The sequence below is a fragment of the Oncorhynchus kisutch genome, linkage group LG18 (assembly GCF_002021735.2).
Source record: "Oncorhynchus kisutch isolate 150728-3 linkage group LG18, Okis_V2, whole genome shotgun sequence".
NCBI lineage: Eukaryota > Metazoa > Chordata > Actinopteri > Salmoniformes > Salmonidae > Oncorhynchus > Oncorhynchus kisutch.
The window spans coordinates 35,953,048-36,009,584 of NC_034191.2; the positions used below are offsets into that span (position 1 = coordinate 35,953,048).

General features: G+C 43.0%; 2 protein-coding genes across 3 annotated transcripts; both read right to left on the reverse strand.

Annotated features, from left to right (window-relative positions):
* Nucleotides 1–11,049: 11,049 nt before the first annotated feature.
* Nucleotides 11,050–39,234, reverse strand: LOC109909025 (tyrosine-protein kinase BAZ1B-like). Of its 2 annotated transcripts, XM_031795923.1 has the most exons (21): nt 38,719–39,234; nt 38,452–38,571; nt 36,920–37,036; nt 35,844–35,988; nt 35,464–35,683; nt 33,592–33,713; nt 33,099–33,296; nt 31,496–31,669; nt 29,815–31,333; nt 28,626–28,764; nt 28,247–28,392; nt 25,118–25,232; nt 24,868–24,966; nt 23,123–23,303; nt 22,688–22,873; nt 21,824–21,971; nt 17,971–18,118; nt 17,557–17,675; nt 14,722–14,855; nt 14,031–14,137; nt 11,050–13,746 (listed from the first exon to the last, which is right to left on the reverse strand). In XM_031795923.1, exons 2-21 carry the CDS (start codon nt 38,568–38,570, stop codon nt 13,140–13,142), a joined length of 4,743 nt encoding a protein of 1,580 aa, XP_031651783.1. In that variant the 5' UTR covers nt 38,571; nt 38,719–39,234; the 3' UTR covers nt 11,050–13,139. The 2 variants fall into 2 exon arrangements, with proteins under 2 accessions (XP_031651783.1, XP_020363469.1); XM_020507880.2 differs by having other exon boundaries at nt 38,452–39,234.
* Nucleotides 39,235–51,085: 11,851 nt separating this feature from the next.
* LOC109909024 (B-cell CLL/lymphoma 7 protein family member B-B-like) lies at nt 51,086–54,157 on the reverse strand. Its single transcript, XM_020507878.2, has 6 exons — nt 53,985–54,157; nt 53,461–53,536; nt 53,263–53,350; nt 52,871–53,041; nt 52,555–52,658; nt 51,086–52,397 (listed from the first exon to the last, which is right to left on the reverse strand). The coding sequence occupies exons 1-6, from the start codon at nt 54,074–54,076 to the stop codon at nt 52,326–52,328; spliced, it is 603 nt and encodes a 200-aa protein (XP_020363467.1). The 5' UTR covers nt 54,077–54,157; the 3' UTR covers nt 51,086–52,325.
* Nucleotides 54,158–56,537: the final 2,380 nt, after the last annotated feature.

Here is a 56,537-nt window from a genome sequence, read left to right on the forward strand (position 1 = left end):
CTTACCAATGGTACAATCACATTTGATGTCAATCTGAGAAATTGTACTGATCCGGTAAGGATCAGTACAAAGAGTTTACAGGAACATTTACCACAGATAGCAGTTCAGTTGGATTTTTTTTTAAATATCTCTTTATATATATTTTTCACAGTCTGTGATCAGTAAATCAGACAGAACTCTAAACGCGTCTCGTCCCTTTTTCTCCTGCCTCTGGACTGGTGGATGAGTTAGAGAACAGAGGCAGGTTCCGCCTCTCTTGCTGTGTAGCCGCTAATAAGCTAACAGCATCGCCGGGATCATAATCGGATTTGCCTTCTCCTCAGATACATTGATTTCATTTCAAGTTCATTTCATTTCAGTGTTGCTTATACTCATCCTCTGTTTTGATTTAAACTCATCCTTTGATATGATCCGGGGTGCAGTGACTCGGGGTGGAGGCTAGCAATGGCAGGCATTTGTTTGAGGGTTAAAGAATAATGTTGCCCCTTTCATCGTGTGGTTGTGTTGCGCCATAGATCAGAGGCTTGAGATTATGTAGGTCAGGCGTTTGAAAGAGAGAGAGCACCCCTTCGGTAGCTGCCATTTTGAATCGGTTGCTAGGCAGCACCCCTTTAATCGCCAGTACCATAGAGTCTCTTTTGAGAGGACATAAAGAGAGTAGAAACCACAAAAGACAACAAAATCAACAACAGCAACAAAGGACACAAAACCATGCTGCATTACGACCTGCTTTATAGAAACACTGAAAAGGAGAAGCGAAGTGTAAAGGATGTGAGTCTGTCTTCACCCTGCACACCTCTCTCCACTACCCTGCTTCGTATGTCTGTCTTCACCCTGCACACCTCTCTCCACTACCCTGCTTCGTATGTCTGTCTTCACCCTGCACACCTCTCTCCACTACCCTGCTTCGTATGTCTGTCTTCACCCTGCACACCTCTCTCCACTACCCTGCTTCGTATGTCTGTCTTCACCCTGCACACCTCTCTCCACTACCCTGCTTCGTATGTCTGTCTTCACCCTGCACACCTCTCTCCACTACCCTGCTTCGTATGTCTGTCTTCACCCTGCACACCTCTCTCCACTACCCTGCTTCATATGTCTGTCTTCACCCTGCACACCTCTCTCCACTACCCTGCTTCGTATGTCTGTCTTCACCCTGCACACCTCTCTCCACTACCCTGCTTCGTATGTCTGTCTTCACCCTGCACACCTCTCTCCACTACCCTGCTTCATATGTCTGTCTTCACCCTGCACACCTCTCTCCACTACCCTGCTTCGTATGTCTGTCTTCACTTTACGCCTCGTTCTGTTTGTCCCCATTACTTTCAAATGCGAGAACACAAGCCTGTCTGTCACACTAACTGACTCTTACCTCCTAATCCCAGGAAACAACATGACACACCGTTTCAAAGTGGCTGGCAGGTGTGTGAGGCTGGCAGGTGTGTGAGGCTGGCAGGTGTGTGAGGTTGGCAGGTGTGTGAGGTGGGTGAAGAGGATGAGAGCTGCTTGCATCGCTGTTGGCTGGCAAGTGTGGCTGTCACACTGTTACCCTGTCCCAAAATATACTCATGTCACGCTCAGCCATCAAAGGCTCCCCCCACGGGTCTGTGCTCTTAGAAAGCCAGCCCAGCACAGCCTTCCTCCTCTCCCCAGGGTAGACAAAAATCTTCCAAGTTCCTCTGCCTTTGAATTCACTCCACACTTTGATTTGAACTGTTTAATCTCTGAGTGCTGTTTCATATTTATTTGCACTCCAAGGAACATTATTTCAGTCAGAGCCTTTTCAGTACCACCAGAAAAAACAGCTGAGAACTTAGGTCAGAAGCATACCACCCTGCATCCCACTGCTGGCTTGCTTTTGAAGCTAAGCAGTGTTGGTCCTGGTCAGTTTCTGGATGGGAGACCAGATGCTGCTGAAAGTGGTCTTGGAGGGCCAGTAGGAGGCACCCCTTCCTCTGGTCATTTTATTTTGTTTTATTCCCCAGGGCAGTGATTGGGGACATTGCCCTGAGTAGGGTGCTGTCTTTTGTTTTGGATGGGACATTAAACGGGTGTTCTGACTCTGTGGTCACTAAAGATCCCATGGCACATATCGTAGGGGTGTTATCCCCGGTGTCCTGGCTAAATTCCCAATCTGGTCTTCATATTGTACCATCATGGCCACCTAATCATCCCCAGCTTACAATTGGCTGTTTCATCTCCTCTCCCCTGTAACTATTCCCCAGGTCGTTGCTGTAAATGAGAATGTGTTCTCAGTCAACTTACCTGGTAAAATAAGGGTAAAATAAATAAACATCTATTTTTACATATTTTGTGAGTTTACCTTGGCACTCTGACCCAGCAGTGTCGCTAACAAACCAGAAAGAACAATGCATTGCAATTGAGTGACAGATGAATGAACTGAGGAGTACTGAAGGGTTTTCAGCAGTGGTGTGATGTTCAGCATAGCAGAGGTGTGTGTTAGTTGATTGGGATCTCCCCATGGAGATCACACACACACACAGAGGAGTGATTTTGCCCACTAGCCCTGGAGGCCTATAGGCCTATTGTGTTCTCTGGCCCATTGTGAAGCTGCTGGTAGCTTTATAGAGGGGTGTAAGGAGAGCGACCTCCCTCACCACAACAATACCACTCCAACCCCAACCCCCCAACACAGGGAGGGCAGAATGGGACTGGAGAGGTGGGGGGCCTACTTAATTAAGCACAACCCAGGTGGAAAGAAGGAGGGCCAAAGGGGAGGGGGGTTGAGTGTCGCCCCCCCTGTACCAATCAAACCAACCAGTGGCGTGTAGCTGTTCCACTAGACATGCTCTGCATCATGTTCTCTGTTCTATACCATTCCCAGTAAACACCCTATATAGGCCTACATCTTTTAGCCCAAAACCTCTCCTTAAACTAATCCTGAGTGTGCTCTCGGCAGATAGGAGACTTCAATCAGAAAGAAAACCATTAAGGCGTGTAACTGAGTATTAACCACCCCTGGACTCCCACCTCCTACACAGCAGAACTAAACACGGGCGATTCATTAAAAAAAACGGGCTGCAGCTGTTGTGTCCTGCAGGAGGTCAGATTCCTGTAAAAGAAAAAGGAGGGTTTTTCAAGAGGTGTGAGCAACCCTTCTAGTGTGTGTGTGTGTGTGTGTTTTCATAGGACAGTCAGAGGGGCTGCTGACGGCTCCATAAAGGACCCTTTGAATGGCGGAGCTCTGGCTAATGCACAGCAGATGTGGAGGAAAGAATATCCACCCAGGTTGAGTGGCCCTCCGCAGCCAGGCGACAGGAGCCCTGTCCAGGGGAGGTAGCCAGACAGCGGGCAGACACTCTGGTTCTCTGGACCCACCGCGTCTGGAGGTCTAGGCTTTATGTAGGCTTTATGCCACGTCTCCTGGCTCTGACGCCAGCGGGGGCTAGGATGGCGCCTCTTGGCCAATTAACATCCTCTCACACCGTTAGCATGGCCAGGTAACACACGATACGTTCGCCGTCTGAACTGAGCTGCTGACGCGAAGGTGACATGGCCAGGTAAGATCATCTTCTCAGACCATTCACTGAGCCAGGTAACACAGAGGGCCTGTTCACTCTCACACACTCTTCATCTGTCAATAGGGCCACGTTGGCCAGGTGATCACAGGGGAGACAGGTGATTCAAACACCTCTGACTAGAGTACAATAAACACCTGCTGTACTGTACAGCTACCGTAGCTTACTAAATACAAACAAACTGAAGTTATTTTAATCCTGTGATTCATTTGATCTGGAAAAGCAGTGAAATAGGGGACAAGTAGTGAAATAGGGGACAAGTAGTGAAATAGGGGACAAGTAGTGAAATAGGGTACATTAGTAATACTATTACAGGTCTCACTCTTGTGAAGATATCTCAAGTAAAATGTTCACGTACAGTTCAAACCTATGAAGGATGAGGGGAGAATGGGCTGGCCATAATTCCAATTTAACAAGATAGTAACATATCCTACTCCCAGCGAGGGGAGAGGAGAGGGGGGGGGTGTTATTGGGGCTTGTCTGTGACCCAAGGTGATCCGCTTCGCCTGACCGATAATGAAAACAAACAACAAGGAGAGAAGTTTCACACCATCAGCACCTTCTGTGTAATACACCCTCCCCCGTTCCTCACCGCACACAGACTTACACACACAAACTTCTCCTCATGCCCCTCTGTCCCTCCACACAAATGGGACCCAGGGGGGAACAGAGACCCAGGGTGCACCTCACTGCCCGGCATCACTTTCACTTCGAATGAAAACTTAACACCCAAAATAAATTTGGCCGAGTGGATCGCCACCCCACTACCCCCTCATTCCTTCCCCACAGAGAAAGTGGACCCGGCAGGCCAGATGTTTGCCTTAGTGAGGATAAATATCGAAGTGCCAGCTTTCTCTGTAAGGCAATCTGCTCGCTGTGTCGTTTGTCGGATTAACGAGGGTAAGGCAAACATGGGGATTATGTTCCTGTGGCATTTCCCGCTCTCTCTCTAACCACTCTGTGTAAACACCCCGGGCCTCAGCCTCCCCTCACTTCAAGTTTCAAGTTTTATTAGTTGTATGTTCGGGACGTACATGGTATATAACGTCCAATGAAATGCTTACGTGCAGGTTCCTTCTCGACAATGCAACAACAATAATAAATAATAAAAGATGGGAATACGAATGAAGTAAATGACTCAGTAGAATGAAAGAAATATTTTATCATCAGTATAATAAAGACGGCCCAATTTAAAATCCAATATTAACACGTGTTTTGGGGAAGGGGGGTTGGGGGGCAATGTGTTTAAATTGTGCAGTATTTAGATATCATAATATGAGTCTGGTAGCAGCAGTTGTGATGAATGTGTGTGTGTGTGTGTGTGTGCATGAGTGAGTGCATGTGTGCTAAGTTGCGGAGGATCAGAGCAGGTGGTCAGTCCAGTTCAAGTGTTCAGGAGTCTGATGGCTTGTAGATAGAAACTGTCTCTGAGCCTGTTGTTATCAGACATCATGCGCTGATACCATCTGCCCGACGGTAAGGGAGTGAACAGCTCGTGGCTGGGGTGTGAGGTGTCCTCAATGATGCTGCGGGCCTCCCTCAGGCAGCGTTTCAAGTAGATGTCCTGGATGGGTGGGAGCACGGTCCCAGTGATGTACTGGGCTGTCTTCACCACCCGCTGGAGGGCCTTGGGGTCGTGGATGGAGCATTACCCGTACCAGGCCGCGATGCAACTGGTCAGGACGCTCTCGATGGTGCAACAGTAGTATTTGGAGGACGGGGGGTGGCATGCTGAATTTCATCAGCCGCCTTAGAAAGTAGAGACACTGTTGTGCACCCTTGACAAGAGTGGTGGAGTTGTTGGTCCATGCCAAGTCCTCGGTGATGTGGACGCAGAGGAACTTAAAACTGCTGACTCTCTCTACTGCAGTCTGGTTGATGTGGATTAGGGCATGTTCCCTCTGCTTCCTGAAATCAACAATCAACTCCTTTGTTTTCGTGACGTTGACAGAGAGGTTGTTGTCCTGTCCTGGCACCACAATGCCAGTTCAATTACCTCCTCCCTATAGGCTGACTCATTGTTGTTGGTTATCAGGCCTACAACCGTAGTGTCGCCAGCAAACTTGATGATGGAGTTGGTGTTTTGAAAAGCCACTCAGTCGTGGGTGAACAACAGAGGGCCGAGGACACACCCCTGGGGGGCCCCTGTGTTAAGAGTAAATCATGAGGATCACTTCCACCTCTGCTGCAGCATTTTGTGGCTGCAGAGTTCCCGGCTCCCCCGTGGCCGTTTGTTTAAGTAGCAGAGCCCCTGGAAGAGTGTTGGTTGTGTTGCGTGTCACACATTGAGTGTGTGTGTGAGCAGGACAGCAGTTCATGAGAGTACATGGGGTACTGCTAATCCCTCCTTCCCTTCTGTCTCCCCCCTCTGTTGTCCTCCCAAGGAACTATTTTGTGACACTTCAAACTGAAAACACTTGTGGAATTCCTCTCACAGGCTTCACTGAGGGCTTTGTCTCAGAGTGCCCTCTTTCTCAGGGTATCACTCTGAAATGTCTCTCTCTCTCTCTCACACACACACACACACACACACACACACACACACACTTGACCTAACAAGAGAAATGCAGCCCTATCCCTGACACCCTGCAGCTGGACAACAATACTGGTCATGTTCCCTGTTGGTGCTGAAGGGCCTGGCATGGTGTAATAGAGCTAGAGGTCAACTGGTATTGATGAGCACCTGGCCCAGTGTGGCTCTGGCCTGCAGTCTGGAGCCACTAATAGGTACTTTCTGGACACATCCACCCAGCGCTGTGTCAGCCTTAATGAGGCTCTTCTCTGGCCTGTAAACAAGAACAGATGCAGAGCAGACCAACTACACAGGAAATGTATTATTACCAGAACAAGGAAAGTCCTGACGAAGTGTGACGACAGAGAAAATGAAGACTGAGGTATCGAACTTAGCTGCAGCTAGACCTGAAAAAAACCATCACTAGCCGTCAAAATCATCACCGGCCAACCACCTCACTGTTTCCAACGCCTATGTCGGCTGGCAGTTGATTTCAGTTCTACATCAAGCTGCCATGTACTGTTCAACATGCCACAATGGAGAACCATGTTCGTCTTAACATAAAGAACAACTTTCATGCAATAACTGTTTTTTCATTAGGTTTGGGTGATTGAGCATTCCTTCATTTGCGGTACAAAAAAGGTCTAGTGTGTGTGTGACACTGTGGCCTATTGGCAGCCAGCTGGTTCCTCTTAGTGCTGAGCAGTCTAATGTACAGTGATCAGCCTAATTCATACTCCCCTGGCCGGAGACCAGGCTTACTTGATGATAGGAAAAATTGGAGCCAATCTTTCTGAACTGCCTATAGAACTGTCTCAATAGCCTCGTTTATACCTAGTTCTAACTTGCGTCCTTTGTCCTGATCTTTTCCACATTGTGATTGTGCCCACAATTTTAGACAGGTGTAGACAATCAAAAGACACATTGTGATCTGATTGTAATCATGTCCACCTCTGGAGGTAGTCAGACACACAGTGTCTGGATATGTTCCAAGTGTAGACCGATCTGGACAGAGAAACCAGTAAATGATCATTATTCCTAACTCTAAAATAATTGACAGGTGGCACCATTGACTAATTGCATCAATATGTCTTACAATAAACATTATTCTGAAAGAATAGCTGTGAAATAATTTACACAAAGGAAGGGACCAGGGAATCTGGTCACAATGCAGACACAGTGGACGGATAACAGAAACATTATAATACCATGTGTGGACACATTTCTGGAAATGTGGGTACAATTAGAATGTAGACTAGATCTGGACCAACGACCCATTCTAGCACCAGGTATAAACGGGGTTACTGAATTCTCTGGTTTTCTTTGCCCATGAAACACAGACGGGGAAATTGGCAGCGGGAAGAGGCAGTGCGTTGGGCTAAAGCAATGTGTCCCAAAACTCCTCAAGCACCTCTAGCTGTTCCACTTTGATCTACTCCAGTACCACCAACATATCTGATTCAAATCAAATCAAATGTATTTATATAACCCTTCTTACATCAGCTGATATCTCAAAGTGCTGTACAGAAACCCAGCCTAAAACCCCAAACAGCAAGCAATGCAGGTGTAGAAGCATTCAACTGTTCAACTAACCATCCAGGATTAGTTGAATCACAGACAAAATAAGTGAAATGGCTGGGGGTACTTAACTCTAACTTCCTAGCTTAACTCAGGAACTAAATCAGCAGACAAGTAAGATGAAGACTATGTTGAAGACTAGATGTGCTTCTCATGACACGCATACTGTCATATGAGTGAAACACAGGGAAAAAGCTGTAGAACAGGAACCCTTTGACAAGTGAAGGTACAAGTCTAAAAACTGTATTAAAATGACTGTCATTTGTTTTCCCACGTTAGACAGGCTTTCAATAGCAACCTGAACTGCTATTCTAATCCCGCCAATACAACAGCTGCAACATGTAACATGGCTAAAATGATCAAAGTGCCAGGATGTAACATGTAAAACCAGTAAACACCACAGCACCCCCGGAGTCAGTAGTGGATCACTTGAGCACTCCGCTCAACCTCTCAAATAGAAAGACAAATGGATTCAGCCAGTATGCAGTCCATGTCTGTCTGATCCGATGTAGGCTGTTTATCTGTCTCTTTATTCCTAGTTATATGTACATATCTACCTCGTACCCCTGCACATCGACCAGGTACTGGTACCCTGTGTATATAGCCAAGTTATTGTTACTCATTGTGTATTAATACTTGTGTTGTTATGTGTTTTACTTTTCTATTATTTCTCTATTTTCTTTCTCTCTGCATTGTTGAGAAGGGCCCGTAAGTAAGCATTTCACTGTTAGTCTACACCTGTTGTTTACGAAGCATACGAATAAAATGGTCTATTTCCGGATCCAGTCGCAGCAGTGCATAAATCAGTGATGTAAATGCTGGGTGAGTTTCAACTCATCTGGGATGAGGGAAGGAAGGAGGGAGGATTTCAGAGGAGAGCAGACTCCCATCGGGGTGATCTCCCTGTCTTTCCCCAGGAGGAATCTCAGCATCATAACTTCTCTATTTCTGCATGCTGGAGTTTTTTTAACAACATTTTTTTAATCATCAAAGGAGAGGAGGACGCACTCCTGTCGAGAAATTTGGGGTAAAGGAGTTTGGAGTAGAGGGCTGTTTCGTGAATAATGCATTAGTAATCATCCGAGCTCGCATTGAAAGGGAGAAGGGGATTTAATTGGGTGCATTGATGTTGCTGATACAGAGGTCTTGGGAGTTGGTTCTGTCAGTCGTTTTCAGGTCATTTTTGTCCCTCTGTATGGTTCTGTGGCTCAGTCTGCATAGTCAGGCTGTCAGGATTGTTCTTGTCTGTTGACTTTGTTCCACAGAAAACGTTTCATCACCAGACCTTATATAAAGATTGGTACCCACACCACAGCCGCATGACATACAGAAACAAACATACTCACACAATCCCCTGTGGATTCACCTATGAAATATGTTTGTTTGCTGCTGCGAAATGACCTCTGCACTGACCTTGGACAGAAGTTGTGGGTCAATATTTGCTGGGTCAAAGGGGACTCTGCACATGGCGAGTGTTTGCTTGACGATGGTGATATTTACCTTGTTAAACCTGGGTACTGTTCATTAGGCACCAAACGGAAGAAAACAGATTGAAAAAGGAAAATACTACCGGTTCTTGACTAAACACTAGGGTTCACTTTGTTGCAAAAAGTCTCTTTTTTCCTGTTGCGTGCCCGAATGAACATGACAAGCTGTCTAAAACTTTAGATTCCCTGATGTATGTAGCTTGAAGCCCTGCTAGTGTTTCCATACTTTAGAGGTACAGTTTGCTTTACCTTTTGCCCCGATGACCTAATGGTGTAGTCACACTTTCAGATGAAGAACAGTGTTCCGACTGTACTTTATGAAAGGGGTCACGTTGACATCGTGAAGATAAACTATTAAACTGATAATGGATGTCAGTGTTAACAGTTTAACCCTGTGTAGTGAAACCCCAACCTACACAGTATCCCTACAGGGCAAACGCCTGGTCATTAGAATGTTATGCCGAGTCTGGCTACAGCTAAATGTTTTCTACAGGTAGGGCCTGGAGTGACCTAACACAGGGAAAACACTATTCTAGTTACATAGCCTATAATATTAGAGCCTAAAAATGTTCCCTGCCCAGGTCACATCATGGCCAACCTACCTAAAGGTAACAGAGCTGTAAGCAAAAGGGTTTGTTTACTCCATCCTCTCATTGCTGGAAGATGTCTGTAGAAGACACTGTGTTTAGAAATGAGCATGCTGTCTGAACATACACTTCTTTTCAAGGTTTCATCTTGGCTAATTTACAAAAAAATAACTAGTAACTTCAGGTATAGTACATTCCATCTGAGTTTGGTCAGTTTGGCTCGTCTGAGGAATCACAGGACTTGTGGTCATACCAAGATGTTCAGAAGAGGTGGAGAGGAGACGCACAACCACGCCAGTGAGCAGACTCAAGTCTACACCGATTGGTCTGACCAGACAAAGTATAGTCTCTCCAGAGATGGGTTGTCCTAGGTCTGGGGTTTCCCAAGATTAGAGTGAATATGGCTGAAGGTATTCCATGGCTGAAAAGCAGTGCACTGGTTGAGGACAGAGGAACACTAACCTTTGTAAGGGAGTTTCAGATCCACTGACACATCCCAAAGGATTTAGGGAGGTTGGACAACGCGTCTCGAATATAAACAGAAGCCATGATGAGCCATACCAGATACAGAATACTTGAAGCATATCAACAGTGGTCTTCCCAAGCACTGGGACAGAGGTTAAATAATGTGTACTGGCTGTACACTCAATTTGGATATAGTATCAATGATGAGTATAAAACAACATTTTATGTCTGGATAATTCCCTGTATGGTTAACCATTCTTGAGTCTCCAACTAGAAACTGAGGAGCTGTCACTTCCTTAACTACTCCACAGCAGCCCCTACCTGCCGCAGGCCCTCTCCCTCCCTCCCTCCATGCAGCAGTGGAAAGTCTGGAGTCTGTGTGCCTCGCAAGTGACTAGGGATAATTACCTGGTGCCTCCGGAGAGGTCCAAGAACAACACAAGTGTCTGTAATTAAAATAACGGCATGTTCTCCGTGTGAGAGAGTACAGGCCCAATGAGATCGGACCAGAGAGACCGACAGCAGACAGACTGCTGAAGCCCCCACGACAGTGTTCCAGCCGTCACGGCAAGGCAATGAAACCCGAGACAGAGTTTCACTTGACTCCACAAAAGCTTCCTTAATAGGACAGTTTCAGGCAAAGTTGTCCCCCCTCAGATGACTGGGAACAGCTTTAATTCCACAAGGCATCTTCAAACTCATTTCTCCACTAAGCATACATGTACTGGGTTGTAACCATCTTTCACGATGCACAGGACCTTTATCAACATTTCCATTTCAGTCATTAAGCAGACAACTTAGAATCAGTGCATTCAACCGAGGAAGGTAAACCAACCACAAAGAATAAAGATGACAGAAATAAGCAAGACAGTAGAAAGCGATACCATTGTATGATGTTTTATTAAAAAGTAAAGAAAACATACGTCAGCCTGCGGTCCCATGGCTAACTCCTCCCCACTGGCAATTCTCTAGCAGGTTTACCATTGGCAGTGATGGCTGGGGGAATACTATTAACCTCAAAACAAAGGGGAGATCTAAACTTCATACCCATATCCTTTAAAAAAAAATATGGGGGGAGGGGGGGGGGAGATTCTTTACATGTGAGCCCCACACCTGTCCAACCAATCCCGACCCCAGTCGCGACGATAAATTGTTTTGTTTTTTAAGTGTAAAATACTTTTAGTTCCTCCGGAAAGAAAGAAAGTATTTACAACAGGAATTTTACTGAGGAGGGCTGTCACTTCTGCAATTCTTTAGATCTGCTCTTCCATCTAAATATTCAATGTAATTGAACAGCCAAAAATTACATTTCAATCATCTCAGATACAGGATTCAAGTAGTACAAATAAAAAAAGGAGCTTTTTAAAACTGCCCAAATGATAAGTACCAAATTAAAAATCGGATCATAGGCTTGACAATTCAATGACAGTAGTGTTAGAAAAGCACTAACATACTGCATAGAACTGCACATACAGGACAGGTCATAGTCAAGACATCTGCATTGTATGACTACCTAACCGGTGTTCTGTAAATAGATACCCCAACACCCCATCTGAGAATTACTTCAAGGACCATAGCGCTCTCCAAGGTTCGATTATGGTACAGGGTACACACACTAGCGAGGGAGAAGTTTTTTTTAAACACCTACTCCACAGTAGAATGTGCATGAGGTTGTTGAAGGAAAGGATATGAACAAGACAAGAGGTTCTCAAGGGACCATGACTTGCACTATGCTGGTTAAAAGTGCAGGAGTATAGCACCACCTGGTGCTAATGAATGGAAACATACACAATAAGGAGTTTGAAGCAAATGGTAATAACCTGAAGGATTTGAACCGAACAATCCGGCTCATGGTCCACAAACCCTCCTCCACACACAGATCGCCAACATCGGACTAGAACCTAACCAGACCTTGTATTGATGACACGGCATAAAGATGACCGCTGACAAATCTTTGAGGAAGGAAGTGGTTATCGCTCGCAAGTATTTCATACACTTCCTTTGAATCAATTCGGGCCAAAATGTGCAACAAAACAAATCATGAAAATCCCATTTTCAAGTCAACAAAACACATTTCCATGCATTTAGACCATGGCTATGCTTGAATTTGTGGTTTAAAATAATAAATGTCTATAATGTCAATGAGACAGTAGAGCCCTACCACAAAAGGCAGCCCTAATTTTACAGGGAGAGAACTACAGGGCGGAGTTTAAGGGGAATCAACTACTGAATTTGAGGACATTCTGGAGGTGAAAGGTCGGGCAACGCGGTGGACCAGGAATGAGACACTGCAACAAGAACAGAGTCCTCTGGAGAAAGAGGGGTGTTAAAATGTACCGTTGTTTTTACAATAGGTCTTTTCATTGTCAACACAGGAAACTGAATTGCATACGTAAAAACCTGGATTATCTGTATGGTTCAAATGTTTAGGCAGAATGATGGCTAGGCCGTTGGTGCGTAGCCTGAAGGAAGACTTCAGACACACACACCAAGGGCGTTGGTGCCCTCGCACAGCTGGGTTGCCCAAAGGCCAGTGTTTAGTCACATCAAAAAGCAAAACCAGAGAATGAGGACTGTACATCGACATAAATTTGTTATTTCCTGGACAACGGTTAACAGCCCATCCCTCACAGCCCAAGCCGCACAGAAGCTAAATTACAACTTTAAACCTGGGAGGATGACCAGAATGTAAGGTGTGGGGGGGATAAATTAAAATTCTCAAAGAGCTCTGACAAATCCTCTCGTCTTAGATGTAAATGTCTGTTTGAAAAAAAGTCACCAAATATTAAATCGCATTACAAATATAAATCAGTTTCTTTTTTTACTCAAAAATATTAACATAAAACCAAAAACACAATAAACTCCATCTGAGAAGTTGAGTCCCATTTCCTCAGAACTGGGAGGGGTGTTCTGTTTTCATTTTAGGGGCAGAAATTTGAAAAGACAAACACAAGAAGCACCCTGGACTTCATTATGAACGTTTTTGCCGCTTGGAATGTCGGTGGCTGGCCCCGTTCTCCTCGTCAGTATCCCCACCATCGCCCCCCCGCTGCCGAGTTCTCCGGTTGCCGCCCTCCTCGCCATCACTCTCTTGCTCTCGGTAGTCTCTCCGGCTGGACGTGGCCGCCGCCGCCCGCTTGCTCTTCCTCTTCACGCTGCCCTCTTCCTCGCTCTCCTCCTCTTCCTTTCTCCTCTGCTCCACCACTACTTTCCTGGGCCGACCCACCTTGCCTTTCCCATTCGGCATCTTCCGAACCTTGGGCGTCTCCTCTTCCTCTTCGTCCTGAGGGGTCCGACTGACCCTCTTCCTCTGGCGCCGGCGCAGGTAGCCGAGGCCGGGTAGCAGCTTGTGGAGCAGCTGGGTGAAGCTCTGCTCCGTCTTGGCCATGCAGGAGAGCACCGAGCTGCCCGTCTGGTTGTACTCCTCGGCGTTGGAGAACACCAGCTTGACGTCCTCCAGGAAGTCCTGGGCGTGGCGGTACTGGCCCTCGCTGAACTTGGCCTGCATGCTCTGGAAGTCCATGGGGCTGGAGATGATGTCAAAGTAGTCCTCCGCCTCCTCTACTGACACCGGCTCTCTGGAGCGAGGAGAGAAGACAGGGAGGTTAGGGGTCAGGTCTACCGTCTCAGATCTATATATCTTGATACTATTTCCATGGAATCTTACACTGAATCTAATCAACGGTCTGATATTTATATATAGTTAGTGTCAATGTATGTAGTTACATTGAGAAAGGAGTACAAGTCCAAAGTTAGTTGTGACAGTCAAGCCATAGTTGAAACACTTTCAGGAGACACTTCCCAGCTTCACAAATGTTTAACTGCATGCCAGTCTAACAGACTAGTAGTGCATCAGTCTCACCTGAACGGCCAGCTGTAGCGGAATTTGACCAGTTTCTGCAGGATCTCCTCGCTCCTCTCCAGCTCCAGGGCCTGCCGACGCACACCTGTCTTTGAGCTCTGACGCACCTGCAGCAAACCAAACACACCATATTAGTATTGGCAAGGGGTCAAGTTATCTGCATAGAAGCTGGCTTACTAAAGCCAATTTTTTTTGGCACTTTTTTTCCCTTTACTCTTTTTTCCTTCCCAATTTCATGGAATCCAATTGGTATATACAGACTTGTCCCATCGCGGCAACTCCCATACAGAGAGGCAAAGGTCGAGAGCCATGCATCCTCCGAAACACGACCCTGCCAAGCCGCAATGCTTCTCGACACACTGCTCGCTTAAACCCGGAAGCCAGCTGCACCAATGTGTCGGAGGAAACACCGTACAACTGGTGACCGAAGTCAGCGTGCATGCGCCCGGCCCCACCACAAGGAGTCGCTAGAGAACGATGGGACAAGGACATCCCGGCCGGCCAAACCTTCCCCTAACCCGGACGATGCTGGGCCAATTGTGCACAGCCGCATGGGTCTCCCGGCCACGGGCCGGCTGCGACACAGCCTGGAATCGAACCCGGGTCTGTATTAATGCCTTAGACCGCTGCACCACTCGGGAGGTCAGACCAAAGTCTTTCTAACCATGAGCCATAGGGTGTGTGTTCTCACCAGCTCGTCGATGTCTGCAGGACTGCTAGGGGCGGCCCTCTGTTTGCTGGGTTTACTGGGGGGAGAGTGCTTCTTAGACAGCTTACTGGTCGCCTTCAATGCTTTAGAGTTCTTCGTCTTCTTCCTTGATCTCACTGGGAAGCAGAAGAGTCCAGTTAAATATACACCGACACCATCAGAAAAACATTTCAATCAGCCATTTGTTGTACCTGTATGAACTGTAAGAATAGGGGTGAAGCTATAATGACAAGTAAAATGCTAAAACATCCAGATTAATTTTTTATTTATTTAATAGACACCCTAAAAAATCTCTGGTCAACTAGGCTCATCAACAAGCCCAACTTCTCAGAGGGAGGGAGCTATGTGAAGTCAAGAGACCTCAAAATGCACTGGGCCGAATCCTCCCTCAGTTTGGTTTGCAATGTTATGTTGCCAGATCTGCAGGGGGGGAAAAAACGACCTGCTACGGCAGCACTATAACCACCGGTCTTCCAAACCCAATTGTGTGTGGTTACCTTACGTGCAGGCCTAAACTCACAGAGGATCACTCTGCCACATACCGTCAGCCAAGCCGGGGGTGAAAAGCCCACCAGATCAAAAAGGGACAACGACACTCAGACAATGAAGAGGGGAGAGAATGAGCTCAGAATACTGCACCACATTCCTGCCATTCCCATCTTTCTCTGCATCTGTAAAATGTTCGGGCTGTTCAGTTTTCTCTGGTCAGGACAGGAGAAAGTCTGGGCCCTAGTATCTATGTAAAACCCCTGCTACACTACAAGCCCTTCCCACTCAGGACCTTTAAGTCTAAACTAACTTGTCCACTCAGGAACATTCCCTGTGTTCTTGGTAAGCGACTCCAGTGAAGATTTGGCCTTGTGTTTTAGGTTAATTAATCTCCCAGTGTCTGGTGGAAAGCAGACTGACCCAGGTTTACCACTAGGATTTTGCCTGTGATTTATTTTTATTATCCTGAAAAACTTGTCCTTAGCAATTACAAGCATACCCATAACATGATCCAGCTACCAATATGCGGAAAAATATGGAGTGGTACTCAGTAACGTGTTGTATTGGATTTCCCCCAAACATAACTTTTTGTCCTGAATACAAAGTGTTAATTGCTTTGCCATTTTTTTAAAAGTATTACTGCCTTGTTACAAACAGGAAGCTTGTTTTGGAATATTTGCATTCTGTACAGGTGTCCTTTTCACTCTGTCAATTAGGTTAGTATTATTGAGTAAATACAATGTTGATACATCCTCAGTTTCTCCTATCACAGCCACTAAACAAACTAACCGTTTTAACGTCACCATTGCCCTCATGGTGAAATCCCTGAGGGGCTACCTTCCTCTACGGCAACCGAGTTAGGAAGGACACCTGTATCTTTGTGGTAACTGGGTGTATTAATACACCATCCAAAGTGTAATTAATAACTTCACCATCCTCAAAGGGATATTCAATGTCTACCTTTTTGTTTTTACCTACCTTCCAATAGGTGCCCTTCTTTGAAAGGCATTGAAATTTACTGCTTGACATTACAGATAATTGTGTGTGTGGAGCACAGAGATGCGTTCATAAGAAAAATCCTGTTAAAACACTACTGTTGAACACAGTGAGTCCATGCAACTTAAGTGATTTAACTTTTTTAAAATGTTTATTCCTGGATGTATTTAGGCTTGCCATAAAGGGCTGAACACATGACTCAAGGCATTTCAGCCTTTCATTTGTAAAAATGTCAAAAAACATGATTCCACTGACATTATAGGGTATTGTGTGTAGGCCAGTGACAAATCTAAATGTAATCCATTTTAAATTCAGGCTGTAACCACAAAACGGAAGAAGGGGTGGGAATACTTTCTGAAGGCACTGTACATAAGGTCCCTTGGTCAAGAACTGAATTTCAAGCACAGATTCAACTCATGAAAACTGGCAGTGATTGGTAAATGGTTAACAATAACAAACCAGACATTAAAATAGCTCTTTAAGCATGGTCAAGTTAATAATTATGCACTGGGTTATGTATTAAGCCACCCAGACACATCAAAGACACAGTTGTCCTTCTGAGCTGCAGGACAGGAAGAAAACTGCTCAGGGATGTCTCCGTGAGGCAGCAGGTGATTTTAAAACAGGGGTGGCTGAGATGGATCAACAACGTTGTAGTGATTACATTTCTAATATATTATTTTATTATTAACTACCAACATATTTATTATTATAAGTTATAATTTTATTACAATGTATACATTGTTGCTTTGGCAATATTGACACCATTTTCATGCCAATAAAGCAGCTTGAATTTGACTCCGAAATAATGACCTAAATGACAGAGTGAAAAGAAGACTACAAATGTACATAATACAAAAAATTCCAAAACAAAGCGTCCTTTATTATCACACCAAAGGAACACACCGTTTGGCCTAAATGAAAAGCCTCATGGTTGGGGCAAATCCAACACATCACTAAGTAACTGCCTCATTTTCAAGCATGGTGGTGGTTGCATCATGGTATGCTTGATCTCTGAAAAGACTGGGGAGTTTTTCAGGATAAAAAGAAATGAGATGAGCTAAGACCAGGCAAATCCTAGAGGAAAACCTTCAGTCTGCTTTCCACCAGACAGTGGGAGAGAAATTCACCTTTCAGCAGGACAATAACCTACAACACAAGGTCAAATCTACACTGGAGTTGCTTACCAAGAAGACAGTGAATGTTCCTTAGTGGCAAAGTTAAAGTTGACTTAAATCTACTTCAAAATCTATTGGCAAGACTCGCAAGACTCAGTACTGTTACATTGGGTTATGGTAAGTAAGGGTCCCTACTGGGGTCAATAATACTCACAGCTGTGGCCCACGGCCTTGTAATCATTATCCTCCTTATCCTCTTCATCAGAGTCCTCGGATTCAGACTCCTCTTCGTCCTCAGAATCCTCCTCTTCCTCAGTGTCCTCATTGTAGTTTCTGGAACAACAAGTAGCCATCAGCATTCTGTTAAAGAGCGTTCGTCCAATAGCAAAACAGGCTTTTCTTTACACGCCGTAAGTTTGGAAGAACATTTGAAACTAGGGGCTGATTTGGGGGCTCATCAGTGGAGTAAAATAATAAAACACTAGAGTATTTTCCTAGTGGCTTCTACAGTACCACCTTTAGATTGAAACAGCTTAATTGTCAAGTTTGACGAAGAACCAGAAAGTTTAGACACAGCTAAGTCTTTAATCCTCCAGTGAGGTGTTGTGTGTTATCGTGTGAACCCTACCTTCCGCGGGAGCAGCGTCTTTGCACGGCGGGCTGGCAGGCAGGACACAGCCACTCCCCCTGGGGGATGCGGTAGAGGGCGGGGCGCAGACAGAACAGGTGGAAGGCCTTGTTGCACTCGTCACACAGGATGAGCTTGTCATCCTCACCTGAAGGAAGGATGGAGAGGAGAAAAATCATCATCATCATCATCATCATCGCAGACTTAGTAAATAGTTTAGGCCTTTCACTGTCATTAACTCTATACATACATTTTTAATTGTCTGAAGTCACTAAGACCAGCAAAAGTTATATTAAATAAGGAGAAGCCTCTCTGTATGGAGTGTGCGTGCAAAACCTACAACTGAGCAAACAATGTCCGCGCTGCATGCCTCACAGCCCAGGACCCACACCTACAAGGAGTAGTGGATGATACGGGATTGAGCCAAGAAGCTGCCATCACACATCAAAGTTCATTTGGCTAGGGCCCAACTTACAATGAGACAGTTGGTCAAACCCCCAGGGATAAGGGCACACCCATTATTTCTACCAAAACAAGGATTCATCATCATCATTTATAACCTATATAAATGTCTCTCATTCCCAAATATTTGTAGTTCAAGATAAGGTTACAAGCCATGTCTAACCTGAAATCACTGGGTAGGTTTCCAATACACCATCTCTGCTAATGTAAGATCAGCAACATGGATAGGAGAAAGCAGTGTGTTGAGATGGATAGGAGAAAGCAGTGTGTTGTCACACATGGCCTTGAGTATTGTACTTCTACTTATAGTAATTATATTACCAATACTTATACAGGGCCTTATACTGTAGTATCGTACTGCTAGTTCACCTGTAGTGTGGCTTTGTGGCAGCATGTGGTACACCTGCACCTGTCTGACACTACTCTGTCCCTGCTCTGGGCTCATCCACCTGCCCTGCCTGGGACTGGGGCTAACCATGTCCCGCAGCACGAGGACAGGAGGCCTCAGCCCTGTCCCTGGAGAGAGTACAGGCTGTTATTGGAAGAGAGAATGGGTTCCAATAACGCAACTGGTTAAATCAGGTAATACATTTACTACAGCAAAGATTAACACATACAGTTGAAGTCAGATGTTTACATACACCGTAGCCAAATACATTTAAACTTTATTTTATAATTTTTTATTACAATTCCATTTAATACTAGTAAAAATGTCCTGTCTTAGGTCAGTTAGGATCATCACTTTATTTTAATAATGGGAAATGTCAGAACAATAGTAAGAGAATTATTTATTTCAACATTTATTTATTTCATCACATACCCACTGGGAACATACACTCAATTAGTATTTGGTAGCGTTGCCTTTAAATTGTTTAACTTGGGTCAAATGTTTCAGGCATCCTTCCACAAGCTTCCCACAATAAGTTGGGTGAATTTTGGCCCATTCCTCCTGACAGAGCTGGTGAAACGGAGCCAGGATTGTAAGACCTCTTTGCTCACACACGCCTTTTCAGTTCTGCCCACAAATTTCCTATGGGATTGAGGTCAGGGCTTTGTGTTGGCCACTACAATATCTTAAGCAATTTTGCCTCAACTTTAGAAGTATGCTTGGGGTCATTGTGCATTTGGAAGACCCATTTATGACCAAGCTTTAACTTGAGATGTTGCTTCAATGTATCCACATAATTTTCCTTCCTCATGATGACATCTATTTTATGAAGTGCACCAGTCCCTTCGGCAGCAAAGCACCCCCACAACATGATGCTGCCACCGCCGTGCTTCACGGTTGGGATGGTGTTCTTCGGCTTGCAAGCCTAACCCTTTTTCCAACAAACATAACAATGGTCATTATGGCCAAACAGATCTATTTTTGTTTCATCAGACCAGAGGACATTTCTCCAAAAAGTATGATCTTTGTCCCCATGTGCAGTTGCAAACCCTAGTCTGGCTTTTTTATGGCGGTTTTGGAGCAGTGGCTTCTTCCTTGCTGAGTGGCCTTTCAGGTTATGTCGATATAGGACTCGTTTTACTGTGGATATATACTTTCGTACCAGTTTCCTCCAGCATCTTCACAAGGTTCTTTGCTGTTGTTCTGGGATTGATTTGAACTTCTTCGCACCAAAGTACATTCATCTCTAGGAGACAGAACGCATCTCCTTCCTGAACAGTATGACGGCTGCATGGTCCCATGGTGTTTATACTTGCGTACTATTCTTTGTACAGATGAACGTGGTACCTTCAGGCATTTGGAAATCACTTCCAAGGATAAACCAGACTTGACTTTTTTTTTGAGGTCTTGGATGATTTCTTTTGATTTTCTTATGATGCCAAGCAAAGAGGCACTGAGTTTGAAGGTAGGCCTTGAAATACATCCACAGGTACACCTCCAATTGACTCAAATTATGTCAATTAGCCTATCAGAAGCTTCTAAAGCCATGACATAATTTTCTGGAATTTTCCAAGCTGTTTAAAAAAGGCAGTCAACTTAGTGTATGTAAACTTCTGACCCACTGGAATTGTGATACAGTGAATTATAAGTGAAATAATCTGTCTGTAAACAATTGTTGGAAAAATTACTTGTGTCATGCAAAGTAGATGTCCTAACTGACTTGCCAAAACTGTAGTTTTTATTTTTACCCCCTTTTTCGTGGTATCCAATTGTTAGTAATTACTATCTTGTCTCATCGCTACAACTCCCGTACGGGCTCAGGAGAGATGAAGATCGAAAGCTATGCTTCCTCCGAAACATAACCCAACCAAGCCACACTGCTTCTTAACACAGCACGCATCCAACCCGGAAGCCAGCCACACCAATGTGTCGGAGGAAACACCGTGCACCTGGCGACCTTGGTTAGCGTGCACTGCGCCCGGCACAGGAGTCGCTGGTGCGCGATGAGACAAGGATATCCCTACCGGCCAAACCCTACCTAACCCGGACGACGCTAGGCCAATTGTGTGTCGCCCCACAGACCTCCCGGTCACGGCCGGCTGCGACAGAGCCTGGGCGCGAACCCAGAGTCTCTGGTGCCACAGCTAGCGCTGCGATGCAGTGCCCAACCCGGGAGGCCCCAAACTGTTGAAAAATGAGTTTTAATGACCCCGACCTAAGTGTATGTAAACTTCTGACTTCAACTGTAGCTGATAACGTCACATAGCAACTCCACTTCAGTCATTCAAAGACTCTATACATTAGTCAATCATGTCTTTCTGCCTGTTCGAGAGGTTTGACTCGAAGGCAATGAACAGATTTGCTCATTTTTACTGCAAAGATTCCTTTAGTGCAGGGGCCAGCAAACCCCTAAAATCTTTGTTTATAAATGTTTTACTCAAACCACCTCGTGGGCCAGATTGACACTCCGGCTTGAGTGGAATGCAAGGTGATTTGTGGATAGCCGAAGTCTTCACAGCACCTTACTCAGGTGGATTATCTCCAACAGGCAGAAAATGACAGTCAACTGCTTTTATTATAAATCAGGGGTTTAACGAAACTCTGTACTGGGGTCTCCCTTGGGTGCATATTGTGGTTTTTGCCCGAGCACTACACAGCTGATTCAAATAACCAACTCATCAGCGTGCTTTGATTATTTGAATCAGCTGTGTAGTGCTAAGGCAAAAAACTTGCACCCCGGGGGGGGGGGAGACCGAATTTGGGAAATGCTGGTATAGCTGACTCAATACTGAGAAAGGTTTTCTTGGGGCACGATGTGCAACCAACAATCCCCCCACCCCCCTTATTTTTTTTGTTTTTATTTACCTCTGATCGACTTGTGTTAAAATTAGATCCACTTTTAGGACACCATCTGTAATGGTTTCTTACTAATTGGCCTTTCCTTTCCATTGACATCAGTTTCGGACTCCCTCATACAGCTCCAGGACGTTGAGGATCACCCACCTTTCCTGCGGCACACCTTGCAGCGTGCGTTCTCTGCCGACATGTCCCACTTGATGCAGGCGTCCAGCATGCCCAGCAGCACGTGCATCCGGGAAAAGGTCTGGGCTTCGCGGATCGCCGTCTTCCATTTCTCTACTGCCGTCGCCACCTGCACGGCAGACAAATTACTACTTTTTTAAATAACTTTTTTTTATTGTATCGATTTTTACAGAACTGTGTTTAAAGTGCACTTTAAAACATTTATTTGAGTTGAAAAGACAGTCCTCCATAAGCTCAAATACAGCTTGGGGTAGAAGCCCTTTAAAACCAGATCAAGGATCAGATTACCCTAGCTTCAATCCTATCCTTAACCAATAGCAGGATGAAGAAACATCGGACTCAGGACCAGTTGTCAGTAATACCCCTTTCATATACAGACACATATCCCACTTTTGTTAACCATGCCATCTTCTTCATACCACATTGTGTTAATATCTGAACGAGGTAGAGGGTAAAAAAAAACAAGGTACATTACAACCCACCTCGAGACCTAGTCATGACACTGTAACCAAAAGACTGGTAATGCAGGTAAATTCAATAACACTACTGTTTAACACCTTCCTAGTTTGAATTGCAAACAGTCCCCATGGTTTAATCATCCCTCTTCCAATTGCCAGTTACGCACTGACATGTATAAAAGGGGTTATTCAAAAAAAAAAATGGAGAGAGTGAGTTAAGAACAAATTCTTATATACAATGATGGCCTACACTGCCAGAGCTACTTGTAAGAAAGTGATAAAAAAAAAGGGGCTGTTTGAAAAGGGGTTGTCTTGTTTTAAATTACAGGTAACATAACATGTTCTGTCTAAAATAGGTATTACTCACCCTTGCCTCCTCCGCCAGCTTCTTCTCCTCATCCACCTCCTCAGTTTTCCTGCTCTCCTCCCCTTCCTGCTTTTTCTTCTTCTGCTGCTTGGGGGCCATGAAGCCCTGCAGGAACTTCTTGATGACGCAAGCCTGGAGGGTGATGACGCACTCCCCAAAGTCCTTTAGGTTCTCCAGGTCACGCACCTAAACACACAGAGACAGACAGGAGTCAGAGGGGAATGGTCAAGTTCAGAGGTCATACTCTTCTGGATGTGCAAGGCCCAAAGACAAATACAGGTAAATGGGCATTGACGAAAATCTTGAAAAGTTTGTAGATACAAAATAATATGTATGGCCATTCGTTTTTCCTGCCCATATGACCTGACCAGATATGTGATCAGGATAAACTCCTGATTCCAAACATGTCAATTGATTGTGTGAATAAATAGTTACCTTTCTCTCAAACTCATCCATGCTGTCGTCCATGTAACCCAGGCCGCCTTTCTGGAGGCGCGAGGCCACCTCGATGACGTCGCTGCGCAGGTACTTAAGCAGCTCCTGGTGGCCGTCGCAGCTCCTCAGCCCCGGGTTCCCCTTGCGGGCCAGGTTGATAGAGTGGAGGATGTCCTGGTACCTGTCAGCGTACAACACCCAGTCAGTCAGTCACACACATAAACCTGATCCATGTAATCTAACCAGGAAAAACACTGGGCCATTTGCATAAATAGGACTAGATCAAGTGTGGCGTCGCTCACAAAGCAGTCATTGGGTGAGTGAATGAATTGGTGGAAGGTCAAATCAAATTTTATTTGTCACATGCACATGGTTAGCAGATGTTAACGCGAGTAGTGAAATGCTTGTGCTTCTAGTTCCAACCATGCAGTAGTATCTAACAATTTCACAACAACTACCTTCTACACGCAAGTGTAAAGGAATGAATAAGAATATGTAGATAAAAATAGATGCATGAGCAATGGCCGAACGGCATAGGCAAGATGCAGTATATGGTATAGAGTACAGTATATACATATGAGTAATGTAATAGACGTCGACCGATTAATCGGAATGGCCGATTAATCCAAGTTTTCATAACAATCGGATATCGTTTTTTTTTTTAACACCTTTATTTAACTAGGCAACTCCGTTAAGAACACATTCTTATTTTCAATGATGGCCTAGGAACGGTGGGTTAATGGACTTGTTCAGGGGCAGAACGATAGATTTCTTTACCTTGTCAGCTCGGGGATTCAATCTTGCAACCTTACAGTTAACTAGTCCAACGCTCTAACCACCTGGCTTACATTGCACTCCACGAGGAGCCTGCCTGTTACGCGAATGTAGTAAGAAGCAAAGGTAAGTTGCTAGCTAGCATTAAACTAATCTTATAAAAACAATCATAATCACTAGTTAACTACACATGGTTGATATTACTAGTTTATCTAGCGTGTCCTGCGTTGCATATAATCGATGCGGTGCGCATTCGCAAAAAAGGACTGTCGTTGCTCCAACGTGTACCTAACCATAAATATCAATGCCTTTCTTAAAAATCAAGACACAAGTATATATTTTTTTAAACCTGCATATTTAGTTAATATTGCCTGCTAACATGAATTTCTTTTAACTAAGGAAATTGTGACACTTCCCTTGCAACAGAGTCAGGGTATATTTCTTCTCCAACACTTTGTTTTTGCATTATTTAAACCAAATTGAACATGTTTCATTATTTACTTGAGGCTAAATTTATTTTATTGATGTATTATATTAAGTTAAAATAAGTGTGCATTCAATATTGTTGTAATTGTCATTATTACAATTAAAAAACATGTACATTTTATTTTAAATCGGCATCGGCCTTTTTTGGGTCCTCCAGTAATTGGTATCGGCGTTAAAATCATAATCGGTCGACCTCTAGTATGTAACCATTATATAAAGTGGCATTGTTTAAAGTGGCTAGTGATACATTTATTACATCCAATTTTTAATTATTAAAGTGGCTAGAGATTTGAGTCAGTATGTTGGCAGCAGCCACTCAATGTTAGTGATGTCTGCTTAACAGTCTGATGGACTTGAGATAGAAGCTGTTTTTCAGTCTCTCGGTCCCCGCTTTGATGCACCTGTACTGACCTCGCCTTCTGGTTGATAGCGGGGTGAACAGGCAGTGGCTTGGTATGTGGAATATAAGGCAAATGTCTCCTCACCTGACTTGCAGCTTGGTCTTCAGCTCACTCTCTCTCACACCCTGCGTGTGGAGGCTCTCCACCAGGTCATCGAGTTCCCGTGGAGCATCACACACAAACCTTCAACACAAGCGTGGTGTAAACACATAATATACCATAGCACAAATATAATCTGATCCCCGGTGTAAGTATCGTTTTAACATTGTTATTGAACGACTAATCTGTTTGGTTATCAAGTCAACCAATGATCATCTGTCAGTGAGTTTCTCACCAGAGGTTCTGTCCCTGGTTGGGAGTGGTGGTCTCGATGCAGATGGCAGCTAGCGCCCCCTGGTGGGCTCCTTCGCTCAGAGCACCATCTAGACTGCCACCGTCCTCCTCAACATCTGCAGGACCAGAAACAGAACAGGGTCGTGTTCAGTAGGCACAAAGGCAAAGAAAGTTAGGGACTCTCTGAACTTGACCAATAAGAATAGCTTTATTTTTGTTTTTCCTGTTGCACTGGGTTTTTCTACGGTGTGACCTAATGAATACGACCCAGGTTTAATGCTGCAACTACTACAACTAATAATATTAAGAATATCAAGAATATTATAGGTTTCACAGAAGTGATTATATTATTCTCTTAATTCTTATTTCTTACTTGACATGTTCAAATAACTAACATTTTTTTCCTAAGTTGCCCAACAGAAACTACAGGGTCATGAGTAATTTAGCAAAGAATGGTACTGTTATAAGCGGTTTCACTTAAATCCTCATATCAGTCGCCCTGTTTGCCCTAGAGACTAAACTTTGTATGTAGGCGTCTTTTAAATGCTGAACAAATTTGCCTCAAGGGTCCATAAGGTCACTCAGGTTGATTTTCCTCCATTTTGGAAATGTTGAAAAGAATTTACTTAAATTCTCTTAACTTCAGGGTTCATACACATTTTTGACATATGGAATATCATGACTTCTACGTTTAAAAAAAGTATGTGTCATGTGGTATTGACACAGAGGCTGCTCTCTGATCCCATGTAGCATCTCCTGTCATTGTGCAAGGCACTTAAACCAGGCTTAACAGGCTGACTAGCATCTATTGACTTGTCATGTCCCATACATTGGATGCACAAATCAACTGGAAGTATTAAGAAACAAGTTGAAGCCACATATTCCAAAAGAAAAGCTACAGCTAATCTTTTTAACCTCCTCAAAGTAGAATACCAGTTAGACAACTGTATAAAACACATGTGGTCAACCCTCAGTCTGGAGAGCTACTAGTTCTGCAGGCTTTTGATCAGGCTCTGCTCAAACAGAGGGGTACTGGAATAACAGCCTACACATCCACTAGCTGTCATGTATAACATTGCAACCAAATACATTATGCCTTTTGAAATAATTCACGAATTTAATACATTAAAGATCAAATGCTATGGTAGGCTACAAATCTTTTTATTCAGCTGAAGCAAGCCCACAAATTTTCAGTAAAATGTACCTTTTAGGGTAGTCATTTTGATCTTAGCTACCTTAGAAGTGTTTACTTTGCAGGCTGACTAACATCTATTGATTTGTCATGTCCCATACATTGGATGCCCAAATCAACTGAAAGTATTGACAAAACAAGTTGAAAAAAGAAAAGCTACAGCTAATCTTTTTAACCCCCTAATACTAACTAATCCCAACTAATACAATGGCGAAGTGAATCGTGTGTTGCAAAAAATAATGGTTTAAATTAATCAATTTTATATGGCCTTATTCGCAAGTTTCAGTGGAATTCTTTTTTGGAACATGACGAAAACATACATGCTAACTGCAGCTAAACAGTTAACTACAGGGTACAATATACGTTTTTAACTGGCTACCTAGTCTGTTCTCTATCATATTTTACAGGCTATATATAGGCCTAACTGCTGCTGCAATGTCCGACAGTATCTCTCTGCGAGCAACGGAGAAGTTGATGGGATTTTTTTTCTTCCAATTCCATTACTTTAAGGATTTTCATGACGTACGAACCCTGTAACTTTGTTTGAGAAAAACAAAGGGATTGGTTAAGACAGCGATTCCCAAACTAGGGATCACCCGATATAAAAATGGGGTCGCGTGAGATTTTTCACATTGAGAGAGGAACTTTGGTCACTTTCTATGAAAATAAAATGTGTCTCCTTGGGAAACTGAACGAACTGAACACAAGCATGCAGGTGTTTAGGTTCCTGACTCAAAGAGAATACTCTGCCGTCTCATTTTGATCATTAATGCCACGTTCAAAACTCGGAAATCTCCAACTTCAGTGTGTTCAAGACAGCTGGGAACATGTATAAAAATAAAAATATAAAAAATTTTTTTTTTTTTTGAACAGTTACAACTCAGAATCTCAGACCTCTTTCGAGAACTTTCTGACCTGAAGATCACTGAAGTCATGATTTGACCATAAAAACCTATGGCACCCTTTGCCAGCTCATGTCTGTGTGAAACTGGATTTAGTGCTCGTCTGCATTAAAACCAAACATCGATCCAGGTTGGATGTGAGAGCAGAGATGAGGTCGACCACACACCCAGACTTTGACTTAGGTTAAGAGATGGCTGAGTTATTAATAAATAAGGAAAGCAGATTTTACGTGTCCATTGAAAGCCTTTGTAAATCCACTCCACGATGGCCTATCAACTTGAAACTAAGTTTGGCACTGAGATCTTAAGAAATAACTATTAACAATTCACCTTTTGATGTAACGCTAATGCTCCAAATAATCATTAAAAAAACCTCAGGGACCAAGTCAGATTTACTCAAATTTTGGCCTTTTAACTCATCACAATAGTCTAAAGAGTTTAAGAAAATAAAGTTGATGTATTCAAAGATTGCCACACTATACCAGTAGATGCAAATCAGCACATATGCTAAAAATACTACCAAATACTTTTTCTCATGACCAAAATAACCAAATTACATGTAGGTCCATGGTACAAGTCTTAACATAGTTTGAGAAACTACAGAAATGGTCAAGAGTTATTTGATGCGTCCATTTAAAACCAGTGTAAATCCACTCAACATTGGACCATCAACTTGTCATCGCTATCGTGGATGTCCTTAAGATAAACCACACCGAATTTCGTATTGACATCTAAAACAACTAATTCTTTGCATATGTAACGCTAATGTTCAAAATCTGCAAGCATCTTCTCCTCATGAACCATTTGTCAGATTCACTCCAGACTTTGTATTTAGACTCATGATTCCACATAACAATAGTTTCTACATGATCGAGTGCTTGTTTTGTTATTCAAAATGATCTTGTGTCCTTTCTGTCATGTATATTTATTTACTCTTCTGGGACATGAGGCACTAAACATAGCTAGTGAAGAGCATAAGGTGTACTAGTACTAAGGTTTGCAGACTCTCAGCTGTGATGACAGTGTACGAACTTACCATTAGTCTCCTCTTTGGTAGCCTCCTCGTCCTCAGGCTCGGCTGTAGCCTCTTCCAGGGGGAGGGTGTAACTGTAGTCAATGCTGTCGTGCACCCAGCCCTTCTCTATGTACAGGCCAGGCACAACATCAGAAAACAGCCAGTACCTAACACACAAAGAGTTGGCGGGTCAATACCGATGGTAATATAAACCAACAGTGACCTGCATCAACTGTATGTGGTAAAACGGTTTACATAGTTGTCGATTCCTAATATATCCAATGTCTTGGGACCGTTGAGGATGCATGCACTAAACCAGAGCACTATGTGCATGTATCAAGAGTTGACTGTAAATAAAACACCTAAACATATTGTGAACCTTTGAATTGTGCATGCTGACCTGTTATGGTTTCGATCAGTTCCCAGTGGGATTCTCCTCAGCACAAGTTTGGCTTTGGCGATGCCGTCCTGGAAGGCCCTCTCCGCTGCAGCCTTCTGCTTGCGGACACGCTCCTCCTCCGCCTCTTTCTCCATACGCTCTGAGGGGAGACAAAACAGAATTTGAGCCGGCACTCATTCATAACAGACCATTGCCATTGCATAAATCACCTAAGCAACTCTGGACTCAACCATAGCTATCTTATCCTTTCTAATTGTCCCCCACAATGAAAATCGGGGTGAGGATTGTGGATCTGTCTCCGTCTGTTAATAAGTTAGTCACACGAGACATCAGACCGCATTGGCCCCATTAACGAAACTTGTGTGAAAGATGAGTCTTACCATAGAGATGTGGCATTTACAAAATGGCCAGATAATGGCGCTGTAACAGATTGAAAATGCAAACTTTGAAAGGTCAAGCCCCTCACCGTTTGATCTACAATCATGACATTTGGAACATAGGTCCCTCTCCTCACAAGGAACATATTTGCCTCAACAGACTCATAAGGTCAGACATGGAATTTCCACCATTTCCCCCATCTTTTTTTCTTTTATAAATTCAAAAAGAGTTCCCCGCGACTCTTCTGCCACTGAATGACCAATCTGCAAGAAACTTGCTGTGGCATCTATGGACAATGCCACATCAAGCAATATTTTCCAGACTAGTACCTAAAAACATGGCCGCTATTGACCAATAAACATTCATGTGTGCGTGGTCTGGCACTAATGCATATAAATCTGTCAATGATATTCATATTGTAACAACATTTGGTACACATGTTGAAAACACTCAAGAAACAACATATGCAAGAACAATCATATCGACCACACGGTGGCGCTATAACGGACATGTTTCTATTTCTTGATCGGTTTGACTCAGTGATGAAATTTGGCACACATGCTCTGGGACAGGAGTCTAGCTTACCCACAAACTCAAAACACCACTGGCTGAATTTTGACAAAACTTGAGTGAATGATGCTTCTTGCCATAGAGACCTGGCATTTAAAAAATTACACTGATTGGCTCAAAGGGGCGCTGCATCATTTGTGGGGACGACATGTTTACTGTTGCCTAATGATAGGGAGTATTTCCTCACCAGGAAAAGGAAAACTGGCCCAGTCTAATGATCTACATGTCCAGCTGTCCTTACCTTTGTTCTGTCTGTCATGCTCCTCCTTTTCCTTCTTGGCCTGGATGGACATCAGCCTCCTACTCTTAACCGTACTGATCATGTCTTCCGGCTCCGCGGCCACCGGCTCTGCTTTCACCTTCACTTCTTTCTTGGTGCTACCCTCTTTCTTCTTCTCCACCTTGGTGGTGGCTGACGGCGTGTCGCCACTGGCAGCCTCCTCGCCTTTGACATCAGCTTGTTCCTTGCGCCGTTGCTTCTCAGCCCGCTTGCGGTCGTTGACTTCCTTGAGCGAGGCCAGCCTATCCTTCCACAGCTCGGCCGAGCGCTGCTGCATGGAGTCCACGTGGTCCTCCACCGAGTAGGTCATGAGGATGCGGTGAGACAGTGCCACCAGCAGGCTGGCCTTCTCCGTTGACGTCAACTCGAACACCTCCACCGCCTCCAGCCGCTCAAGGAACTCACTGCTTACCACCTGGTCGAAGCCCCCTAGGGGGCCCCAATCATCCCCCCCGGAGCCCGAGTCATCGCCGTGGGCGTCACACGGCCGCAGGCACAGGCGCACCAGCTCAGAGACAGAGTGGAGGGTGAGGGGGATCTCCGACAGGGGCATGTCCAGCTCGCTGTAGCCCTCGGCCAGCTCGTCCTGCAGCAGGGTCTGCAGCAGCACCACCAGCACACGGTTCAGGTAGAGGAAACCTGCCTTCTCCCCAGCCAGAGCCTCCATCAAGGCCACTGCCGTCACCGGGTACTGGTCATCGGGCATTAGCAGGCCCGCGTAGCAGCTGAGGAAGTCCGCCACCATGGCCACATCTCCGAACAGGGAATTGGGCAGGCCCTCTGGCATGTCGACCAGCTTGAAGACAGGCAGTGCCTTGCCGCCCTCGATCTCCAGGTCCTCATAGCGGCGCTGCTGCTCACGGCGCACCTGCAGCTCCTTCTCCCGCCGCTCCTTAGTCTTCTCCCGGAGCTTCTCCTTGATCTCCTCACGCCTCTTCCTCATCACGTCCCGCTTCTCCTCCTCGCTCATGGCCGCCCATTTCTTCTTATGCTCCAGCAACTCCCAGCGCTTCAGGACAAGATCGCAGAGCTCCTCAGGAAGCCGGCCCCGGTCCTCAGGCGAGAGGGCCTTGGCCGCCTTGGATATGAGACAGGACATGGCGTTCCTCTTGTCCTCCTTGCCCTTGTGCTCCTTGTAGTAGCGCAGCAGATGCAGGGCCATGGGGTGCAGGGACTTGCCAAGCTTGGGGGTTGGGCCGGTGCTCCGGGCTCTCTTCTTGGGGCTTCCAGCGGAATGAGGGCTCTTGGCCAAGTCCAACAGAGTCATTTGCTTCATCTTGGGCTTCTTGGCACCTCCACCCTTTTCATCCTTTTTGAATGCCTTCTGGCCGCTCTTGCCGGGGGTCTTTTTGCCAGTAGCAGATTTCTTGTCTCCAGGTTTTTTGCTGGATTTGGGGGAGGACAGTACAGAAGCCCCACCCTCTCTTTTCTTGGGGGTTCCGGAGTTCTTTACCTTCAGAGGCGAGCCATTCATTTTCATCTACAAAATAAATGGATGCTTTATTGATTCAATCCATTGCAAGACTAAATATGCAAATTCAATTGAACATCTAACAAATCCTCTGATTCTTTAGAAAACCACTAAGCCAGCAAAAAATATATGCAAATGAGATTACATCAGCATGTATAAAATTTGAGAAACCTGCATGTGGCCCCAGATTGTAGGGCTCAGGGGCATGCCGAGAGAATCATTTTTCTTCTCGTTCCCCGAATTCCCTCCTCCCGGGGTGTTCGAGGTCTTCAGCTTCTTACTGAGTTTGCCCTCTGTTGAGCTCAGGCTCTTGCGCTTGGCTGAGACTGGATTCTCTGTGAAAAACTAGAAGGTAAAAAAACCTATTAGTCACATACTTAAAAACAAATGTTATATAAAAAACACAGTGCCTTCAGAAAATATTTATACCCCTTGACTTAAGTTGCATGGACTCTGAAATAATAGTGTTGAACATTTGTTAAATGACTACCTCATCTCTGTACCCCACACACACAATCTGTAAGGTCCCTCAGTCGAGCAGTAAATTTCAAACAGATTCAACCACAAAGACCAGGGAGGGCACCTATTGGTAGATGGGTAAAAAACAAAGCAGACATCGAATATCCCTTTGACCATGATGAAGTCATTACACTTTTTCATGGTGTATCAATACATATCACTACGAAGATAAAGGCATCCTTCCCAACTCCGTTGTCGAAGAGGAAGGAAACCGGTCATGGATTTCTCTAAGAGGCCAATCAATGGAGAAAACTGAGGTTAGATCAACATTGTAGTTGCTCCAAAATACTAACGTAATTCACAGAGTGAAAAGGAAGCCTGTGCAAAATAAAAAAAATATATTCCAAAACATGCATCCTGTTTGCAACACGGCACTGAAGTAATACTGCAAAAAAATTGAGAAAGCAATTCACTTTTTGTCCCGAATACAAAGTACTGGATTTGCCCCAAACATATTACTGAGTAAGCCTCTCCATATTTGCAAGCATAGCAGCGGCTACATCATGTTATGGGTGTGCTTGTAATCTTTACGGACTGGGGAGATATTCAGGATAAAAATAAATGAAGACAGATTGGAGTTAACCACAGGCAAAATCTTAAGAGGTTCAGTCTGCTTTCCACCAGACACTGGGAGATTAATTCACCTTTCAGTAGAACAATAACCTAAAACACAAGGCCAAATCTACACTGGAGTTGCTCACCAAGAAGACAGGGAATGTTCCTGAGTTGACAATTTAGTTGATTTAAATCTACTTGAAAATCTATGGCAAGACCTGAATATTGTTGCCTAGTAATGATCAACAACCAATTCGACAGAGCTTAAAGAATTTACAAAATAATAAATGGGCACAATCCTGGTGTGGAAAGCTCTTAGAGACTAACCCAGAAAGACTCAGCTATAGTCGCTGCCAAACGTTCTTCTTCAAAGTATTGACTCAGGGGGTATTTCTGTATTTAATGTTCAATAAATTATCAAAAACCTCTAAAAACATGTTTTCACTGTCATTATGGGGTATTGTATGTAGAAGGGCGAGATTTTTTAAACATTTCAATTCAGGCTGTAAGAACAAAAAGTAAAATAAGTCAAGGGGTATGAATAGTTTCTAAAGGCAATGTATGATGCTGTTTTGTCTTACTGATTTATTTTATCAACATGTCCATCACATAATCCATTGCTCCAAAATCAACAGGAGATGTGTGGAGGTTTTTGGACAACAAAAAAAAAAGTTCAAACCCCATATAAATCTAGGTTTACCTTGTGTGGATCCAGGAGGAAGTCGCTGAATTTGCTGGGCAAGTTGAACTTCTTCACCAGTTCATCCTCCACCACCCAGGGGGCCGTCTCTCCCATCCCAAGCCGGAGTGCATAGTGGCGGATGAAGTAGCGCATGATCTCCTTGGTCGGAGGGCGCTCAGTCCGGAAGAGGCTGTCCACTGGGACATCACTGATGACCTGTTGGTGTAGGGTTTAAAAATGTATATAAATTACATAACAGACCCCAGTGTTATGTTCATTACAGCATGCAATGGAAAATATTTTCAATCTATTTGGTAACGGAAAACAAAAATGTGCATTTCATATTCGACAAGTTTAGGTAGACCCTTCCTGTTCCGATCCATCTCCCCCCCCCCCCCCCCCCCCCCCCCCATTGTGTAACCAATGAAAACGACCCAGTTACATAAAACATGTGCACACTTGATGGCCAGAAGTGAACCAGACATTTTAAAGCAGTGGAGAGAACGCCAACCTTGTCCTCACTGATCAGCTTCACGTCATACTTGTGTGGCAGGAACTTTGGCATCACCCATCTCTTCTTCTCCTCCTTCATAGCGGTGGGAGTTTTCCTGGGGGAGCGCCGTGCTCGGTCACCTAATGGTAAACAAGCACACAGTATATTTTTACACTCATGTGAATTTTTGGGGATCAGGCCTTTGTGGATTTTATGCTATTTTTACATGTACAAATTTGTCCATTTGACAATTCTCTTTAATAACACAAAAACGGAGGTCTCTGAACTGGCACACATCTTAAAGCTCCATGTGCTGTATTTTAGGGATGTGTCAAAACTGGTGGTTTTTGGTTTCAATTAAGACAACCAGTTGAGGTAAGTTGCTTTACTAATCAGAGACCTTAAATTCATCAATCAAGTAACAAGGGAGGAGTGAAAACCCGCAGTCACTCGGCCCTCAATGGAATGAGTTTGACACATGGTTTAAACTGACATGTTTATTATTTTTTGCATTGCATTCATATATAAAATAGTTTTCCTTTAACCTCTTAAAGCTAGGGGGCAGAATTTTCCATTTTGGATAAATAGCGTGCCCAATTTCACCTGTGACTGGAACAAATTGCAAAAATCGCTGAAGTTGGAGACTTTTATCTCCCTCACCAACTTCAAACATCTGCTATCTGAGCAGCTAACCGATCACTGCAGCTGTACATAGTCTATCGGTAAATAGCCCACCCATTTTTACCTACCTCATCCCCATACTGTTTTTAGTTATTTATTTTTCTGCTCTTTTGCACACCAATATCTCTACCTGTACATGACCATCTGATCATTTATCACTCCAGTGTTAATCTGTAAAATTGTAATTATTCGCCTACCTCCTCATGCCTTTTGCACACAATGTATATAGACTCCCCTTTTTTCCCCCTACTGTGTTATTGACTTGTTAATTGTTTACTTCATGTGTAGTCTGTTCACACGGCTATGCTTTATCTTGGCCAGGTCGCAGTTGCAAATGAGAACTTGTTCTCAACTAGCCTACCTGGTTAAATAAAGGTGAGAATATATATATATATATATATTCCCTGCTACTCATGCCAAGAATATAAGATATGCATATTTTTCATAGATTTGGATAGAAAACTGTGATTCAAACAGAACTTATGTAGCAGGCAAAACCCCGAGGACTAACTGTTCAGAAATATTTTGTGGTGACGTAAGCTGTTTTTGTCTGGATCAAACGCGCTTTATAAAACGGACATTTTCGATATATATGACGGAATTAATCGAACAAAAGGACCAATTGTGATGTTTATGGGACATATTGGAGTGCCAACAAAAGAAGCTCGTCAAAGGTAATGCTTGTTTTATATTTTATTTCAGCGTTTTGTGTAACGCCTGCTATGCTAGCTCCTTTGTTTACTGCTGGTGCAGATAGTGCAGGCTATCAGATAATAGCTTCTTATGCTTTCGCAGAAAAGCATTTAAAAAATCTGACATGTTGGCTGGATTCACAACGAGTGTAGCTTTAATTGAGTATCTTACATGTGTGATTTAATACCTTACACCACTGTAACTGCACTGCAATTAACATTTTGTTGGGAAAAAAACAAAAAATGGGTCAGGGTTTTCCTTAACTTTAAGGATCCCAATTTAGTTTAAACGTTCACACACCTACTGTGGTGGATTTTGGTGTAGGTTACCCAAAATCTAATAATTGTATTGTACACCTACAACTTTCTTCACAGTGTTAGTCTTAGAATTGCCCCCTGTCATTCTAAGCTGAGACATGCTCATTAGCTTTTTAGCTATTCTGAAAGGTAACCTTATGGGCTTTCTGTTTCAATGACAATCTACAAGCACAACATGTCCCAAAGGTGCTGTACTCACTGAGGCTCTCTCTCCTGCTTTCCCTAGTCTCCCTGGGGCTCTCCTCCTCTCTGGGCAGCTGTTGTTCCTTCTTCTGGTTCTCCTGGCTTGCATTCTCCTTGTCGCTGGAAGGAGAGTCGCAGGCTCCCTCTAGCTTCTTCTCTGACGTCTCCCCCTCAGCGTTCCCCTCAAGCGGGTGTATCTTCACGACCTTAACCCGCAAACTCTTTTCCTTCCCCACCTTGATAAAAACAAAATGAATAGGTGGAGGGGGTAAAAAGCTATTTCATTTTCTATCAACATATTTTCCATTAACAGTATTTATTCCACCTTCATTGACTACTATCACACCACATGAAAACAAACATTCACAGCAGTCGACCAAAATAAAAAAAACTCACCAGAAAGTCACACTCCTCATCTATGGCATACTTGGTGAGGATCTCCACCCAGGCCTGGTCCACCAGCTTGTCCAGGGAGACCGTGTTGTGGTGGACCATCTCCAGGACAGGCTTCTCAAACCATAGTGGGTATTCCTCCTGAAGCCTGGACATAAAACACTCATGTCAAACATCTAATTTATCTAACACTCAATAGAAAATGCCAGCAATAAACAGTCTTCTTACGCTAACTGATTTGGGTTTATTGGTACACTTCCACTCAAATCATTTTAACAGATGGCTTAGTATGGCTACTGTTATTTCATTAATCAAGTCACCTGCAAATGCTTACCATAATTCATAAACATGCATGGAAGCAGTCCATTCCAAGGAATACATACAAATGAACACACCTCAATGAAACAGACTGCTAGGACCACCAACGCCTATCCTATCTGTACACAACCACTTCTCCAACAGGGGGAGCCAATTCAAACCCTGGCTTCCCTGCCTGGTATAAATAGGCATCTTTAAATACGGCTGCTGATCCTGACTGGCCTGCGCTGAGGGTGTCGGAGGAGCACAGCCTGGCTGTGGCACTGCTCTGAGGTCATTCGTGTACACACACACAACTCAAAGCTTAATGTCCTCCCACAGCACTCAATGCCACAGCAGCCAATCTGGACACGTATCAAATGAGAGAACCTAGACCTGGTCTATAAACAATCCCTAATCCAATCCCTTCAGATGCACACAAGTGCCTAGGGGTTGTTTCTAGACCAGGCCACACTCTTATTTTGCACCCTCTTTTCATGAAATAAAATGCATTCTCCCCGTCACTGGATTCACTAGATTCCAGGATGACTCAATCCATACGTCCTGCAAATAGAAAGGAAGGAGGCGTGCGGGGAACATCCAATAACACAGGTGTAAATCATGTGACCTTCAACTGGAGTCAGTGAGCAGTGTGTGCTACAGACGGAGCTACACTGATCTTTTTAGCCTCTGCATGTAATGATGATTTATATTTATTTTGAAACAGAGCATTTCTGTTAGCGGTCGTAATATCGCTCAAGCAAGACTGGCTTCTTACTCACAGTTCAGTGACTTCTTGCTCCTCCTCCCAGGCCTCCTTGTGTGTGAGCTGGTTGCTGCCGGTGCTCTTGCATGTCCAGATGCGTTCGGCGTATCTCTGCAGGCGCGCCTCATACTCGCTGTAGCCATTTCATCAGGATAACAACATATATTCCCCTCAATCGCATAGTGTGAGAGTACTAGGACACAGGATAGGAACATCCACTTAGTCACTTGACTCTGTTAGCTCTACAGCATACCCAGAGAGACCCCGCATTCATAATTAATGAATCATGTTAGGAGCAATTGATCTCAATAATTAAAAGGCCGGATGTGAGGGACGTCCCACGCCAAGCATACATTCTAGATCCTTTCGTAACAGAGCCAAAGCCCTAATAATAATCCCCAGAAACGCCGTGCTCCAGCTGAAACTAAATCTGACAAGTCTTCCTCTCTGTAGGGACTAAGCAATGTGTTAAAACACATGTTTATATCATTCGGACATTGGCATCGAGAACTAGATGTTAAGCAGTACAAACTTGACTTATTATATTGCACTGACTCACAAAATGCAGAGCACAAACGTTTGGTTTGATGATGCTTTGCACTGGTATAGTAGTAGTATTAGGGTTAGTTTACAGGTGGCTCGTAATTTGCTGTTTATCAGATAAGGTTAGTGTACTGTCCCTTTAGACTAGACAGACAAAAAGTGGGGATCTTGGCCTAGTGAGTTATGCAGCCTCAAGGAGCAATACACGTCAAACTCACGTGGGGCACCAAAATAATTCTGTATATTTTGGTAGTAAGGCTCGGGGACCTCAAAACAATGCATTGAACTGTATTTTTAGTACACCGCTGAGCAACCTGAACGATGCATTAGTATATCAATCGGGCATGCCTGACGGCCATGCACCGGCTACACTTGATTGGAAAGCGATTCATGTCACGAACACGTTTGCCTTTTCTTACAAGTCATATCACAACCGTTGTATTTCCAACAAGTCAAACTTACCAGTTTGATCTGCAAGTCAAATCCTTCCGATTTGATCATGAACTAACGTTAGTGTCAGAACTGAAGTGATATAATATGCTTGTTCTTCAGTCTACACTGTAAAGTTAGCTAGCCATGCTAGTAAACGCGCCACCGAGACGGCATGACAAACTCCGAGACCGTGAGAATCACCCAAACCAGTTATGCATAGATCAGCTAGATAGCGCAATTGTCAAGTAATAGTAGTAACTTTAGTAGTACTTATCTAGACAAACCGTAACGTTAGCTAACAGTTAACTAGTTTTAAAAAGAGAGCACAACTTTGACTACGAAATAACAGTGAGTGACTGTGTTGGCATATTACGATAGGGAAAACAATCCCAAAGAAGCACAACAAATCCGATATAGCTAACGTTAGCTATTATTAATATTCAGAAGCTGAACAACATTTAAAACACTGACACAAAACGCGATGTTCCGATAAGTGTGCATAATGGTTTTGCTTTGACAGTCAGCTAGCTAGCTGGCGAACTGAGTCGGCTTTGCCATAATGTGAAAGGATACTCTTTGTTCCTGAAGGCCTCCTTGGTGTGTTCGATGATGTAGACCTCCTCCTCTGGGCCTGGCGGCTCGGCTAGCGGCTTAACCAGCGGGTAGGGTTTCCGGCCCAGCAGTGGTGCCATCCTGAATACGAAAGGGTAGCGATGACGTCTTAAAAAATAAAACTCCTACCACAAAACTACGAAAAATATGACAATATGGCCTTAGCATGTAGTCAAGTATCCAAAAATATTCCAGGAGCATTCAACGTGTAGCATCTAGCTAGCTAACCTAGCAAGTCGGCTAAATCCTCGCAAACAATAACACAGCACTTCTTGCTAGCAGTCAAATCGCATCCTTGTTCTGTTCGCCGGTAGTTGTGACATTGTTAATCAACACAAACTTGACAAAAACAGCTGTTTAAAAATGTGCAATGATAATGGACTCTTCGGGTAGGCTATCCGGAGAAACTTCTGCTAGCTTGTCCCAAAGGAGGATGGAGAGGCGAGCTGACAGAATTCTCCAACTCGCGGCAACAGCGTAGGTTCTCGTCAGGGGGTCTGGCGCGCTCTCCACTCCGGTCTCAAATACTAGGCCTCTTCTCACGGAGCGATTATTTTTTTTGACTCGCAGTTTCCGTCCATGAAAGTTTAAGTTGTTACAATGATAGTAAAGGGTTGTAATAACTTAATTGAAATATGCAAGAGATGAATTACTGGGTTGGGGGAAAAATGGCGGGAGTTTCCGCCCGGCAAAAATACTGCACAACCCCAAAACTCAGTTGCCCCAGCAGCAAATAGCGTCGTATAGATTTATCCCGCCCCTCTCTCTTTCGATTGGTCTAACAAAGAGCGATCCTATTGGCGCGTTCTAGCTATAATTTGCATATTTCCGTTAAAAAAAACCTACTCTGAAATGCGCAATAACTCAATTCGCCGTTGTACTACTTATAAACAACGCATTTTTTTACTACTTTTGCAAAGGGTACATTTGACTAAACTTAGTTCACTCTATTCGTAACATATTTTAGTTTTTGGAACAGAAAACTGTATTGAGATAAAACGTTCAATCAGTGAGAAAATCAGCCAAAAATCCATATCGCTCCAAGTTCTCCCATTGCCGGCGTCTAGGCTTTAGCTCATCCCCATATTTGGTAGTGAGTGGAAAAGCAAACCGGATGCTTCACATTTATACATCTGGTGAAATACCTGGCTCATTGTCCAATCTGTGACTACAAACTGGCGAGCGCTATTGTTTCCAACCCTATTTCAAAATGGTGCCCTCCTCTAGAATGAAATGTGATGAAGCCCGTTTCATAGCTAGTATACTTTGATTTGCCGCTGTTGTGTCAACACATTATTTCAAATGTCAAATGACAAGTAATTTTAGACATTTGTCCCTACCCGACCTTTAACTAAGGCTTATATCATGTTAGGGGCGTGGTTTAGCTACGGGGGCTGTACGAATATTAAATAATAAGGCCTCCTCGCTTGTTCTGCCCACTATGACTAATTTGTTCTCATTGGAAACGACCGGCTGTGGTCTGTCTTGGGTTAGTTATAAAAATCTTTGTTGTAGTCCTAAAACCCGGAAATTAGTTATCTCTGGTTCGTTCAGCCACATTTTATAAACCCAGAAGGCCACACATTGCGAGACTTCCGGGAACGTTTGCGAAGCAGACTCGGCAGACCAGACCTGGGTTTAGGGTTTGAGAACTGAATGAGAGAAGTGGACAATTCTTCCTTGGTTGTTGATTTTCTTGAAATCTAAAGAAACAACCTATATGTGAGTCAATTCCTTAAGTAGCTGAACATGTTATTATTCCAACCTCCGAAAAGTGACAAGCTGACATGTTTTTATTTTCGGCAAAATATTTTTGTTTATATATAGGAGTGCCTTTGAGTTGACAGTTTGCACATGCGCAGTTTGGAGCGAGACGACCGTTAGAACAGATTACGTATTTTTTTGCGCATACATTTAGCAAGCCAACGTCGCCAGGACATTGCCTACAAGCGTGATCAGGAATTTCTATTGAAGAAGCATGTGTGGGAGCCTTCATGTGGGAAAAATTAATGGTGAAAGAATAGGGTTTTGGAATTAACGCGAAAATAAGGTCTGAGGTTAACACAGGTTTACGAGATCTTATACGTTTTGTTCTATGAGATAACAGCAGTCAGTTAACATGAACTTTATGAATTATGAAGTCTTTATGTGATTATGTGTTTTTTATTATTACATAAATTCTTCAAAATTCACAAAAAGTTAAAGATTATCTCATGGAACAAAATGTATAAGATCTAAACCTGTTTACCACAGACCTTTTTTTCAGCATTTATCCAAAAACCGTACAAAAACGGCATTCATTTTCCTCATAGGCTTTCTCCAACGAACCATGCCGTAGTTAGTTCCTACGAGAAGACACCATTACTATTTCTCTATAAGGTATGTGTTAAACACAGGCTTGGGAGATAATCTTCATCAGTCACTTTTTGTGTATTTTGAAGACTTTTGAAGAATTGATGTAATTTAAAAAACACGTAAAGCACATAAAGGCTTCATAATTCATGAAGTTCTTGTTAACTGACTGCTATTATCTCATAGAACAAAACGTATAAAATCTCCTAAACTAGTGTTACCCTCAGACCTTATTTTGGGGCGTTTATACCAAAACCCCATTCTTTTGCCATGAATTTTTCCCATAGGGATGGCTGAATATATAGCTAATTTCCAGGTTTTAGGACTTCAAGCTGGCAAGCTCTATTGCAGCCGACTTTAAAGGCGAGCCGAGACTGACTGATCTACAAATCACCTGGCTTGCATCCTAAATAACTACTCAATATTATTTGTAGATCAGTCAGTCAGTCACAATTTACCCATGCTACATCATGGTCTTGATGCTCTTGAACACAGCCACTGTCTGTGGAGTATGCAGATGGCACTCTAGACCTTTTGAATATGTTATTTTATCGGGATATGTCATCAAAATAATAAATATATTATACTGTAACAGCATGTGGATAGCAGCTTCTGACATGCTGTAAAATTCCATCAGCCACAGTAAATAATGTATCTACAGTGTAAGTACCATAATCAGGATTTGAATAGAGTACCACAGTATGTCATAATACTCATAAAACCTAATGGTCAAACTTAGAAATGGTTCCAATTGATTTTCAACCATTAATTTTCCCCATGGGGGATTTTAGAAACACTTCAAATAAGGGCTGCGTTTCGTGTAGGCTTACCCTGATGTGACGCTTTGATAACTGTGTAAATCTCTCTCAGACAAGGTGACTTTTATCAAAGAGGAAGAGAGAGGCCCAACTCAGCTGAAAATCTGTCTACGCCGTTGGTTGTTTTTTCATTGTTTTTGCCCACCAAGTAAGTAGTTTTTGTATGGAGGTCAATAACAGTGTCAAATTACAAAAAGAATGGTTATTTGCTATGTGAGATTTATTTGATCTAATAAAAGTTTTGTAATGCTTAAGTTGTTACGAGTGTACTGATATAAGTAGGACACGTGACATCCCGGCATCTTTGAGAAAAAAACACTTTCTATTGGTGTTGTCTCGAGATGGCTATGCATATTCATATCATGAGGCTAGTGGCATAATATTTCTCTCCATTGAATACTGGCGGCTGACGTCAACAGTCCTCATCGAATATTTAAAAAAATATTACAATAATAAGATGTATACACCAATCCAAAGAAAGGATAGGCGGGACCTAGACAGCCCGCCATGCCGCTTTGTGGACAACGACTCCCATAGTTAGGACGGAGACACCTGTATCTTGTCAGGATATCCATAAACTTTGATTTGATCAATATATAAACCTGTAGTTAACTAACTAGCTAACTTAGATGGTGAAGCTAGGTGTTCTGGACAATGTTTGTTTGTGAATGTGTGTGAGGGATGGGTAGCCTACTTCAAGTACTTATTGACTTGTAGCTGCCCTAGCTAGCAGTATTATTTTGGTCTGGCTTTTTGTGAGGTTTCAGAGATGGACTGATTGATTATCATTCTCTCTTGAGTCAACAGTGTGCTTACTTTACTACAGGAATACATTGATCTGTTTGCTGTTACCCTCTGGACAGCAGATCATTAGTATAGCTTGTAGGCATGGTTATGTAACCTTATTTAGTCCTACCTGCTATGGTGGGTTTTAAATAAATTGGTATTCACACGTCTGTTTGTTTTTTGGTAAAATTACTGTCATGTTATTGATGCCAAATTGCAAACCTTATTTGAACCTTTTCTATTCCAGAACCAATGTGTGTGCCTGAGTCTTATCACCTCTCAACTAGGTAATCTGTTTCAACCTGGAACACTGTGCTCCTGCTTTGGTCTGTTTTGGTCATTGCAGGAACTCGTGAAGAGCAGGAGTGTGTGAACGGTTTTGTCCCAGCCCAGCTCTAACACCAGACTTAAATAATTATCATAACGAATCACCGCGATAGGCCTTGATTTGTAATATGGTATAAACTGGGCTGGAACAAAAGTGTATACTGTACACGCTCCTGCTATTCATATCTGGACCCGCCCACCCCTTTAAGTCATTATTCTGTACTATGGGTACAGCTGAACTTGTTGACTGATACCAAGGAGGCGGATGTTAAGAAGAAGGGAGTAGCTGCGGACCAGAAGACTGCAGTAAAAGGCAGCACTGGTCCACACCTGCCCTGTCTTGTCAGATGAGTAGTATTGGTTGGTATTGTATGTGCTTTTAGGTTACCCTCTATGTGTAGGCTATTGTACTGGCCTGTGTGGTACAGTCTTTCATTTATTTAGTAGTTTGTTGCATCTTATTGCTTAGTTTATCATTTGTGTTAACTTTGAATAAAATATAATCCACAGATTGTTAACTTCCTCCATTTTGTACTTCACCTTTATACAGTAGATGCAGACCCGAAGACATTCAAGCAGCACTTTGAGAGCAAGCAGCCAGCACCCCCCCCCCCCTCCCACACACACACACAGTTCCCCAACCAATAGCTGTCCCTCAACCATTCAAGACCCCTCCCACAGTCCCCCCACCCCCAAATAAAAATAAAAAATACAATTAATTCCATTCCCCACCCCCAAGAACCTCTCAATATACCAACAACCAAGAGAATTAACTAAAGAAACAAAGGAAAAAGACAGAAGAAAGCAGCAAATAACAATGCAAAAAATATATAATGAAAACAAAATAATACATTTGAAACAAAGGACATCAAGGACAACTAAAATCATAACAGCAATGCCAACTGTATAGGTTTGTGTGCATGTCTGGCACTATTACATGTATGTGTGTGTTCTTGTATGCGTTTATTTTAATCAGTGTGTGTATATACAGTGGGGCAAAAAAGTATTTAGTCAGCCACCAATTGTGCAAGTTCCCCTACTTAAAAAGATGAGAGGCCTGTAATTTCTCAACTACTTCAACTATGACAGACAAAATTAGGGGGAAAAACCCAGAAAATCACATTGTAGGATTTTTAATTTTGCAAATTGTTGTGAAAAATAAGTATTTGGTCACCTACAAACAAGCAAGATTTCTGGCTCTCACAGACCTGTAACTTCTTCTTTAAGAGGCTCATCTGTCCTCCACTCGTTACCTGTATTAATGGCACCTGTTTGAACTTGTTGTCAGTATAAAAGAGACCTGTCCACAACCTCAAACAGTCACACTCCAAACTCCACTATGGCCAAGACCAAAGAGCTGTCAAAGGACACCAGAAACAAAATTGTAAGCCTGCACCAGGTTGGGAAGACTGAATCTGCAATAGGTAAGCAGCTTGGTTTGAAGAAATCAACTGTGGGAGCAATTATTAGGAAATGGAAGACATACAAGACCACTGATAATCTCCCTCGATCTGGGGCTCCACGCAAGATCTCACCCCGTGGGGTCAAAATAATCACAAGAACGGTGAGCAAAAATCCCAGAACCACACGGGGGGACCTAGTGAATGACCTGCAGAGAGCTGGGACCAAAGTAACAAAGCCTACCATCAGTAACACACTACGCCGCCAGGGACTCAAATCCTGCAGTGCCAGAGGTGTCCCCCTGCTTAAGCCAGTACAAGTTTGCTAGAAAGCATTTGGATGATCCAGAAGAAGATTGGGAGAATGTCATATGGTCAGATGAAACCAAAATATAACTTTTTGGTATAAACTCAACTCGTCGTGTTTGGAGGACAAAGAATGCTGAGTTGCACCCAAAGAACACCATACCTACTGTGAAGCATGGGGGTGGAAACATCATGCTTTGGGGCTGGTTTTCTGCAAAGGGACCAGGACGACTGATCCGTGTAAAGGAAAGAATGAATGGGGCCATGTATCGTGAGATTTTGAGTGAAAACCTCCTTCCATCAGCAAGGGCATTGAAGATGAAACGTGGCTGCGTCTTTCAGCATGACAATGATCCCAAACACACCGCCTAGGCAACGAAGGAGTGGCTTCGTAAAAAGCATTTCAAGGTCCTGGAGTGGCCTAGCCAGTCTCCAGATCTCAACCCCATAGAAAATCTTTGGAGGGAGTTGAAAGTCCGTGTTGCCCAGCAACAGCCCCAAAACATCACTGCTCTAAAGGAGATCTGCATGGGGGAATGGGCCAAAATACCAGCAACAGTGTGTGAAAACCTTGTGAAGACTTACAGAAAACATTTGACCTCTGTCATTGCCAACAAAGGGTATATAACAAAGTATTGAGATAAACTTTTGTTATTTAACAAATAATTATTTTCCACCATAATTTGCAAATAAATTCATAAAAAAATCCTACAATGACATTTTTCTGGATTTTTTTCTAATTTTGTCTGTCATAGTTGAAGTGTACCTGTGATGAAAATTACAGGCCTCTCTAATTTTTTTTAAGTGGGAGAACTTGCACAATTGGTGGCTGACTAAATACTTTTTTGCCCCACTGTACATGTGTACAAACACCTGCATGGCATCAGCCTCAGCCTCAGGCAAACCGGCATTAGTCTTCTGATTTGATAGTATCTAGACTCAGTAACACGTTTAAAAGTTTTGTGGTGTACTGTTTTTGCTACTTTTTTTCACCTGTGTAAAGCTGTCCTGTCTATTCTGGGGTTGAGTCTGAATGCAGTGGTAAATTGACAACAGCAACATTCAATCGACAAGATGGGTGTTGATATAGCTGTGTTTAGGCATGGCTTCCTTGTTTTGTTTCTCATTCTGCTGGAGTTGACCTAGTATTTTATAATAAACCTACCTTACACATCCAGTTGTTTTTCCATTTGTAACTCACCCACCAAAACTCACAATATGCTGTTTTACATGTTGTGTTATTTGTTATTTGTGCTCTAATTCCTAAAATAGAAAATCAGAAGAAGCTGTGGCTCTCTGATTGTAATAACTGTTCATGTGGTGCTCTGCGACATACCAAGTTTGTAGCATTGATTAATAAATCATTTAATCTTTATTTCAAGTCGGATATTTATACAGTATGTTATGTATGAAAGGCATACTGTATGTATGCATTGTTTAACATTTTGATTTCTTTAAAACAATGTCATTGTTGGAGTTCAGGTGTTTGATGTGATTGATGGGAGACTAGGAGCATTCTTGTCAAATAAATATGAATTCCTGATTATGTTTAAATTCTGTAAAAAGTCGGCAAGACTTAACAGAACAACAAGTTAGTTCTGAATTGCTTTAATACAGACATGCATTTTTTCCTAACCTTTATTTTACTAGGCAGGTCAGTTAAGAACAAATTCTTATTTTCAATGACACCCTAGGAACAGTGGGTTAACTGCCTGTTCAGGGGCAGAACAACAGATTTGTACCTTGTCAGCTCGGGGATTTGAACTTGCAACCTTCCGGTTACTAGTCCAACACTCTAACCACTAGGCTACCCTGCCACCCCATTCAGACACCATGAATTTAAATAGATATCTCCTCATTCATTTAGTTGGCAGAAATGATAAAGGGTTAAATATAGACCTCCACTGGCTGAAGGAGAAAAGGATCTGGTAAAATAAGGGTATGTTGCTAGCATCATTTAGGTAGCTAGCTAGCTAGCTTCTTTGCAAAAAAATAGTCTAGTGTTCATGGCACATTGTAAATATCTGACTGCTACTAGGATAGTATTCTGTACAAGACCAAATGCATAAATAAGACAACAAATATTAGTTATATAAAATATCTAACAGTAAATGAAAATGTTTGGAACCATTTCCATGTTTGACCGCTAGGTTTTATGGGTATTATGATGCATCCACTGTGGAGCTCTGTTGCTTGAGTGGGCTGGGTACCCCCATAACTATCAAATATATTGACATCGTTGGGCCCCTCCAGAAAAATAAAGAAACATGTCTTTTTATACATAATTTCCCTTTACATTTAGTCCCCTTGTCTGAAGACATATTGTATGCATTAGAATTTTGAAAACTCACCTTATTCCCCTATAATCCACATTTGGTTATATTTTGAGTGAACTATTCCTTTACATTCAATTACAAGCAATTAAATATGTCCTACAATGAAAATGTGTAGTATGACAGGGAAATTGTATTATTTACAAATAATGAAAACACTACAATCGCGTTTTTAAAACAATTTATACTGAAATTAAAGTATTCCTATGCAGGTATTCCCAAACCATTTATTTCTTCTTCACCTTTTCAAACAGTCCATTTAGATTTTCCAATGGGTGAGGTTTTTTTCTCGCCTGAGTAGCCTCGTTTCACTGCCAAAAATAAAATTAAACTATCTAGTGTTCAGCGAAATAACAACACAATGTCAGATACAGGTAGTATCTGCTACTACCAGCAGTACTACACCTGCATCTGTCGACGACACAAGTTGTTCTGCTTCCACAAGCACATCCAATGCTAGCATCAGTAATTTCACATTTGTTATTAGCCCAGCTAGCATGGACACTGACAGATGTGAATCTGATGCAGCTGAAGAGCTACTGCCCCCTTACCCGGGAAAGCACTGAACAACAGACAGGGACGTTGGACCCTCGAAGAGGTGCAAATATGATGAGAACTACATTGATTTGGGGTTCACTTATATTGGGAGTAGTGCCTTTCCTCAGCCACAGTGTGCTGCACATGTGCAAAGGCACTATCTCACAACTGAATGAAACCTTCACTCTTGCAAAAACAACAAAGTAACAGATACCATTAATAAGAAGGGTCTAGAAGCATCTTATAAGCTACCAAGTGGCTATGACAGGCAAGCCCCATACTATTGTGGAGGACTTAATTCTTCCTGCTGCTGCAGATATGGCTGTGACAATGCTAGGGGAAAAGGCCCAAAAAAACGATACAGACAATGCCTCTATCAAACAACACCGTTTCACGACACATCAGTGACATGGCAGGAGATGTTTTGAAACAATTGCTGCTTTGCATACAAGCCAGTGAATTCTATGCATTACAGCTGGATGAGTCAACAGGGCCTGGTACAGCTCCTGGTATATGTCCTTTACCTTTATGGGGAGTCAATTAAGGAAGACATCCTCTTCCGCAAACCACTGGAAACCAGCACAACAGGGGAGGATATTTTTTAAATACTGGACAGCTTTGTAACATCAAATGGGCTTCGGTGGTCAAGATGTGTTGGTATCTGTACTGATGGCGCAAAAGCCATGACAGGGAGACATAGTGGAGTGGTAATGCATGTGTAAGCAGTTGCTCCCGATGCTACTTGGGTACACTGCAGCATCCACCGAGAGGCTCTTGCTGCCAAGGGAATGCCTGACAGCTTGAAAGATGTTTTGGAAACTACAGTGAAAATGATTAACTTTATTAAAGCAAGGCCCCTGAGCATAAAGTTTTCTTTACTGACCATAATTTTCACTTGTCTGACCGCTTGCATGATGACGAGTTTCTCACACGACTGGCCTTTCTGGGTGATGTTTTCTCTCTTGCCTGAATGATCTGAATCTAGGATTATAGGGACTCTCCGCAACTACACTGCTCAAAAAAATAAAGGGAACACTTAAAGAACAAAATGTAACTCCAAGTCAATCACACTTCTGTGAAATCAAACTGTCTACTTAGGAAGCAACACTGATTGACAATAAATTTCACATGCTGTTGTACAAATGGTTGAAATTATAGGCAATTAGCAAGACACCCCCAATAAAGGAGTGGTTCTGCAGGTGGTGACCACAGACCACTTCTCAGTTCCTATGCTTCCTGGCTGATGTTTTGGTCACTTTTGAATGCTGGCGGTGCTTTCACTCTAGTGTATAGCATGAGACGGAGTCTACAACCCACACAAGTGGCTCAGGTAGTGCAGCTCATCCAGGATGGCACATCAATGCGAGCTGTGGCAAGAAGGTTTGCTGTGTCTGTCAGCGTAGTGTCCAGAGCATGGAGGCACTACCAGGAGACAGGCCAGTACATCAGGAGACGTGGAGGAGGCCGTAGGAGGGCAACAACCCAGCAGCAGGACCGCTACCTCCACCTTTGTGCAAGGAGAAGCAGGAGGAGCACTGCCAGAGCCCTGCAAAAGGACCTTCAGCAGGCCACAAATGTGCATGTGTCTGCTCAAACGGTCAGAAACCGACTCCATTAGGGTGGTATGAGGGCCCGATGTCCACAGGTGGGGGTTGTGCTTACAGCCCGACACCTTGCAGGACGTTTGGCATTTGCCAGAGAACACCAAGATTGGCAAATTTGCCACTGGCGCCCTGTGCTCTTCACAGATGAAAGCAGGTTCACACTGAGCACATGTGACAGACGTGACAGAGTCTGGAGACACCGTGGAGAACGTTCTGCTGCCTGCAACATCCTCCAGCATGACCGGTTTGGCGGTGGGTCAGTCATGGTGTGGGGTGGCATTTCTATGGGGGGCCGCACAGCCCTCCAGGTGCTTGCCAGAGGTAGCCTGACTGCCATTAGGTACCGAGATGAGATCTTCAGACCCCTTGTAAGACCATATGCTGGTGCGGTTGGCCCTGGGTTCCTCCTAATGCAAGACAATGCTAGACCTCATGTGGCTAGAGTGTGTCAGCAGTTCCTGCAAGAGGAAGGCATTGATGCTATGGACTGGCCCGCCCGTTCCCCAGACCTGAATCCAATTGAGCACATCTGGGACATCATGTCTCGCTCCATCCACCAACGCCACGTTTCACCACAGACTGTCCAGGAGTTTTACGGATGCTTTAGTCCAGGTCTGGGAGGAGATCCCTCAGGAGACCATCTGCCACCTCATCAGGAGCATGCCCAGGCGTTGTAGGGAGGTCATACAGGCACGTGGAAGCCACACACACTACTGAGCCACATTTTGACTTGTTTTAAGGACATTACATCAAAGTTGGATCAGCCTGTAGTGTGGTTTTCCACTTTAATTTTGAGTGTGACTCCAAATCCAGACCTCCATGGGTTGATAAATTTGATTTCCATTGATAATTTTTGTGTGATTTTGTTGTCAGCACATTCAACTATGTAAAGAAAAAAGTATTTAATAAGAATATTTCATTCATTCAGATCTAGGATGTGTTGTTTTAGTGTTCCCTTTATTTTTTTGAGCAGTGTATATTCAATGTGCGGGACAAAATTGAGGCTATGATTAAGAAGTTGGAGCTCTTCTCTGTCTGCATCAACAAGGACAACACACAGGTTGTATGATTTTGTCATTGTACATCATTGTATGATTTTAGGTGGTGCAAATTAACTCAAGCTTACGGACAATGTCAAATGTGATATAGCAAAGCACCTGAGTGCTTATTTGGGTGCGCAATTACGCATGTACTTTCCTGAAAAGGATGACACAAACAACTAGATTCGTTATACCTTTCATGCCCTGCCTCCAGTCCACTCACTGATATCTGAACGAGACAGCCTCATCAAAATTGCAACAAGCGGTTCTGTGAAAATCTAATTGAATCAGAAACAGATTTCTGGATTGGGCTGCGCTCAGAGTATCATGCCTTGGCAAATCGCACTGTTAAGACACTGATGCCCTTTGCATCCACCTACCTATGTGAGAGTGGATTCTCAGCCAACTCTCTCCAATACAACCCAACATTGCAGTTTTGTGCATTCTTTAAAGCACACCCTTCTCATTAACCTGTTGTGAGTTATTCACAATTTTTGACGAACAAATATGGTTTTTACATGTAAGATGGCTAAGTAAAGAGCTAAATTATTGATTATTATTTGTGCCCTGGTCCTATAAGAGCTCTTTGTCACTTCTCACAAGCCAGGTTGTGACAAATACTCAGTCATTCTTATGTTTAATAAAATGTATCGTATAGTGTGTGTGTGGCTGGCTTACAATGATGGCAAAAAACAATATTTGAGAGTGCGCTGACCCTGGTGCTAGAGGGGGTATGCAGCTGGAGGTTGAATGTTTGAAGGGGTACGGCTCTATAAAACGTTTAGGAACCACTGTCCTATAGTGATGAGTTACTTACTTCCCATGGATTTTAACGTTCAATCAAGAATAATTCTAGCATCTCTATCAAGTGTCACGATTAAAAAACCCACAGTGCCAAGACTGGCGACGGATGGCCAGTCACGGCCCAAGCTTTCTATGTATAAATTGAGGGCCCAAGGCCATGGATTTGCAATCTGATCATTTCCATGAAAGATCAAATGCAACCAAGTCAAGTGGTCATCCTATATGGTGAAAAACATTTTGGACAATTATTTGAGAGTGTGGGAGTCAAAAGATGCAAAACACTGCAAAAAGAAGACACAATATCAACCATATTTTACTATGGAGCAGGGTATATTCCAGCATGTGCATCACTTTTGCAGCAGAAAATAAACACTTGAGAGCATGACCCACCTGACCATAAGAAATGATCTCTGAATTACAATACAAGGTCTTTAACTACTCTTCAACCTCGTTCACCATTCAAACTCATGCTATACCAGTCACATCCAATGCCCTAAGAAAATGTAAGAAGCAAGATAAGAGCATATCAAAAAGGATAGACATGACAAACAGTTGTCTAATCTTATTTGCAAAGCGAAGTACAAATGTAAAAAAATATTCCAAAAACTTCAGCCCATATTCAATAAAATCCAGTGACCGGAATGAGTTTCCCCTCATACTTCCTGTGCTGCTTGGATAAATGTATTTAACAAAACAGCGCTAACAGTGTGAAACAAAAGAAACTCAACAGAATGTTAATTAAGATATGATCAACTTCATCCCTCAGAATTAACAAACCCATTTGATTGAATAGGGGCCATAATTATTTAGATCTGTGCAATTTCTACGAATAGCATAACATATGAGACACTTGTCTTACAGAAAATAAATATATAGTGTATATTTCAGAGCGATAGGCACTTTTTTTTAGCACGACTATGTACAGTGTAACGCATTAAACGGCTTAAAATTACTTTCAAAGCTGAGAAAGTAAAATTGTATTTAAAAAAACAACTTAAAATAATAACTTCAACTTTCTTTTTTAAATGTATTCCATTTGTAGTGACTTGATTAACAGAAATGCATATTTTATAATAATGTATAACTGCCAAAATAAAGGAAACACCAACATAAAGTGTCTTAATAGGGCGTTGGGCCACCAGGAGCCAGAACAGCTTCAATGCAACTTGGCATAGATTATATAAGTGTCTGGAAATCTATTGGAGGAAGGCGACACCATTCTTCCATAAGAAATGGCATCATTTGGTGTTTTGTCATACTATGTTTTTTTTTAAACATATCCATGGTAGCCAAAATAATGGCCATAATAATGGCCTGCCCGGCATTTTTATACACGACCCTAAGCACATGGGATGTTAATTTCTTAATTAACTCAGGAACCACACCTGGGTGGAAACACCTGCTTTCAATATACTTTGTATCCCTCATTTACTCAAGTGTTTCCATTATTTGGGCAGTTACTCGTATGTCCCATTTGAATCCTTCAATAGAGTGCATGGGTTGCATGCATGTCCATCCAATCAACTAGTTATCTCAGTACAGACTTTTTTTCAGTGCAAATTTTCTTCAGTGGAGGGGCTCCTGATTCCTCCTCTTCTTCCTGTTGGAAATGTTGATATTTAAATAAATTGATTGTGGTGATTTCTTTAATGTTATTATTAAGAGCTTAAGCAATTACTAATCACAACTTTTCTGCAGCAATTTTTTTTAACACAATAAAATTGTCATATCCTTTATTACTACAGAAAATGACTTACCTCTGTGCATGGAACTCTTACTCGAACACCAAGGGGCAAAACCAGGTCTTCCTTGATCAATGTGGGAGGCTCATCAGCAACTTCATGTGCTGGCTGGGATGGCTCTGCATATAGAGTGAAAGACTGAGTGAAACACTTAAAAGATATTGAGATATTAACTGTAATATAGACAATATATTATACCTCAGTTACAAGAGTGACATAATAGCTAGGGCCCAGAGTTTTTCCTAGTCAGGTTACAGGGTCTGGAAAAGCTCCTGGCCCTACATGGGTGCACTGTGCAGTGCGATGGTGTAGTATGCTAAACTAACTGTACCGTCCACACTCTCCTGGCCCAGCATGGGTGGTTGAGCATCTTCGGCCGTGCGGAGTGTTGTGGTGTGAGGAAGAGGACTGACTGCCTCACTGGCATGCTGGGAGCTTGAGCTGCTGCTGTCCATTTTGGGCTGGTAGACATCAGACAGGAAACTCTGGTTGCTGCATTCATCTGCGGTGAAAAGAACAGGAGCAGTCTTGAACGGTTTCAGACCAATATCATTTTCAATTGAGGAGGTCAATTTAAATTCCAATTAAAAAGTATGTAAAAGTTTCTATCTGCATTCAGTGAATTTCCATAGAATTGCCCCCAACCCTGTTATATAGAGTATTGCAGTTATTTAAAACCTGCTCCAAACTGCTTGTGCTTCTCACAGTCAGTCAGTGCCTCACCTAGGAAATCCATGGTAGAGCTGGTGTTTTCCAACACCACATCTTTTAGACCTCGAACCTCTCCAGTTATGGATTTGCTCCGGTATATCTGAAAGAGAAAAAAAGAGGCAGAGTAATAAGGTTGTTCTGTACACAAACTCATTAGATTCATGAACCATAGGATGGTCTGATGCAGTCATCTATTATTAGATACCAAACCTGTTTAGTGTCTGTCACAGGCACCCACTTGAATATGCGTAGGGATGTGTCTCCCACAGTTACCCACTTCTTCTCCCTGAAAATGAAATGTAATAGAACAGAGAATAGATTTACTACATTCAGTAATAAAAGCATGAACCAAAGATGCTGCTCATTTACTGGTGGCTATCCACAGAGCTAGGCTATGTAAATAGCCTATGTTCAAGTGCATTTTTTTTGCCTAATATTCCTGAACCTCGCCGAGGGAAACTGCTCAGATGGACAACGGATATGTTTAATGTGGGTCACAGTTATATCAGAATGCGTAACGTTGTAACAGCATGCGGACAAGTGTAGCCATTTTGACAGACTGAACAATTCCGTTAGTCCTGCCCATAGAATTGCCGGGCTTCGGCAGCTTCGTCTCTCCATTGGCTGTTGTTTCAGTCACTCGCCAACCCTTCTAATATTTTCCGTGTGAAGTTTGTTGTGTGGCGTTGCAGATGTTTACATTTAATTTACATAATCCCCGCGGTTTTACTTACCATTTACGCACTTTTTCAATTGCTGCCAGCACCTTTTTAATATCATCTTTAGCACGACTTCGTGTCTCCGCGCGACCTGACCGTCCAGACATCTTTAGTTGTTACTTTTTGGAGATGTCTTTTCTTGCAACTCCAATCTTGCAGTGTGCTTACTCCTCCAATAAGCTAATATTCTCGCGAGGTTTTAACACCCATTCCCTTTTCCTAGTGGTTGGTTTGTCTGTTTTCTTCATCCTCCCCATCATCTTTGATACGACGTCATCACATTACCATTGACAGTAAAATAATATTTTGTTATGATGGAAATGATGGATATTCTAACCCCCATAAATGACATAAACGTAATGAATCAAACTGGATATAGTGTTTTTTTTTATTACGAAGTTGGTTTATAAAGGATTTACAAAATTCACTATCAGATTGAAAGGGTTGATAATCATTGGGTATGAGAGGAAGTGAGGGTGGTGAATAAACTACAATAGAGAGGGAGTGATTAGATCAAATTATGCACAGCTGGAGCTCCCTCCCTGCCTTCTATCAATCATATGGTCAAATATTTTATTTTTATGTCTTGCAGAGGGTAGGTAGCACTGAACAATAAACACTGATATGGCATGCATTTGTAAATTCAGTTCAATTGAGCAAACCAGTGCTTGACTTGGATTGAAATTGGTGCCAGTACTCATTTTGTGTGCCGTTTCTGTTTATATTTATGTGCAGGAACTCTGCAATAGTTTTAAGCCAATATTATATCAGAGGTGCAGACACTGAAGCAGTAGAACATTTTAGGTGCTGGTACTCAGTTCCGGTGAGCTCCTGCCCAAGTCAAGCATTGGACTAAACAAATATTGATTGGCAGGCTCAATCAGCAGGGTGAGATATTTGGTGTAACCTTTATGTATTCTGATCTTATAGCTGTGGCTAATTACTTCAACTAGCTCTAGAAAAGACCCAGAACAGCGTAGCAGCACAGCTAACCTGGATTCTGTGCTTGATTTAGTTTTAGTGGCACAACGGAACCAACTGGAAAATCCTCCAAACTCAATCAAACACACCTCATTTTACATTTCACCCAGGCAGATCAAATCAAATTGTATTCCTCACTTGCTTTGAAAACAACAGGTGTGGACTAACAGTGAAATGCTTACTTACAGGTCCTTCCCAACAATGCAGAGAGAAAGAAAATAGAGAAATAATAAAAAAGTAAAATGCATAATAACAAAAGTAATAGTAGATACACAATGAGTAATTATAACTTGGCTATATACAAGGGGTACCAGTACCGAGTCAGTGTGCAGGGGTACGAGGTCATGGAGGTAGATAGCGTATGTAGATACTGTATACATATAACTAGGAATAAAGTGACAGATAGTAAACTGTAGCAGCAGTGTATATGATGAGTCAAAAAGTTGGTGCAAAAAGGGTCAATGCAGACAGTCCAGGGAGCTATTTGGTTTAACTAACTATTTAGCAGTTTTATGGCTTGGGGGTAGAAGCTGTTCAGGGTCCTGTTGGTTCCAGACTTGGTGCATAAGTACCGCTTGCCATGCAGTAGCAGAGAGAACACTATGACTTGGGTGGCTGGAGTCTTTGACCATTTTTAGGGCCTTCCTCTGACACCGCCTGGTATAGAGGTCCTGAATGGCATAGAGCTTGGCCCCAGTGATGTAATGGGCCGTACGCATAACACCCTGTAGCGTCTTGCAGTCGGATGCCAAGCAGTTGCCATACGAAGCGGTAATGCATCCAGTCAAGATGCTCTCAGTGGTGCAGGTGTAGAACTTTTTGAAGATCTGAGGACCCATGCATTTAGCTCCTCTGGCTGGCTGGTTTATCTGTGATAGTTTGCAAGCCCTGCCACATCCAATGAGCTTCAGAGCCGGTGAAGTAGGATTCGATCTTAGTCCTGTATTGAAGCTTTGCCTGTTTGATAGTTTGTTGGAGGGCGTAGCTATATTTCTTATAAGCATCCGGGTTAGTGTCCCGCTCCTTGAATTTTTGAAAACCCAAATCTTGCAATTCTGAGGCTGTTAGATATTTTTAAGATGATGGACACACACTTTTCACACACACTACTGTCAAAGTACTGCACAGAAAACCAGCCTCTTGCCAGCTATCAAATATGAGAGGGCCAGCAGAAACCATGGAAATTATCTAATTCAAGGCCCACAGGAGTGGACTGGTGACCTGCAATCTCCTGTGACCTATATAATAACATATTATAACCATATCCATAAAAACACATACTACACACATATTATTAGATCATATTATAACCACCATATTATTAATTTAGTTCTGGAGATTAATTGTTTACTCTGAATCAAAAATGAATAGGCCACTGGCATTTCTATTATGTAGGCTATTGTAGCAAAAACTCAATTAGACACTGACTGTAGGCCTACAGTCATAACATGGACTTTTCTATATTTACATTATGGTGATAAAGTTTGTACCAACAACCCAAACGCTATCATGTGCCTTCAATCATGCGTAATTGCGCATCATATCAAAATCAATAATGGTCCCATAATATTGATGTAGATGGGCACC

Coding starts and splice junctions, on each gene's coding strand:
- LOC109909025 (XM_031795923.1), bottom strand. CDS start 38,570: ATGGCACCACTGCTGGGCCGGAAACCCTACCCGCTGGTTAAGCCGCTA. Junction 33,297..33,591: donor AGCTGATCAGTGAGGACAAG/GTTGGCGTTCTC, acceptor CTACACCAACAG/GTCATCAGTGATGTCCCAGT. Junction 25,233..28,246: donor TACCAAAGAGGAGACTAATG/GTAAGTTCGTAC, acceptor CTGGTCCTGCAG/ATGTTGAGGAGGACGGTGGC.
- LOC109909024 (XM_020507878.2), bottom strand. CDS start 54,076: ATGTCTGGACGGTCAGGTCGCGCGGAGACACGAAGTCGTGCTAAAGAT. Junction 53,537..53,984: donor ATTGAAAAAGTGCGTAAATG/GTAAGTAAAACC, acceptor TTTCATTTTCAG/GGAGAAGAAGTGGGTAACTG. Junction 53,351..53,460: donor CTGTGACAGACACTAAACAG/GTTTGGTATCTA, acceptor TTTCTCTTTCAG/ATATACCGGAGCAAATCCAT.